This window comes from Gastrolobium bilobum, unplaced genomic scaffold (genome assembly GCF_033153095.1).
Source record: "Gastrolobium bilobum isolate Gb01-03AN ecotype WA unplaced genomic scaffold, APGP_CSIRO_Gbil_v1 utg61060, whole genome shotgun sequence".
Taxonomy (NCBI): Eukaryota; Viridiplantae; Streptophyta; class Magnoliopsida; order Fabales; family Fabaceae; genus Gastrolobium; species Gastrolobium bilobum.
In genome coordinates this window covers 1-55202 of record NW_026898671.1, presented here as the reverse complement: position 1 = coordinate 55202, position 55202 = coordinate 1, and the positions used below count along the sequence as shown (strand labels likewise).

The 55202-nt window shown below is 35.2% G+C and overlaps 4 protein-coding genes across 8 annotated transcripts; 2 read left to right on the top strand and 2 right to left on the bottom strand.

Moving 5' to 3' along the window:
• Nucleotides 1–9706: 9706 nt before the first annotated feature.
• On the top strand, nt 9707–19442 carry LOC133318180 (prolycopene isomerase, chloroplastic-like). Its single transcript, XM_061520155.1, has 13 exons — nt 9707–10304; nt 10917–11123; nt 11218–11317; nt 12185–12267; nt 12610–12666; nt 13199–13351; nt 13440–13518; nt 13622–13770; nt 13864–13998; nt 14170–14283; nt 18037–18147; nt 18253–18361; nt 18973–19442. The coding sequence occupies exons 1-13, from the start codon at nt 9807–9809 to the stop codon at nt 19044–19046; spliced, it is 1869 nt and encodes a 622-aa protein (XP_061376139.1). The 5' UTR covers nt 9707–9806; the 3' UTR covers nt 19047–19442.
• A 4859-nt stretch (nt 19443–24301) lies between these two features.
• LOC133318181 (protein FAR1-RELATED SEQUENCE 5-like) lies at nt 24302–28743 on the top strand. The gene is made up of 4 exons (XM_061520156.1): nt 24302–24601; nt 25431–25539; nt 26320–27424; nt 27505–28743. Exons 2-4 carry the CDS (start codon nt 25532–25534, stop codon nt 28741–28743), a joined length of 2352 nt encoding a protein of 783 aa, XP_061376140.1. The 5' UTR covers nt 24302–24601; nt 25431–25531.
• Nucleotides 28744–29165: 422 nt separating this feature from the next.
• Nucleotides 29166–30717, bottom strand: LOC133318183 (putative E3 ubiquitin-protein ligase LIN). 3 transcript variants are annotated; one of them, XM_061520163.1, is made up of 5 exons: nt 30457–30717; nt 30018–30140; nt 29750–29860; nt 29611–29677; nt 29166–29538 (listed from the first exon to the last, which is right to left on the bottom strand). In XM_061520163.1, exons 1-5 carry the CDS (start codon nt 30457–30459, stop codon nt 29534–29536), a joined length of 309 nt encoding a protein of 102 aa, XP_061376147.1. In that variant the 5' UTR covers nt 30460–30717; the 3' UTR covers nt 29166–29533. The 3 variants fall into 3 exon arrangements, with proteins under 3 accessions (XP_061376147.1, XP_061376146.1, XP_061376145.1); XM_061520162.1 differs by having other exon boundaries at nt 29166–29677; XM_061520161.1 differs by lacking the exon at nt 29611–29677.
• Nucleotides 30718–38063: 7346 nt separating this feature from the next.
• On the bottom strand, nt 38064–47167 carry LOC133318182 (ABC transporter G family member 22-like). 3 transcript variants are annotated; one of them, XM_061520158.1, is made up of 11 exons: nt 47055–47167; nt 46336–46725; nt 43674–43741; nt 42699–42937; nt 42013–42168; nt 41670–41853; nt 41092–41400; nt 39972–40256; nt 39383–39667; nt 39196–39303; nt 38064–38645 (listed from the first exon to the last, which is right to left on the bottom strand). In XM_061520158.1, the coding sequence occupies exons 2-11, from the start codon at nt 46715–46717 to the stop codon at nt 38424–38426; spliced, it is 2238 nt and encodes a 745-aa protein (XP_061376142.1). In that variant the 5' UTR covers nt 46718–46725; nt 47055–47167; the 3' UTR covers nt 38064–38423. The 3 variants fall into 3 exon arrangements, with proteins under 3 accessions (XP_061376142.1, XP_061376143.1, XP_061376144.1); XM_061520159.1 differs by lacking the exon at nt 47055–47167 and adding an exon at nt 43484–43545 and having other exon boundaries at nt 38065–38645; nt 46336–46407; XM_061520160.1 differs by lacking the exons at nt 46336–46725; nt 47055–47167 and adding an exon at nt 43341–43545 and having other exon boundaries at nt 38066–38645.
• Nucleotides 47168–55202: the final 8035 nt, after the last annotated feature.

Here is a 55202-nt window from a genome sequence, read left to right as displayed (position 1 = left end):
TCACGGTTGAAAATCTTAATGTTTTAAGTTTCATTATAAAAAAGTTTTAGATAAATTTGGAATCACCAAACCGTCACGGCTAAAATGGACCATAACCAAACACGCAGGATTAAACAAGCCGTCACGGCTAAATCACCCTTAGGCGTAATTTTAACATTATTATATGTTTTAAATTGATATGAAAATATGATAAATTTGATTTGTTTCAGATCATCAAGCCGTCACGGTTAAAATGATCCGAAATGAAATACGTGGAGTTAACAAACCGTCACAATTAAATTACTCCTTTTTAACTAATAATTATTCTTTATTTTCTGAATTAACCCAACGTCAAATAAATTTAAATAGAAACTATGATTGTTTATTATTTTTTTTGTTTATTATTACTAAACAATTTAAAAAATCATCGAATTGTCACAATCGAAATGATTTTAAAAATTACAGGATTAGCAAGATGTCACATCTCAGCTAATACCTCAATTTACCATAAATATAAGTGATTTGTCAGTTTACTTATTTCTTAAATCAACTACCTGATTAAGACTGAAATAATAAGTATGAAATAATTTAATAACATAAAATGAACAAAATATGAAAAAGCCTGTGAATTAAGAACGAACCAGCTAAGGTACTCAAATAATCATTTTTTTTATATAAAAAAGAAATAAAAAATGAATTAAAGATAGTAATGTATGGACAGAGACAAAAGATGATGTTTGCTAAAGTAATAAATATTTATCTTTCATAACAATCAAAAGTAGATGGCAACATTGCAAAACTAAAATATCAAAACATTAAAGTACGACAACATTTGCATCGGGAATGTATATATATTAACCGAGAAAAGCTGAAGCTTAGCTAACCTATAAAACATTAAAATATTCCTTTCACAAAGTGGATGTTAACATTGCATTAAAACATTGAAAGATGGCAACATTGCTGCACCGTGGATATGTATATCATATCATAAACAAACAAGTACCTATAAACGAAGTAACAGAAGAGGCGATAACGTTTCAACCATTACGTTTATTTTATTTTTGTAATTTTCAGAATATTTAAACCTATTTTGTCAACAAATAAATAAATACATACCCAATACAAAAAGATAAACATTCATTCACATGGACAGGAATTATAGGAAACACGGACAATTTGGTTATTTATTTTTATTTTTATTTTTTATTTTTATTTGTTTTTTTATTATTTGTTTTAACATCAAGAGAGAAGGCTACTTAATCTACCACAAAAAAAAACGAAAGCTGATGCTGTAGATAATCATAGCATTCCTCCTTCTTTTTTATGAGTTTTAAAATTTTCTCAAAGTAAACGACTTGTCAGCATCATGATATCCTATTTTTATAGCTAGACCAGCTTTATCGAAATGAGGATTACTAAAGAGATAAGTAAAGATGAATTGATCACATACTGGGAATTTAATAACATAAAAGGGCCATGACAAGAAACGTTCTTTTCCTAAAACTAATTGGCGCAAACCCACACTAATGAAGATTAAAAAAATAATTAATTGAAATATTTGGGCAATCAGAGTAAGAACTATGTAAGCAGTAGAAAAAATTATTTTTTTTATTTTTTAATATTCACCTTAAGTAGTTTAGGCCTACATAACATGCATGTAATAGTCCATTATCCAATATTTGGGTGCCAAAATTTTTATGGCCACGAATCCACAAAATTTTCGGCTATGTTCCAACTGACAAACATACATAATAGTTAATAAATGATAGAAAACAAAAAGAGAGTGAGAAAATAACTATTATAATGATAAATACAACTAAAATATCATGAAAGTGAACAAGACCTCTAGCGTTTGAAGAAAAAGAGAAAAAGAAGGCTGAAGTGCTTTGTTACCAGTATGCAAGAACATCAAAGGGGTTTTGGTATAAAGGGGTGGATCCTGTGATCTTTGGTAGGTGCAGAGGCGCGCAGTGCTTGTGGTGTTTGGACCGGTGGTCGATGGCTTCTAGACACCTTTCATGGTGGCTTGGCGGTGGCTAATATAAGATCTTGAGTTTTCTAATTTTTTTTTTCACCGTGAGGGAGATTGTGGAATCCAAATGAAAGAAGGTTGTGGGGTCTTCCTCTCTTTTGTATGAAAGTCTCTCTTGTCCAGAAGTTTTTTTTTTTTTTACGATCCCCATTTTGAACCGGCCCCCCTTGTTTATATAGTCCTTCATCAACGTAGTTTTATTTTTTTTGTGATTTCTTGATTCCTCTCTACTCCATCCCATTGGTGGTCAGGCATGCTGCTATTCTTTTATGCAGAGATAGCATTGACCCATCCTCTTTGGTATTTGTTCTTCAAGGTGCTTTCTGTAGGTTCCAAATGCTTGTCTCTCTTTGGCATAACTTTGTTTGGTAGCATTAAACTCCTTTGTTTTTGCTTCAACAGTGGGGGGCAAAGTCATTTTCAGCGTGCTACACTCTTCCTCAACCGTCCTTTTGCTTTGTTTTGTTTTTTAGCCTTTGCATCGAGTACCCAACGGAGGAGGGGTGTTTTACTGTGAAGAATTGTCTGCTCTTATTTGTTTCCTTGTGTCAAACGTTGAAGTGGCTGAACTACTGCTCTGTATGTACAACTAAGGATATTTGTCTTCTTCAAGAGAGGCAACGGCCAAGAGAAATTATAGCCATCTTCATTGGACAAGCCCTTTTGAATTTTCTGAAATTTCCCTTCTTATGTTTATTACTTTTTCTGGATAAGATAAGGATGGTGTTCATAAACTGAGTTTAGCAATTTTTACGGATGAGATTCACAGCTTTATCAGTGTGGAATTGGACAAATTTTCACCACTGTTGCCCCACTATTATTCGGCACTTTCATTACTGAACTTACTTACCAATTTTGGTAATTCAAATTTGCTCTCCACGAAGAGAGGATGGTTATATATGGACCACCAAGCTTTTAAATATATCAGCTAATACCTTTTTTTATTTTTGTTCTGTGTTTGGAATAGAATATATAGATGATAATAATAATAATAGTAATAATAGTAACCAAAAAAATGGTGTTCACAGTTGCCCCTCTTTAATTGTTTCTAGCGAGATAATGTAATAAACTAAGTTTATATATTATCACCGTAAAACAAATAAAGACATGAACACGCACATTTTTTTTTTTTTTTTTTTGAGATAACTAAAACTAGATGTATGCACGGATTTAAATCGTGCGGCACATGAGCTTAAAAATGACAGTAATTTAAAATGCATGGCCTCTGAGTCCAATAATAAAAAAATAAAATACAATGCTTGAATTTCTTCCGAATATGGGTGAAAAGGAAATTTGGAACCAACTTGATATGGGTTCAAAACAAACATTGGCAACCAACTGGATATGGGTTTAAAGATAAACATTGGCAACCAACTGGATATGGGTATACAAACAGAAAGAGAAATCTTAACCGACTGGATATGGGTTTAAAGATAAACATTCGCAACCAACTGGATATGGGTATACAAATAGAAAGAGAAATCTTAACCGACTGGATATGGGTTTAAAGACAAAATAAACATTCGCAACCAACTGGATATGGGTATACAAACAGAAAGAGAAATCCTAACCGACTGGATATGGGTTTAAAGATAAACATTGGCAACCAACTGGATATGGGTATACAAATAGAAAGAGAAATCTTAACCGACTGGATATGGGTTTAAAGACAAAATAACATTTGGAAACGACTGGATATGGCTTCACAAATGGACAAAAAATGTAAATTGTGTTTTTCGGCTGAAAAACTAAATTTTGATGAGCCTTTGAGTTCTGAAGTTTAAAATGCAAGGTTTCTGAGCTCGAAAGTTAAACTGCAATTAAGCCCAGGAATTTTAATATGCAGAAAAAGTTGCAGCAAAAAAAATCACAATGATCAAGAAATTATGAGAAGAAAAATTTAGAGACCTTTCCTTTTTTTATATTTATATATATATATATATTTTTTTTATTTTTTTTATTTTTATTTTTTAAAAAAAGATCCAAACTGACGGCAACCCGGAAAAGTTGAAACCAATCAAACCCTCATTCATGAGATTGTCACCGTATCTTGTAACTTCTTGTGAACTCATTTGTCCCACCCTTTTCGCCTCTTTGATCTTCTTGCCTTTTCCAACAACATGATTATACCACTCCATTATGACTTGTGTTCAAAATTATTGAGTTCCACGATCAAAACCAATAATTGAAGAATTGCTATAAGCGATTTTTAGTCACATTGTTAAACTTAAATTACGTTACTCGAGACATAAACTTGATAAATAAATATGCATTCATGAGTGGAAGAAGGAAAGAGAAATAAAAATGATGAGATAAGCAAAGCCAATCCATTGATATGAAAGTTGATTGTACATGAAACCTTTGTGAGAGGAGATATTAGGCACGAAAAGAAAATGGAAAAGGATGAAAGGAATTTTGAGATCTCATGGAAAAATTGCCCCAGTATCAGTCCCTTGTCATTCATTGAATTGATTCCCTTCAGCTTTCTAGCAGTCTCACCAATGAAGTCACGGTCCCTTCCACAGTACAATCCTTTGTTGCCTATCTGAATCTTGCCCCAGTGTGTGTTACTTTCTCCAAAAATCTTCGGCGGTTTATGTTTGGGTCCTTAGTGTCCAAGTTGCCCCTGCAGGTTTTCAACCTAACTGTTTTTTGTTTGCCATAACTTTTGCTTAGGTGACCTTGTTGAGCCATCAGCTTAACAGATTTCTTTTTATCTGCCTCGATTTTTGCTTAGATCGCCCTTTCGGGTTTTCAATCTAATATGCTTCTCTATTTTTCTTTTTTCCTTTTTCCTTTTTGTTGTTGTTAGGCATAGAATCTTTTGACAGCGTCAGTATTTATTGGTCTTCGTAACTCCTGCCCTTCCATATCTTGTAGAATTAACGCTCCCCCAGAAAAAGCATGTTTGACCACATAAGGGCCATCATAATTTGGAGCCCATTTTCCTCTAGCATCCTCTTGATTAGGAAAGATTTTCTTTAAGACCAGATCACCTAATCGAAATTCCCTTGGCCAGACTTTCTTTTTAAAGGCTTTAGCCACTCTGCTCTGATATAGCTGCCCGTGACAAAGAGCTGTCAATCTTTTCTCTTCAATCATGTTCAGTTGTTCATATCGTGCTTTCACCCACTCAGACTCTTCCAATTCTGCCTCCATCAAAACCCTCAATGAAGGAATTTCAACTTCTATCGGAGAGACGGCCTCCATTCCATATACCCAGGAGAAAGGTGTTTCTCCAGTGCTCGTACGTATGTTAGTACGATACGCATGTAAAGCATAGGGTAACATCTCATGCCAATCTTTATAACTCACAACCATCTTGGCAATGATCTTTTTGATATTCTTATTGGCTGCTTCAACTGCACCATTCATCTGAGGTCTATAAGGAGCTGAGTTGTGATGCTTGATCTTGAAATGTCCACATAACTTTTGTACTTCTGCGCCGTTAAGATTAGGAGCATTATCTGTGATTATTCTTTCTGGAACTCCATATCTGCAAATAATATCCCTTTTGAGAAACTTGACAAACACCTTTTGTGAAATGTTGGCATATGATGAGGCTTCTATCCACTTGGTAAAATAATCTATTGCTACCAGGATGAAACGGTGCCCATTCGAGGCCTTTGGATTGATTAGGCCAATAACATCTATTCCCCACATTGAGAACGGCCAAGGAGACACCATATTGTGTAGTGGAAAAGGCGGTGAATTGATACGATCTGCGTACATTTGACACTTTTGGCACTTTCGAACATATCCTACGCAATCTGCCTCCATGGTGGACCAGTAATATCCACTTCTCATAATCTTGCGCGTCATCATATGTCCGTTGGCATGAGTCCCACAAATTCCCTCATGGACATCAATCATGATTGAATGAGCTTCACGAGCATCTACGCATCTTAAAAGGGTGCCATCATGACTTCTCTTGTACAAAACTTCTCCATTCAAGAAAAAAGCCATCGATAACCGGCGAACGGTCTTTCTATGGGTTTCGTTTGCCCCAGTTGGGTACTCTCTATGCTGAATATACTGTTTGATATCAAAATACCAAGGTTTACCATATGGCCCCTCCTCCACACTGGCACAGTAAGATGGTTCATCTCTCTTCTCAACTTGGATGGGTTGGACATCACTATGGATATCCAGCTTGGTCATCGCAGCCAACGTGGCTAGGGCATCTGCAAATCGATTCTTGTCTCTAGTTAAATGCGAGAATTCTATTTCTTCAAATTCTGCAATCAAACGAGTCAAGTACTTTTGGTAGGGCACTAACTTCACGTCTTTGGTCTGCCACTCGCCATTCACTTGGTAAGGAGAAGGTTGCTGCGGTTGACATATAGAAGCATTCTGATTTTCTCTGTCGAAACTATATCGTCAATGGTCTAGACAATTCCTTGTATAATGTGTATAGCACTTTGAACACCAATAAGGAATTGTGGGAAAGTCTTGACAAGAAGTACAAAACAGAGGATACCGGCTTGAAAAATTTCATAGTGGATAGATTTTTAGACTTCAAAATGGAAGACTCTAAGAATGTGATGTGTGAAGTTGAAGAACTTCAAGTAATAGTACATAAAATTCATGCCGAGGGAATGACCTAAGTGAATAATTCCAGGTTACTACATTTATTGAAAAATTGCCACCATCGTGGAAAGATTTTAAGAATTATCTCAAGCATAAGCGTAAGGAGATATCACCTGAAGACCTGATTGTTGAGGATAAAAGTAGACAACAAGATTTTTGAAAAGAAATTTGGCAACAATCTTGTGGTCTCTAGGACCAATGTTGTTGAAGAGGGATCAAGGTCGAAGAAGCAAAAACATTCTGAAGAGGAAAATGCTAAATAAGGCAAAAAGTTCAAGGGCAATTGTTACAATTGCAGAATCCTGGACACCGTGCAAAGGACAGTAAGAAGCCACATATAAGTCCAAAAGGAAGAAGACCACTCAAGCCAACATGGTTGATATCGCTTGTGAAAAAGTTGAAGATCAGAACTTTCAGCAATGGTGTTGGAGTGTAACCTAGTGGGAGACACTAAGGAGTGGTGGGTGGACACTGGTGCCACCAGGCGTGTCTGTACAAACAAGTGGATGTTCTCCTCCTACACTTCTACGAAGGATTATGAGAAGCTCTATATGGGTAATTGATAACTCTCCCAAATGAGAGTTAATTTATTATTTTTATGATGAATTTGCTGCATAAATTCCATATAAGTTGTATTGTTTGCATGATAATTGAGCTAATTATTGTATATTTATGATTAAGTGCTTTGAGATGACTAAGTATGGAAAATGAGACAATATTCCTTGATTTTGTGTAAGAAAAGATGACTTATTAAGTGTTTATCCTTGCAGGAAAAATTGACGTAGGAATGCTGTAGCAGGAAGGCTGACGAAGTGATGATATAGCAAGAGCTACAGCATGACAGCATGGACAAAGGAACAACCGAACTTTTGAAATTCAAAAGTTAGTTAATTCCCAACAAAAGGATAAAACACCAACAAACAAGGATCAATGACGAATTCAAAGATTGAATCTTATCCCAAAATTCCAAAGAACAAGGACAACAAACTCACATTCGGTCAATAACAACATTAGCACAAGAAAATCAAGAAGATCAAGATCTTATCCAATCAAGTGCCAACAACCCAATAATTTAGGGATAAGATAAGGTTGCAGCAACACGATTCAAGGAATCTCACTCCTAAACCTAAGACCTAATCATCCAACCACTTTCCCTATAAAAAGAGGAGTCCCTCAAGGATCAAAGTATGACGATTTTTAGGAGTTTTTGAGGAGAGTTCAGAGAGGTTCGAGGTTCGAGAAGTCAGAAGCAAGTAGGGGACATTTTAGAGAGAGAAAGTAAGGTTCTTTGAGGAAGAAGAGACGCTGGAGCATTGTTGGAGCAAGGCCGTGACAAAGTTTTACAACAGCATTCGTTTTCACCTTCTTTTCTGTTTTCCAATGAGTTCTTTCTTCCTCTTCTCTGTTTTATTTAATTCCATTATTAGCTAATTTGCTCTATATGTTAGGTGATAAAGTACCTATGCTATAACATTGAGATGTGTGCCTAAACTTCGCTTTTATTAATGTTTAATTAGTTATTCAACGAGTTTGCCTATTCTTATTCATTTATGCATGTCGAGAGATACATATGTGATATTGAGGAGGTTTGGGTCGAGAGGTTTCCGAATCCAGACCCTTGTTGAATTGTGTGGATTAATTAGGTTAAGAATAACTTGATTAAGTTGTGGGTAGAGAGATCATTCACACCACATAGCCTTGAACTTGAACTTGAACAATTCAGTAATTAGTTTAACCATAGAGATGTGAGAATTAGTTATTGGGTATATATGTTAGGTTGGCCAAAAACTCCAGCATACTTTTGTGTTCGATTACTAATTAAGCATTGATATAGCATCGTTAAAGCATTATTTCAGTATTGCTGTATCAGGGAAATTGAACCTGACCTATATCTCATCCATCATCTTAATACCTTTGAATTTAGTTTACTGTTTTCTTATTTTCAATTCTCTTTTATTTTTCCAATCATCTAAATTAATCTTTTACCTACTTTCTTTACTTAAATAATCATTACTTTAAACTTATCTCCGTGGGAACGATACTTGGACTCACACATTCCTTTATTACTTGTAACACGTGCACTTGCGTATTTGTGTGGAAGATTTAATTGATTACAAATTGCACAACAGTAATTCATCTACTTCAAAGGTTGAAAATGTTAGGAATGTGGCTTTGAAGATGATTTCTGGGAAGATCGTGACACTCAATGATGTGCTCCTTGTGCATGATATTCGCAAGAACTTGGTGTCTGGATCTCTTATGAGCAAGAATGATTTTAAGCTTGTATTTATTTTTGATAAGTTTGTACTTTCCAATAATGATGTGTATGTAAGAAAGAGCTACCTTAGTGTGGGACTTTTCAAATGAATGTAATAACAGTAACCAATGATGATTTAATATTAATAATAAGGTTTAATTTTTCTCATGTTGCATGAGATAATTTGTCTCATGCAACACACAAAAAAGTGGATAGAACCCACTTTGAAGAAGAGAGAAAGGAAAAAGGTGGGTCTCATCCACTTTTTTGTGTGTTACATAAGACAATTTGTCTCATGTAACATAAGAAACACATTTTTTTTGTAATAATGTTATTTCTGTTTATTTGCTTGAGTCTTCTAATTTATGGTACATGACATACTAATTTTAAGTAAATTAATAGTTTAATTTAATGGAAGGTTAAAATAGTGTGACATTCCTACCAAAAATATAGATAAAATTGTGTGACATAACTAAGCAAAATAACTACATAAGATTACTCTCTCTTAATAATTTTACTGTATTTCATAAATCTTCGTTAGGAACTACACATTTTTAGGCTTTCTTGTTTGAAAAAAAGGTATATCATCTTAAATTACACGAACTTATATCCTTTCACTCTTCGCAATGAAGTGAGATTTAAGCCTTTAAAACTTTTTTCACTTATTCTCTCTTCGATAATTTGTCTCTTTCTCTCACTCAAAATGACAATTTTTGTCCTTCCAAATGATACACAGTTTTCCTTCGTGTGTTCACCCCAAATTATCCGACACAAACCCGCGCGTAACGTTGTCAACTTCCAATAATAAACAACGTTATTTGTCCTTGTCTTCACGAGGAATCGATTTTATGAGTGAGTGGAATCCCCAACCAACCATGCCATTCCCAATTTCTCTAACCCAACACGCTTTCACTTTCCACCTTCATTTTCCAGGAAAATAACCTGCTAATGCTAACCATGCTCAATTTCCCTTTGCTCTCAGTCTCTGAACATGCCTTTTCCTACAACCCCACCAACTACACTTCACTCTTGCAACCCACCTTTCAAAACCTCAGCTTGAAGTCAAAGTTTCAATGTTTAGCTTTTGGAGAGTGTGGAGGAAGTGAATTTGCATCTGGGTCATGCTCCAATGCTCGGAGGAGTGGTGATTCAAGAGCAAGAGGTCGTAGAAGAAAAGGGGTGTTGTCAAAATCGACGCTGAACGTGGAACAAGTGGTAGAGAGTGAAGGAGGTAGGGGGAGAGTAAAGGGTGTTGAAGGGTTTGATGCAATTGTTATAGGGTCTGGGATTGGAGGGTTGGTTGCAGGGACCCAGCTTGCAGTGAAAGGTGCAAAAGTTTTGGTTTTGGAGAAGTACGTGATTCCTGGTGGAAGCTCTGGTTTTTACCAAAGGGAGGGGTATACTTTTGATGTGGGTTCTTCTGTCATGTTTGGTTTCAGTGATAAGGTCAGGTTTTTTTTTGTTTTTTTTTGTGAATGAGATTCTTGTTGTGTTATTTTTTATTGCAATTTATCATGATGTGATAAGATATGGTTGGTCATGGTCAATACTGCAAGCAATATATTGAGCTGAATGTTACAGTGAAGGAATATGAATGCATGCCTTATGAGAGGGACATTGCTGCTTCTTCCTGGTAGCTATGCTCTAGAAATAAAACCTATTTATATATGTAATAGTTTTTTTTTTTTCTTATTAATATGTAAACATTTTTCTTTGTTAGTATCAGTGTCACTGTGCTTAGCTAATGGCACTGAGCAAAATGGCTGCATCTAGTTCGCTCTTTTAATTAGTGTAGAATAAAAGAAAGACCATATGAGAAGTAAATTAAGGAATCAAGAGCATAAGGATAGGTATTTTTTTTTAATGAAAATCCCATGATCATGAGTTTCTTAATGTAAAGCTTGGTTCTGATCAATTAAGCTCTGAATAACTTAGTTTGCTGAACCAAAATAACCTCTCTCCATGAAACCCCAACCTACACTAACTTTTAATTATTGCTTATGTTGAATGGTATGCCTCCAAGGATCATGAACCACCATGTACCTTAAATTTGTGTAGGGTAATCTCAATTTGATAACACAAGCGTTAGAAGCAGTTGGGTGTCCGATGCAGGTGATACCTGATCCCACAACCGTTCATTTCCATCTACCAAACAACCTTTCTGTTCGAGTTCACAGAGAATATGATAAATTCATTGAAGAACTGACTTGTTACTTTCCCCATGAAAAGGAGGGTATCCTCAAATTCTATGGTGAATGCTGGAAGGTTTGTCTTAATTGAGGTGACTTCAGCTCCCTTAAGGCATTTTTGCCTCTACTTGTAATTCATTTTTTAAAGAGCTTATATGTGTGATGGCTAGATTTTCAATGCCCTGAATTCGTTGGAATTGAAGTCACTAGAGGAGCCACTCTACCTTTTTGGACAGTTTTTCCAGAAGCCGCTTGAATGCTTGACACTCGGTACTTTCATTCTATTTGTTTATTTTGAAATGAGAGGCTACGAATTTAGAACTCTAAACTTCAATTCCAAAGTTAATTTTGGTTATGTTCCACCTAGCATATCTTCTCAGTTTTTGGATAGGGAGGAGTTATCGTTTAGAAGTGAGATTAACTTATGATTTAAAATAAGAATAGAGGGGGAAGTAAAGGATGAAAATGGGGACAAATACATCACTAAAATACATGTTACTTACAATTAACTGCTTGATTGCAGCAATATATTAATAGTTGACTCAGCAAACTATATCCTTCAATGAAGATTAGGACAAGATTTGAGTTAGTGATGCTTATGGAAATTCCTCATGCAATTAATTATTTATCTTCCAGAATAAGGGCATCCTGGACCTAGAGAAACATCTCATGCAGTCATAGTCTAGTTCTTTTGGGTGGATGGAGAATTTGTATGACAAACAAACATTGTAGAGAAACCACAACTGATCTCCTAAGTGGGCTCTGAATTTGTGATTAATTTGCTGAAATCTTTGAAAATCATCAGTTTCTTGAAAAATATCAAATTGTCATACATAGTTGATTCATGATAAACCTTCACTATGAAGATTTCAATCGATGTGAGCATCTGATGAACTTTTGATTTGTCTTGAACAGAGCGAAGGATGTTACTGACCATGATTATTCTTAGTATGTTTTGTCTGTATCATGTGGTGGACAATCACTATTAACCAATAAGCATGACATACCTAATAACAGTGCCCTACCAATAAGGGTTGTTCTTGTCCACCTTCTGCACCTCCTCCATATTTGAGCTTTCTATCGATATTTTCATATGGTTTGGCCATAAGCTTTTCTGATGATGTTATTATGTGGCAGCCTATTATTTGCCTCAAAATGCTGGAGCCATAGCTCGGAAGTACATTCAAGATCCAGAGTTGTTGTCATTCATAGATGCAGAGGTAGATGCAACAACTTATTTGATTCAGTCAGAAGTTTACCAATTTGATAAGGAAAATGTTAAATGTCATGAAGAGTAATTTTACCAAATGTGTTACAAATGACATGGAGTAACTAAATGAGAGAGAACTTGATTATTATGGGTCATATGAAAGACGTTAAGGGTGAATATTGTGGGTTCCATAGAAGAAAATGAGGCTAAAACAAACTGTGCCACATATTCGTATCTTTTCGTAAAATCTGTTTTCGTGTGAAATAGTACTACTCATCTACTCATTCATTATTTATTCAATTTATTGGCACATTTTTGGTAATTTTCATCCATAAATTTTTTGGTATTGCAGTGTTTTATAGTGAGCACAGTCAACGCATTGCAGACTCCAATGATCAATGCTAGCATGGTAATCTGTTCACTTAGCTTTTTGCATTTTTTAAGCTAAAGTAATGTTCTTATTGCACTTTTGAAAACGTCTAGGAGAGGAGAAGTCATGCTTCCATTCATTTCTGTTAGTTGCAATGGATGGAAAAATCATTTATTGACTAGATAGCATAAAATGGAACCGACTTGAATTTGATTAAACTTTGGACTGCTTCTGATCCTAGTAACTCTACAGATGTTTTAGTATTTAATTCTATGTTATTAAGCATGTAATAAGTAAGTGTCATCCTTCCATTTTTATCTGTCATGTTTTTGACCTGTTATTTCTCTCTCTCTCATAACTGATTCTAAAATGATAAAAGGATGAAGCAGAAGCACCTTTGGAAATGTAGGGGTGATAGTTAACACTGTTTGAATTTAGGAATTCGTCTACCAGTCAAAAGTAAAACATTAAAAACACTATTGTCAAGTATGGTGGCCAGTTTAATAGTTCACCTCTCTCTCTCTTGCACTCTATTTCCTGCTTTATTGCTTTACTCTTTTTTTGCCTCCAGGTTCTATGTGATAGACACTTTGGAGGGATTAACTACCCTGTTGGGGGTGTTGGTGGGATTGCAAAGTCTTTAGCAAAAGGTCTACTTGATCAGGGTAGTGAGATACTTTACAAGGCAAATGTCACTGGTATTATAATCGAGCAGGGCAAAGCCGTAAGTGAGACATCAGAATAGAAACAAGGATGACATGTGTAGAAAAGATGCATATTGTTTCTCAATAATTGAACTATTCTTTTTGCAGGTAGGAGTAAGGCTTTCAGATGGCAGAGAGTTCTTTGCCAAAACCATAATATCAAATGCTACCAGATGGGATACATTTGGTTGGTTTCAAATAAGAATTTTTTTAAGATTTTTCTTAATGATTATCTTCTAATATCTTTCTCTGCCTTCATTAGTTCTTAATTGCATAGTGTTACACTGCAGGAAAGTTACTAAAGGGAGAACCGCTTCCAAAAGAGGAAGAGAACTTCCAGAAAGTTTATGTTAAAGCTCCATCTTTTCTTTCAATTCACATGGGGGTTAAAGCCGAGGTTTTGCCTGTAGATACAGATTGTCACCATTTTGTGCTTGAGGTTGTTGGAAGTTTCCTCAACTTAGATTTCTTAATAGTTTTAGTGCCTTTGAATGAATAATCAAGTTTATGTATTTCATTGGCACTTCTCTAGAACAATTGGACCAAATTGGAGGAGCCATATGGAAGTATCTTTTTAAGTATACCAACTGTTCTTGATTCATCATTGGCTCCTGAAGGCCATCATATCCTTCACATATTCACAACTTCTTCTATGGAGGACTGGGAGGTAGGCAGTACTGAGTAGTGATTACTGATAAATAAAGTTAAAAACTTTCACCTTGTTTGCTATGACTTTAGAAACTACTTATTTTTTTCTTGCCTCCTGTTTTATTCGTTTTCTAATTCGGGCATGATTAAAATTTCAAAATATCAAATATGTCATTGTCTTCTGTACCAGAGTCTCTCAGGAGTAGAATATGAGGCAAAGAAGCAGCATATAGCAGATGAAATCACAAGTAGATTAGAGAAGAAATTATTTCCAGGTCTTAGATCATCCATCAGTTTTATGGAGGTATGAGCTATAACCTCTGATCTCATATTACTGAACAGAATTTCTGCAACTCTATACATTGTAAAAGCAAATTAAAAATATATCAAGGTGGTGCAAATGCACTGCATCTTTAGTAGCACAACTTCAATGATATAAACACAATTTTTCTGTCTGCATTGATTGGAATGTTTTAATTTTAAAAATTTGGTTAATCTGACGCAGCATTTACTTATTGATCTCTCTTTAAGTAATACATAATTATGTATTTGATCTGGTATTTGGAACAATGATGTGTCATGTTTTAAAATAATGCTCTTTGTCTTTTCCTGTTAATGTGAGAAATAATCTGGAATTATATTTCTTGTAAAGAACTAATTATAGTCTATGTCACTGCTTGTGGACCTAAATTCCCTCATGCTAATGTAATGATTAAACATAAATTGCAGTAATTAAGAACTCAACAGCAATCACAATGAAGAAAAACTATTTTATTAACGGAAATAAGGGTCATACACTTCATCAGTGATACAACTCAGGACAGTAAACATGAAATAACAAGAATTAAAAGACTCAACGATGATGACTAATTCCTCCCAATGGACTATCCGATTGGAGAACAAACACGGAGGACCACACCTTGCAGTTCACTGTCACTACCCACACTCCTCTACAATATTCTTCACACCCCTCCCATTATTCCTAACTGCCTAATATCCCCTCAACCTTCCTTGCCTCTCTCCAATTTCACCCTCTCCATTGATAGCTTGCCACGTGTTCCCTTCTCTAACTGAATCTCTTTTGTCTTCAGCACCTCCCTTTTGGGCCTTGCGTGTGAAGACTTTGCCATAGGATTTGAGAGGCCCATCAACACCCCCCTTCAAAATTCACCTTGTCCCCAAGGTGAAAAGAAGGAAATTGAGTGTGAAAGTCCAATAGATTTTCCCAAGTGCAGTCACATTCTGCTAACTCTTACTATTTTACTAAAATTTCCACTTGTCCATTTAACAGACGTCGAGCTTGGAGAATAACAGCCGGATGAACCTGAAGCTCCAATGAATCCGACAAACAGCGAGGTAAATCCAGCACTGGAATAGAAGGATGAACAGCCCTCTTTAATTGGGAAACATGGAAGATCTCATGGACCTTTGAATATGAAGGAAGCTCCAACCTATAGGCAACTGGTCCTATTTTCTCCTTGACTGCAAATGGCCTATAGAAACGTGGGCTCAATTTTTGATTAACCCTCCTTGCTAAAGGCTTCAATTTATAATGCTGGATTTTTAAAAAAACCTTGTCACCCATTGCAAATTCTTCTTCTCTGCGTTTCTTGTCAGCCTGCAGCTTCATTCTTTGTTGTGCTTGACACAAATTTTGTTTGAGCTCCAGCAAAATTGCATCACGAGCAATCAGCCATGCATCCACTGCTGCTACGGATGTACTGCCAGGTTGAAAGGAAATAATGGTGGGGGGATCACGCCCATATACAGCACGAAATGGAGTCATCTGAGTGGACCTGTTATAAGAAGTGTTAAACCAAAATTCAGCCCAAGAGAGCCATTTGGACCAACCTCGTGGATGTCCCGTAGCAAAACAGCGCAGGTAAGTTTCTAAGGTACGGTTGACGACCTCTGTTTGGCCATCCGTTTGGGGATGGTAGGCAGAACTGAATCTCAACTTGGTGCCAGTTAATTTGAACAACTCCCCCCAAAATTTACTCATAAAGACCCGGTCTCTATCAGAGATAATTGACTGAGGAATACCATGCAAATGAATGATTTCTCTCATAAAAATAGCAGCTACGTCTGCCACCTCAAAAGGATGTGTCAGTGTCATAAAATGGGCGTATTTGGTGAGTCAGTCTACTACCACAAGTATTGTATCCACTCCTATAGATTTTGGTAATCCGCCAATGAAATCCATGGAGACATCCTCCCGCACCTGTTGAGGAATTGGTAACGGCTGTAGTAAACTAGCCGGTTTCAAGTGGTCGTATTTTTGTTGTTGGCAAATCCCACAAGCTCTAACAAAGGCTGTAATGTCTTTGCGCATACCTTCCCAATAAAAAACAGCAGCCACCCTTTTGAAGGTCCCCAACTCACCTGAGTCGCCCCCCCCCCCCCCCCCCCCCCCCCCCCCCATGGTGAATAATGGAATTCTTGCAAAATTGCAGAAATCTGTGGGGACGTTCTAGGAAGAACCAGCCTCTGTTTATACCACAAACAGCCTTGCAACACTTGATAACTAGGATGGGAATTTGCATCAATCAACACTTCAGTGAGAATTGTGTGTGGTCGGATCAGCTAAAACCTCGTCAGATAATTTTTGCAGGTCTGGATTGTTGACCAAAGTCAGCGCTCTACAATCAATTACCCGAAACAGCGCATCAGCAGCGGTATTTTCAACCCCCGGTTTGTATTAGATCTCAAAATCATACCCCATCAACTTGGCCACCCATTTCTGCTGTCCCTCTACCATTAGACGCTACTCCGTTAAATATTTGAGGCTTCGTTGATCAGTTTTTATCACAAAATGGCGTCCCAGTAAGTAATGACGCCACATGTGAACAACAAAGACGATTGCCTTCAATTCACGCTCGTATACCGAAAGAGATTTGTCTTTGTCAGAAAAGGCTTTGCCAAGAAAAGCAATGGGGCACCCTCCCTGCATCAGAACTGCCCCCATACCTATGCCTGAAGCATCGGTCTCCAGAATAAACGTGTCATGAAAGTGCCAAAGTTGGAAGTTTCAGCATTTCAAATTTTAAAGCCTGAAATGACAATTGGGCCTCTTCATTCCACAAGAAACTATCTTTTTTTAACAGCTGCGTCAAAGGTCATGCAATCTGACCATACTGCTTCACAAAACGCCTATAATATCCCGTCAGCCCCAGAAATCCCCCAAGACTCTCACATTCTTTGGGCTAGGCCACAACTGTACTGCCTCAATTTTCTGTGGATCAGCTTTCTCCCTGCTTTGAGAAATCAGGTGGCCCAAATACTCCAGTTCACCTTGTGCAAATGTGCACTTTTTAAAATTCGCAGAAAACTGATTTTGTCGTAGAATATCCAATACCACCTTCAAGTGTTCACAGTGCTGATCCATACTGTTGCTATAGACTAGGATATCATAAAAAAAAACTAACACAAATTTCCTTAAATACGGCTTGAAAACAGTTTTATTAAGGATTGGAAAGTAGACGGGACATTTCTCAATCCAAAAGGCATTAAGAGATACTCGTAATCCCACTTTCAAAGAGGAGTTGTAGTTTCAGCGAAAGTTTTTGTTTGAGTAGAATACTTTCCCACCTTTTTATTGTAGAAGTTTTTCCCCCATTATATTTATTCCATTGAATAAATTATTTTCATGAGTTCACTATATATGAATTTTGAAGCGGTCAAAAATAATTCAAAGGGATTTCTCAAAAAAAATTCTGGAAGAAAGTGGGATGGCTTGTACTTGATTAAAGGGCTATTAGGAAATAATGATTTTGAAACCAAACAGGAGAACCTTTCTGTTTGCTATGCGGGACATACTGGCATTGGCATTGAGAAATAACAATTTGTACAAGTGAATGTAAAGTACAAACATTTTAGGACAAGTAATTCTGAAGGCTGTAGCTAAAAGTAGAAGCATGCTTGCTATTATGTACATGTTTGAATTATCTGTTGATGGATGCTATCAACATATAATGCTTTAAGAATTTCTTTTTGTGTTTGATTCTTAAGTCTTAATTATTATGTATATGGTTTTCTGAAATTTTAAGCCCCATTGTAGGTAGGGACACCAAAGACACACCAACGATACCTAGCTCGCAATGAGGGAACCTACGGACCAATGCCACGCAGAATTCCAAAGGGGTTATTGGGAATGCCATTTAATACCACAGTAAGTTTAATTCCAAAAATGAATAACAGGTTCTGTTCTAGAACATTATGCTATACTTTTAGAATGCACTGAATAAAGTAAGCCACAAATCAACTAAACTTTCAGAGCATAGATGGTCTTTACTGTGTTGGTGATAGCTGCTTCCCTGGACAAGGTGTTATTGCAGTAGCTTTTTCAGGAGTTATGTGTGCTCATCGAGTAGCTGCTGATATTGGTAAGCTAGAGCTTTCCTTTGAATGCACAATTTGTTTAACGTTAGCTGGATGAAATTTTCTTTTATGCTTTACTTTTGTGTTATATTTATATTTTAGTTTGTATCTTTGCTCCCATTAATTTCATATATTTAATACACATTGCCAGAAGAGACTCTGGAACCGGGGATGAAGTTTACCTTATTTGAATTTGTGAATATTGGGATGTTAATTCAGTGGTGGAGCTAGGGAGGGGTTAAGAGGGGCAATTACACCCCCTAAGTTTATCAAACCTTTTGCATACTTTCATACGTAAAAGAAAGGTAATATAACATAAGTTTATCCCCCTTCATCCTTATTATTTGTCATGTACGAAGAAAACTTGGAGAGTTTTTCAAATCTGGCTATGTATCGACCCATTACCGACTATTGTGTTGTCATGCCTAAGCTACTGTGAATTTTGAATTCCTCGTCCCCTCTCACCAAATTTTCTATCTCCGCAGCCGTAAATCGTAATGTCATGGTATATACTGTTGTTGAACTGCTCTTGCTGAGAATGGTGGAGGACTTCTAATGTAATTTATCTTTAGCTTGGATTTTTACCACCCTCATTTTGAATCTTTTATACAAACAGGCCTGGAGAAAAAGTCACCTGTTTTGGATGCCATGCTGCTTCGGTTGCTTGGATGGTTAAGAACACTGGCATGAGGTTTAATATAGGAACACGTGTTGGATGCAGTATCATCGTCCTTTGTGCATAAGAAGCTCAACTTTCGCTACAGCATTGGTTCACTGCATATCAAGGTATAGAAGTGCCTATTTTCTTCCACAATTTTCAAGAGTTAGCAATCTGTCACAGAAGGTAGCTGATGTCTGCTGTAATTTGATTCACGGACACACTATACATGGTCTTATTACAATCCCGTATAACCTTGTATTACCTTTTTTATTTTTATTTATTTGAGGGGGAGGGAGGGATTGGCTGTGAAGTGTTTAATGTAAATGAACACTGCATGAGTAGTTTTCTTTTATCTTCCTTGTGAACACAACACACACGCACAAATAGACACATGTTACAAAATCAATTTAAATTATGTGCTCCTTTTGGTCTTTGGATGTGTTTCTTTGAAATTTTATATATATATATATGGGAAATATAAATATTATATTATAGAAATGAGTTTTTTTTTTGTCCTGCAATCGTTTTTTAACTATATACTAAGGTATTACATAGTTAAAATATTAAAATTGCTGACGTGGAGTGAGAAAAAATAACTGTAATATTATAATTATATACTACCCTTAATATATACGAGGAAAAAGACTTCTTAAATTGTATTGAGAAGTCTTTTCTCTTATCACCTTCACTTCGATGTCTGTCTCGGTTACTTTTCTATTTTTTATATTTTTCTTTAAGGTTGACTCCACTCTTTTCTTTCAGTAGAAAAACTCCAATTTTTCATGAGAAGTTGCAAAGCTCCACTCTTTTCTCTCTCAGTAAAAAAAACTCCAACTTCTCATGTAACATGAGAAATGTAAGCCCACATATATATATGGGTTTATCATCTATCATTTAACATGATTACAAAAAGTTTTCTACACACACAACATTTTGTGGGGCCCGCAGTAAAAAAAAAAAAAAAAAATCGGCACGCAAAACGAATCTCTATAACATAACACTATCACTTTTCTTACAACATAATTTTTATAAAACCCTATATATATATATATATATATATATATATATATATATATATATATTAAGCATATTTGGATAAGCTTTAAAAAAAGTGGTACTTTAAAAGTACAATTACATCTTTGTTTTTTAGCAAGATTTGGTTCTTTTCAAACATTAAAAGTTTTATCTCATATATATATATATATATTGCTTCCTAATACGCTTAACAAATTTTTTTTTTTTTTTTCGGGTAATATACGCTTAACAATCTTAATATGACTTGTGGTTGCCCAACTTGCTTGAGATGGATTTACAATTTTATAAGGATTTAAACTAGGGAAAAGTTTAAAAACTTCAGTGTTACTGCTTTGAATCATTTATATCTTTATATATTTTTTTAATCATTTAACCCTTTATAATTTTTTCCATCCATTTCCTTTTTTAACATTGTTAGAAACTTAACTAAACATGCCTATTTACCCCTTTTAGAAAAAGATAATTAAAATGATAAAAAATCAAAAAAATAAGATCAAATATTATGAAAACTTAGAATACGTAATAAAAGAAAAAAAAAGATCAAATGTGTCTAAATAAAACAAAAGAATAAAGAAAAAAAATAGAAAAAATTAAAATCAAATATGTTAAAAATCTCAACAGTGATAGAAAAAACTAAAGTTAAAAAAAATAGTCTAAATAAAAAAATATTTATATATACTTAACCCAAAAAATAGAAGAAAAAATTAAGAAAAAATAAAATAAAAAATGGAACAAAAGAAATCACAATTATGAGTTTTCAATATATTTGATTTGATTTTTTCTTTTTTGTCCTTGATCTATTTTATTATTTTTTATTTAGATATATTTCGTCTTTTTTCTATTTTTATTTTTTACTTTTTGGTCTATTTTATTCTAATTTTCTTCTCTTTTTTGTAGCCTTGTGCCATCCTATTTACTAAAGACTTTTGTATGAAAACAATTTAAAAAAAGAGAGAAAATAAAATAGAGATATGAAAAAGACCAAACATATCTAAATAAAAAGAGTGACATAGTTTAAGGATAAAAAAGAAAAAAGAAAACCAAATATATATAAAATTCATATTTTTTTTGTTCTATTTTTTATCTTAATTTTTTCTTCTATTTTTTTATTCAGTATAATTTTTTTCATTTAGACTATTTTTTATTTTTTTCTGTCACTGTTGTAATTTTTAATCTATTTGGTCTTATTTTGTCTTCTATTTTTTTATCCTTATTCTATTTATTTATTTTGGTATGGTATTCTATTCTTTTATTTAGATACATTTGATTTTTTTTAGTCTTTTATTAAGTATTCTAAGTTTTTATAATATTTGGTGTTATTTTTTTTTTCTTTTATCATTTTATTTTCTTCTTCTTAGAAAGGTAAAATAGATATATTTAATCAAGTTTCTAATAGTGTTAAGGAGGAGGATGAAAAAAACCGTAGGAGGTTAAGTGATTAAAAAATAGCATAAAAGTGTAAATGATTCAAAATAATAACATAAGTTTGTTTTGAACTTTTTTCTTTAAACTATTGGTATTCAAGTAGTATTGAATTTGTTTTTCTTAACCACCTAATGTTAGGAGAGGTATTCCTAACAATAATAGCCCAATAATATTCTAATCAGATTAAATTAGTTTAAATAATAAAAAAAACTCATCCGATAAGAGGGAAAAATCTAATATATTATGGTAACAGATATATCTGACGAATAAGAATGTGTCACATTAGCTACAATTGTCCTAGAGAAAAAAATAATAATTTTTATACTTTATACTGTATACTACCGATAATACATAATGTAAAATATATAGTCATAGTACATAATGTAAAGTATATAGTCGCATTCAATTTTCGTTCCCATAAGAGAACATGGCATGAATATTATATTTTACTTAGTTATTAATAAAGTTAGCTGTATTAATTATTTGGTTCCTCTTGTGTCTTAACTATACCGGGGGCTTGTATCTCATTATATACATTAACTCAAGTTGTGTAACTAATTTTAGGATTGTGATTGATTATATATTGTATAAATTTAATTTAAATTATTCATAAGCGTAGGGTTGAGCTAGGGCGGATTTTGATTATTTTTTTCAAGGCAAGTGTGAATTTTTATTTTTTATTTTTGGTAAAAGGCAAGTGTGAATTTTTACTATATGAAAGTGTGGGATTGTTTAAGCAAAATATGTCCCTACTTATCACAATGCTTAGCCTATTTCTTAACGTAAAATACCTTCTATTTAAGAAAAAAATAATAATAAGATGGAGCTAAATTACCAAGATTCATTTTTTTTTTTTAAATTCTAGATTACATCTAGTGTATTACATCAAAAAGACTTTATAGTATACCTTTTTTTTTTCTTTTTATGCAAAATATTTGAAGAAAGAATTTTTTTATTTTAATGTTCAGTCATATCACAAGCCTTATGAGACATTTTAATTTTAATACATTAAAAAAATATAAATATATATTATATATGAAAAATTCAAAAAAATCAAACCACCAATCATTCAAAATATAATTAACATAATTCAACCAAATACATCCACAAATCAATATTCACAAACTAATCAAAGTATCAAACTATCAAAGTATAAAATAGATATTCCAATGGAGTTAACGAAAAGTTATATCATCAAACTCAGACCCTTCTTGTCCTTCTCATGCACTTACAACACTATGTGAAAGGAGATCTCTTACCCAATAAAGAATAGCGGAGAAGAGGCGGCAACAGGACAAATTAACAGTGGGGAGAGAAAAACCAACACGGTGGAGGAGATCACCTGAACAGGGAGACTTGGCCTGGGTCTGGGAGAGAAGATCGGAAAAGAAGAAGAAGAACGATTCATATTTTAGATCCACTTCTAAATCTAGGCAGTTGTGAATTTTTTTTTTTACACATCAAACGACGTCATTTTGTGTTAATTTTTTTTTATCAAAAAAATACAGTTACCCCTTTGACCCCTCTAACCCAGGAGTCACGAGTTCAAACAGAGAGTTTCAGGGGTTAGAGAAGTCAACGTGCAAGTAAGTTCTAACTACTACCCCAAACTCTCAGAGAGAGAGGTCAGTGACCCGAAAGGGTCAACCCTGGAGCGGGGTTTTAAAACACTAGAGTTAACTTTCATGGTCAAATAATCAAATACTAATATTCGAAATAGTATCTTCAAAGTCTGTCTAACTATGTCTATCCTATTACAATCATGAAATTATATCTTATTATTTCTTTTTTTTTTTTCGGTATGCATATCTTATTATTTCTAGTGATACACCGCTTTTGTGTTTTGCCCGCAAAACAATTTTTTTTAATGTGATCTTGGTTCTATTCATTTAACATTGGAATCATGTCACTAGGGTTAAAAAAAATATTTTTCTCTACATAAATATATATTTAATGTCAAGTTGTATGTAATCTCCCAAATAATAATAATAATAAATTATAAATTAGTAATAATAATAATAATGTATATATATATATATATATATATATATATATATATATATATATATATATATATATATATATATATAATTAGGACTAATGATAAATTATGATTAATTGAATTATTAATTGATTGGTCATTTATGCAGTAATATTTGATTGGATTACGATGAGTCAACAAACTTTATTTGATTAAATATGATGAGTCAATTATGAGGCAGCCTTGAGTTAGCAAATAAGTCAGCGATATTCTGAGCCACAAAAACATTAAGAAGAAAAGGAAATAATTGTACGAAACCGATATCTGAGCCCAGAACTCCAACTATAAATAAAGACCTAACCTAACCAAATCAAATCACTTCTAATTGTCAACATTTATCCTCTTCTACTCTTTCTTCTTTCAATTTTTCTTTTTCTTTTTCTTTTGGCTACAAACCGGCCTTCTCTTCCCAAATCATTTTTCTTCTAGAAGTTAGTTATATATTTGGTATATGTAACCCTAATCCCTAGGTATTTGTAGGTTATCTTTTGTATGAATTTTTGTTTGTAATCCTAATTCGTAGAGAGTCATGTGGTAATTTGATATGAATCTTGTTTGATGTAATCCCGATGTTTAGGGCACCATTGATTTGTTTTATATAAAATTATGGGATAGGATATTGTGACACCCAAGTGATATTACACCCATGTGATACCCAGTCAATCTCACCGTTAAATTAAGTTTTTGATCTAACGATCCAGATTTAATCCTTATATACACCCTCACTTCCCCTTCTCTCTGATCATACTCTCTCTTTTCCCTTCTCTCTCATCAAACTCTCTCTCTTCCCTTCTCTCTTCCCTTTCTCTCTGATCCACCGCCGCCGCCGCGCCTCCCCCTCTGATCCACCGCTGCCGCCGCCGCCGCCCATAGCCGCCGTCGTCGCGCTGCCCGACTCCACCTCAGTCATCCCGCGCCGCCCACTCCACCGCCTTGCCGCTGCCGTTCCAAACTTGTGGAGCGAATCAGAGATGGTCACGTACAGCTGAATTTTCTCTCCCAAATTTGATGGTCACGTGTGTGTATTAAAACTATTTTGTCTTTACAGGAATGTGATTATCTCAGGGTACCAAAACTGGAAAGGTACATTGACAATTTTATTTTCTTTTGAAATTTCATTTTGATTGGTCATAACCATCAATATGGGTGATGAGGTCAGGTTAAAGTTTCATTTGCTCACGTGAAGTATTGTCAGATTCACCTTTGAAATTCCTGATTTTAGTTTGTGTAAATTTGATATATAGTACTAAATGCCTTTTAGGAAGAAAGACAAAGCGTATATGCGTAGACAGTAGCTTGATATTTGTATTGAACCCTCTATAATGTTGTGCAACGAAGATTCAAATTGGCTTTATGACTCAGCTTTTTCTTTCTTCTTTTTTATGAATAAATTTGTTGACAACTTTTAAATGGCTTATGCAATTGCGGGAGGACCCAGCTCAGAAAATACCAAACCTAGGGCATGGAAAAAATATGAATGAGAAGTTACAAACTCAAGAGAAGAATGCCAAGCTTAAATTAAGGAGAGCTGAATCCATTTTAAGAGTTGTTTTGAAATTATTGCATGATCTTCTCTATAGACTATACCTTTATTAGGAAAGTTCTTCAATTATCACATGCAAAATAGTTCACAATTGGAGATTATGAAGCCTGCATAAACTAGAGAGACAATGATCTAGATAGAAAACCCAGTTACCGTGGATGGATGTGAGTAGCACCTCACATCAAAGCCTTATTATTTTAGTGAAATTTGGCATTGCAATGAAATTTTTCTGTTTTGAGAATTGGTTTCTTAAAATATTCTGTTATAAGAAAAAGAAATTAGAAAGAAACGATTTTTTCTGAAATTGATTTTTTCCTCCAGTTTCTGCATTGCCTCCTAATTATACCAATTTTTGCTTCTCTTTGACAGAAATTTTGTGCATCTGGTAAAGTAAGTCTGACCTTTCTGTGAAAATTTTCAAGGTGCACTTCAGCCTTGCTGAGAACAGCCGGTGTCTTTGCTGAAACTGCATGGGCAGGTGCTGCATATTATTTTCTGTTATACATGCTTGCTAGTCATATAAGTTTTTCTTTTTATTTTTTGTTTGTGATGTTTAATTCTGTTGGTCTTTGCTGCCTTGCTATTTTGAACTAAAATACGACCTCACTAGTTATGCTATTATTCTTGCTATCTAGCTTTATGGTGCATCAACTTTGCCAATAATTTATTTTTGGTTTTCTTACTTTATAAACTTTAATTTCCGCCGCCTAAAGAACATGGGTACAATGCCTTCATTAAAAATATGGAAGAGTAGTAGTGGCATGGAATGTTGAACCGTGTGGTTGTGATCATTATGAGTTATGGTCAACATTATAAAGAATAATAGTTGGAATACTCAGTGGCTGAGAGGTTGATTCTAACTTCTATTTATTTATGATACCTTGTTTCTTGGCTCATTCTTCTTTTCATAGGCATCATTTGCCAAAAGCCATTACTTACAATGCAATAAGGGAAAGAGTTCTCACAATGACAAAATGCAGTAGCGTCAAGTTTTTAAATTTTATTGTTTATAAGCATTGTCACTGACTCAAGTTGTATAGTCGGTAGCTCTTATCTACAAAAGCCATAGCTGAATTTGGTATGTGCTATTTCTATTGAATAGAGATATAAATTCAAGTATTAAGAACTTACTCATTTCTTGAAGCTTTTGTATCACGGGCAAACATCTTGTAGGATAGCAATTTTCCTTCTAATTTTTGCAAAAGCTAGTTTACCTTGCTTACACTGAACACATGATTTCTTGGTTTTAAATTTTTAGGTATATTATGGATGACCATTCGGACTACAATGACTTAAATGATGAAATTAGGAATGACATGCCTGGTGAATTGGGAGATGACTTATTGAATATGGATGATGATCCAATAGATTACATCAACTTCAGTGATGATGAAATTATAGAAGAGATGCCTACTCATTTAGGAGATGACATATCGAATGATTTAATTGATAACATTCCAAATGTCGTTCCCTTGACACCGACAAAGAATTCTAATATTTTTATTGAGGTTGGAATGGAATTTTCCGAACAAAAGGGTGTAGTGGACTTGTATACAGCATATAGCAAGGTAAAAGGTTTCAGAATTCGAATACGAACAAGGAGGGACAACTTCGTCAAGCTAGTTTGTGCTAGACAGGGTCATCCACCAAAAAAAAATGATAAAGATGTTGCTCAAGTTTGTCAGACCAAATTAAAGAAGACATCATCATTACGAATTGGGTGTGAAGCTAGTGTAAATGCTTATAAGAGTGTAAACACAAAAATGTGGAGAATTACACTATTTGACGACAACCATAATCATGATCTTGTGACTCCAAAGAGTGTTCGTTATCTCAGATCACACAGAAAAATGTCTAATGCTGCAAGATCGTTGATTGAACACTTTAGTGATGCAAGCTTGCCCACAGGAAAAGTGGCTACCATCTTCAAAGGCGATGAGTTATCATTTGATAGTCGAGATTGTTATAACCATCTAAAAAGTGTGAGGAGAAGAATATATAACACAGGAGATGCACAAGCTCTGTTAAACTATTGTGCTAAACAACAATCATTGAATCCAAATTTCTTTTATTCCATTAAATGTGACGATGAAGATCGCATGGAAAGCTTTTTTTGGATTGATGCAAGGTCCAGGAAAGCTTATGAGCTTTTTGGTGATGTCATCACATTTGACACGACATATAGAACTAATAAGTATTCAATGCCATTTGGACCTTTTGTTGGTGTAAATAATCATTTACAGTCAATCTTGTTCGGATGTGCTTTATTGAAAGACGAAACAGAAGATACTTTTATTTGGCTATTTAAGGAATGGCTTCGAGGAATGAATGGGAAACATCCGGGCGCTATAATTACTGATCAGGTATAATCATTTTAAGTACATAATTTCAATTGTTTCATTTATTAATTATTGTATTCTTACATATGTCATTGAATTTATAGGACATGTCAATTACCAATGCAGTATCCAAAGTTTTCCCAAACAGCAAGCATCGATTTTGTATGTGGCACATCACAAAAAAATTTCCAGAAAAATTGTCTTATGTCTATCAGCAACATGCCACATTTAAGAGCGATTTCAATAACTGTATCCATACAAAAAAGAGCACTCAAGATTTTGAAGACAAATGGCAACGTATTCTTGATAACTATGGTCTTCATGAGAATGAGTGGTTGCAGTCACTTTATTCAATTAAAGCGTCTTGGATACCAATCTTTAACAGATCCATTTTCTTTGCTGGTATGAACACCACTCAGCATAATGAAAGCATCAATTCATTCTTTGATGGTTTTGTTACATCTGGCACAACCTTAAAGGAATTTGTAGAAAAATATAATCAAGCAGTAGATGCTCGTTATGATTCATTCAAAAAACAAGACTTTGAATCTAGGCACAAAGAAAGGCGTTTAACATTGAATATGCCATTGGAAGAACATGCAGCTAAGATTTATACGCGTGCAATTTTCACAAAGTTTAGTGATGTGCTTTCTCATAATTTTCGTCTGTCTAAGGAGAAAATTGGAGATGATGCTGAGTGGGTTACTTATCGAGTTTTTAATAGGAAAGAGAAGGATTATTCTGCAACTGTGAAGATGAAGTTGGAAAATAAAGAAGCAAGATGTTCTTGTCAGTATTTTGAGTTCATGGGAATCCCATGTGAGCATATTATTTCTATTTTTTTGGTTGAAAATGTTGAGCAGATCCCTGAACATATGATTTTGCGACGCTGGAGCAAAGAAAAAAATGATATAATTAGTACAAATAAATACATTTGTAATTTTGATGGAGAGGGACTCCTTCGCGGCTTTGAAATACGCTCTAGAGTTTCAAAACTTATTGAGCTTGCAGATAGGTCCAACGAAGCAGCTAGATTCGCTTGTGATGGTCTTGATTCTCTCACTGAATCTTTAGAAAAATTTCCAAGACCTGATGATAGTATTGGTCTTGAGGATTTTGATTCACATTACTTGAGTTCTCAAGCTGAAGAGTCATCTATGATGAGATTGAATGATCCCAACATTTCACAAACGAAAGGTCGAAAACGGGAGTCACACAATATCTCACAGGGACGTAGAATTCATAGTTGGATTGAAGAAGCATCAAAGAATACTGATATTTGTGGAAATTGCAAGAAACGAGGACATAATAAGCGTACATGTAGAGAGAAAAATTTACATTGACTTTAGTTTTTTTATTTTTATTTTGGGTTACATGACATTTGCTACATGATTATCATTTAATTTATTATTTCTTTTAGTTGCTATAAGACATATTGTATCATTGAACAATATTTTTTGTAATTTGGTTTATTCTTGTATTGAGTTTTTTATATTAGTGGCCATGTTTCTTTTTAATAATGTCAATTCACTGTCAAAGTCACCACTCACTCACTATGGAAGGAAGCCTGAGAAAAACCTTGAAATTGAATGATCGTATCCCTGCTCCTAGTATCCTACGGTTTCTTTATTAGGTGTAGGTGGCATGTGTACTTGCAGTTTTTATATGGAAACTAAAAGAATAAAAATATGAAAGGAAATAATTATAAAAATATTGCAAGAAGGAGAAAAAGACGCAATTTTCAATACATTGAAACAATGTGTACGATATAAATTTTTATATCAGCATCCTTTTCAACCGAATTAGATAAACAGGACAAAAATATGCCTCAAAAAATACAACAATAGCTTCTTATAAACAACAATCATAAAATACAAAAAAATACAACAATTCCTTTCCCTTGTACAACAAAAAGTTTCATCAAGCAGGAGGTTCAGTAGTATTTTAACTACTGCACACCAATCATGGTCCACAGAGAACTCCATGGCTTGATTTTTGGCTTTAATTTTTCCATTCCCTTAAATGTCTTGATCAGTATCACTTAATTCCAGTAAAGGCTCAAGTACACAGATTTCAGAGCAAACATCCTCCTCCACAAATGAAAGAAAAAAGCTGCTGCTCAAACCCTGGTCCTCAATCTGACATATTTAAGAAAAACACAAAATATAAAGATCAGCTACATAATGCTACAACTGAATTGATGGGCTTACTTTGCTTCCTCCAACTCCTTGTACGTGCTTTGATTTCTATTTCCCGGTTGTATGGTGTGGAATACTCCTAAAATAAAGCATCATGTCATGCTTGTATTTTATTGGTACCAGAATGCATGTCAAGCAACAAAATACTAACCTGTATGCTTGAATCTGTGCAACCAATGTATAACTTTCTCTGAGCCACTGCCATGCACTTTGCTTCCTTACCTTTGATAATATCTCCTATCACTCTTGATTCTTTAATTAGCTGCAAATGGTAAAAAATATAAATAATTCTATTGAACTAATCAAAACTGTGGTCAACTTCAGTATAACTAGATAATAGAGAAGACTTGGTGGTACATATGTGTGTGACTTTGTTTTAAAGTTTCAGTGCTACATGTCACAAATCATTGAAGAATCACCTTTATTCCCTGGCTTTCAGTAATTGCAAAAATTGTTTCATCATGTGCCCGTAAATGATGAATTGGTTCCTTCAAGACTATTACTTCAACATATTCCATCTTTTTCTGGATCATTTTCCACACCTAGTTTATGTATGTAATTGTAAGATAATCAGTTCATTTTTGCTATTAGAAATATTGTTAGAGAATAGAAAGTGGTGGCCATGGAAGAAGTTTAACCTTACAAGCAAGATGATTTATATATCATCTTCAATGAAAATTTGCAAGTGAAACAAAAACAATTTCTTCAAGTTATCACAACAAAATGCTATTCATATTTCACAGTATTGATAACCCCTAAATATTTACAGCAACTTTTACAAGAGAAATTTGGCAGTGTGGGTCAGATGTTCAAAATATAACGAACTGAAATGGGAAAAAAAAGGGTTTTGATTTTTACCATGTAATGATATGGGGTTTGGGAGAGAAGAGAGTGAGAGGAAAACACTTGTGTTGAGATCGGATCTGGAAATCTATGATTCGCTGCACAAGTTTGGAACGGCAGCGGCAAGGCGGTGGAGTGGGCGGCTCAGGATGACGAAGGTGGAGTCGGGCGGCGCGACGACGGCGACTATGGGCGGCGGCGGCGGCGGCGGATCAGAGAGAAAGGGAAGAGAGAAGGGAAGAGAGAGAGTTTGATGAGAGAGAAGGGAAAAGAGAGAGTATGATCAGAGAGAAAGGGGAGCGAGAAGGGGAAATGAGGGTGTATATAAGGATTAAATCTGGATCGTTAGATCAAAAACCTAATTTAACGGTGAGATTGACTGGGTGTCACATGGGTGTAACATCACTGGGGTGTCACAATATCCTATCCCTAAAATTATTATATGGAATTTATTGGGTGTTTCCTAATCCTTTAGGTTTAATAGATTGATTTTAGGGTTTTATATCTTTCTTGTCACTGCAAAAAAATTTTATACAACAACACTAGGATACGGTTCCATATCCTGATGTGCTTTTAAAAAAAAGAGCAAGTGGGACCCACTTGCTTGTGTCTGCTGCACCCAATAAAGTTTTGTAGTCACTACAGAGATGCGAAGCCCTTAATTTTATATGATATTTTGTTTAATGTTGCTATCTTGACCTTTAGGAAATAATATATTAGTTTTATATGAAGTTTATTATATATAATCCTAACCTTTAGTTAGTCATAGGGTAATTATTTATGAATATTATTGGGAACTTTATTGGGTTTTAACCCTTAGAAAATAACATGATTAATTATATAATTATTTTAGGAATAATCTTAATGTTTTGATGGTGATAAGTGGAGAAGATAGATAACGAATTATATATAGTATAAATTTTACTTTTGATAAAACGACGGAAAATTGATTATGTGCGATATGAATCTTATTGAATAATCATGTAAATTATGGTTTTGATACCCTAGAATTAATGAGTAATTGATATGACGATTGGATTTGAGTTTTACTCTGATAGATGCTAGATATTTGAATTATGATATTGATTTGGAAATTATACTCACTACTAGAAAATTCACAATCAGCAAGGAAAAAATTCCCTTGCAAAACAGCCTAATTCCCTTGCAAAAACTGTCTGCGACGGAATTTGCGAGGGAACACCGTCCCTCGCTAAAACCCTCGTCGCAAATAGATTTGCAAGGGAAATTTGTCATATGAAAATTCCCTCGCAAATTGCTACGGAAAAGTTCCCTTGCAAAAAAGTAAATTTCCCTTGCAAATAACAGACCTATCTACAGTGTTTTACCATCGCAGATTGCGACAAAAATATCGAGTATAATTTCCCTTGCAAACTTCCGTAGCAGAATTTGCAAGGGGTGTATTAAATTTCCGTTGCAAAATTTGCAAGGGAACATTTTGATTTTCCCTCGCAAAATGCTACAAATTTTGTCTCGCAAAATGCTACGAAATTTTGCAAGGGAAAATTTTGATTTTCCCTCGCAAAATGCTACAAATTTTGCAAGGGAATTTTAAAAATTTCCGCCACAAATTCTGGAATTAAAATAAAAAAAAATGTATTAAACTTTTCTTAATTTTCCTGTAAACAACAAGGATACCAAATGAACATAAATACATAAATTGAGCAACAGAAATCCAAAAAAATACTGGATAAACAATTAAATTAAAATTAAATAGTATATCAACAAAAGTGAACAACAACAACCATCAAATCTACAACTAAAATGTCTCTAAAGTTCTAAACAAAATAAAACATACAAAAAATATCTGATATATCTCTGAAGTCCTAAAAGAAGTAAAACATACAAACAACAACTAGTATGCCTCTAAAGTCCTAGCAAAGTCATCATCATCATCAGGGTCATCATCCGGCGCCGGTCCCTTCGACTTGTTGCAGTTGGCTTCCTTGTCCTGCATTAAAAGTCGGAGTTGTTCCTGCATTTGTTTCATAATGTCAGCTTGCTGCTTCATAAAGTCTGCTTGCTGAGTTAGCTGCTCTGTCGTAGCATGCAATTGCTCCTGCATCTGGGAGTGGGACACCCTCATCCTCTTAAGCTCATCTGCAAATACATTATTATAAAACAGTAAGTTAAATGTTTAAAATAAAATATTAATAGAATATAGATTAAAAATATAAAAGAATTAACAGCGAGGGAAATTGTAAAATTTCAGTTGCAATTTTCAGATCCTAGATTTTGCAAGGGAGCTTCCGTCGCCAATTTTTTCCCTCGCTGTTTCCATCGCAGAATTATGATTCTTGCGAGGGATTAAATTTCCCTTGCAAATTGCGAGGGAATTGCGACCGAACTGCAAGGGATTCTGCGACGGAAATGTAGTAACGGAAATCATACCTATTTTCCCTCGCAATTGTTTTTCCCTTGCAAATTTCGTCGGAGCTGGCAAGGGAATTTTTTCCTCGCAAATTTCCCTTGCTATTTGCTACTTTTCCAGTAGTGACTCTTAGTTAAATTGATGTGGAAATTATGAAAATTATTTGAGAAAACTTTTCAATTATGAGAATTATGACACGATTGAATTGATTGTGTGTGATTGTAATAAATAATGGTGGGAAGATAGCTTTGGGATGGTACGGTACCTCCTAAAGTGATGAACACAACCTTTGGACTTTATGCCTTTGATATTATATGATGTGACAATGATGTTTCCATTCTTCCCAAAGTGGTATCTGAGAATAGGGTTTTCTGGGGTACTAGTAGCAACTTTGGGAAGATGTGTTCCTATTAGGATTTATATTTTGATATAGCCAATTTTGATTATACCTGGCTGACAACAGGGTTTCCTGGGTCACGGGGTAGACTGTCAATAGGTTATTCGGGTCTACCATGATTCTATTCCCATTAAATAAAATTAATAAAGAAAATGTATAATATCTGATTCAATTATTATGTGATTATTATATTTGAGTTATATAAATTGTGTTTTGATTAGGATTACCAGTTTTGCTGACTGTTAATGTTTATTTGGATGCAATGATCCTTCGGGAGAGCAGATTTTCAATAAGCCAAGTTGCAAAGGATGGGGCTAACAGTGGGCTGTGAGGATAATGACTTAAAGATTTATAGCTAGCTCTAGAGTTTAATTATTATTTTTATTTATTTATGCGTAAGACATGCTTCTTTCAGTTTAACTTTAATTGTTGGTTTTATTTTAATGTAATAAAGTTAGCCTTGTACTTGTTCCTGTACAGGTGCGGCGGTAATATTTTTCCAAATTTGTTTTAGATTAGCTTTCACAATAGTTATAAGATCTTAATAAATAATTAAATGTTATTTTTTTTTTTGAAAATTTCTCTATTATAGGAATATTTTATTGTTGTTAAAATTATTAGAAATTTGGAGGTGTTACATTGTATCTTACTAAACAACAAACATTTGAATTATGCTTTAGTTTAAAAAAAAAATGTTTTAGTGGTGAGGAGTTTCTCCCTTTTAACTAAAGTCCATCATTGTTTGAACCATGTAACGCCTGGCCACTTTAAGAATCAATGACTATCCCCACATACTAACACGAGACTTTTCAGTGTGCTTTTTTCTCACTCGCACACTTCCTATGAAAACTTCCCTAGAGGTCACCCATCCCAAAATTGCTCCAAGTCAAGCACGCTTAACTATGGAGTTCTTCCGTTCCGGGCTACCGAAATATAGATGCATCGTGTTAGCATAGGTAGTACCAATTAATTCTTATAAGCTATCCCAAACTGTGCAGTCTTATACCTGCACAGCCTTTGGAATCCCTCTCTTTCGGGTGTCGATTCGATTCATTCATGCATGTACCCCCCGCTGGAAGCCTGTCAAGAGTCGCTCCTTGTCCGTGCCTCTTTGCACCGGCGATCACTCCTCGCTCTCATCAGCGCTCGGGATGTTACATGCCCACCAGCTTCCGCCTGGTTCGTCCTCGAACCACACCGTACTGGAAGAGAGGCCCTGCTCTGATACCACTTGTAATGCCTGACCGCTTCAAGAATCAATGACTATCCCCACATACTAACACGAGACTTTTCAGTGTGCTTTTTTCTCACTCGCACACTTCCTAGGAAAACTTCCCAGAAGGTCACTCATCCCAGAATTGCTCCAAGTCAAGCACGCTTAACTATGGAGTTCTTCCGTTCCGGGCTACCGAAAAGTAGATGCATCTTGTTAGCATAGGTAGTACCAATTAATTCTTATAAGCTATCCCAAACTGTGCAGTTTTATACTTGCACAGCCTTTGGAATCCCTCCCTTTCGGGTGTCGATTCAATTCATTCATGCATGTAACCCCCGCTGGAAGCTTGTCAGGAGCCGCTCCTTGTCTGTTATAATAGCCCATCTTAATTAATTAGTAAATCAAGTGTAATTAATTAATTAAACATGTTTTAGTGAGTGAAATTAAGTATAAGGCTTAATTAAATGAATCTGAGTCACTTTGTAGTTAAAAAGTGTACTCAGTGAAAATTAAGGGGTATAAATGGGTACTGGCAAAAGTACCCAAAATATAAAAATAAAAATAGTAATATTCCTAGAATAATATTCCAGACTTTTGGGTAAAGTTTGGTAATTATTGGAGTTGAATAGATAGACGAACCAATACCCGCTTAAAGCCACTTAACCTATGTTAAGTGACTAAAAGCCAAAAGAATCCCCATTTTCCCCCCATTGCCGTCGACTGCAACAGAAAGGAGAAGAGAAGAGAGGGAGAAGAGAGGGAAGAAGAAAAGGGAAAGAGAGAGAGAGAGAGCAAATCCCAACGGTTTTGGGTGATTCAAAAGCCTAAATCGCTTAGAATCTCGCCCTCTTTCATAATCCTAGATTTGTTTTGAGTGGGGAGCATTGTGGAGAGAGATATTACCTCTCAAAAATTCGGCCCTTTGGTGAAAATTGGGGTTTTGAGAGTTTCTACCTCCATTGAAGCTTGAGGAGCCATCAATCCTTGGTTGTGTGACCATTGGTGGTAAGATTCTAACCCTTGAACCTCATGATTCCTTGAAATTTGCATGAGTTAGGGTTTGTGAATAGTAAATTGGGATTTTTATGAAATGTAGTTGAATTAGCTATGTTCTAGGAAGAATGGAACTTAGAGCATGTTATGGAAAATGCTAGGAATGTCATTTAATCGGTGGAAATGAGCCTAGATAGTCATTTGATAATTGTTCATAATATTGGAAAATTCATGCTTGGATTGGTTAGTATTCTAGCATGTTGAACAATTAGTGAGTTGAATGATTGATTGGATCCTTGTGATGTCTAGGATTGAGACATTTGGACCAACCGTGAGTGATCAACCATTGGAGCAAGCTATGGAGCTTGAATAGCTCATTGGAATTGGTAAGCTCATACTTGGGTTGTGCTTTGAATTGAGTAATTGATGGTTGATTGTGAAATACTCTTGGATGCAATGTGTTGATTGCATTACACCATGTGTAGGTGTATGTTTGTAAAAGTTGATTGCTGAAACTGTTGGTGAAGAACAAAGGTCGACTGAAGCATTGAGGTAAGCCTTCGGACCTTGGGTGTAATTCCCTTGACTGTTCTACCAAGCCCTGAAAGGGTGGAGGTTGTGATTGTGTATATAAATGCAATAAAATAGTGTAATGCTTTGTTATACGTATGTGTATGCATTTGGTGTGGCATAGGATGGTGTTTCCCTATGTTGGTATGTGGCATGACGATGCGTAAATCATACTTGGTAGTTAGCTGGCCAGTAGGACTATTTGCATCTGAGTTTCCTTAGGACAGCTTGAGAGCTCGAGGGATTTCTCCTGGAGATGTATTGCACTTTGCATAGATATGTATTTACTGCATTATTATTGTTATTGCTATTACACTGATATGGAACTGTGGGGTGGAGAGATGCTCCAAGGACCCCTGGTTTACTGGATATATTCGTATATCTCACCCCGTGTTGTGGGGACCCCCTTTCAGGTAAGGATGCTGCAGGAGCCTCTGGTGGCAAGTGGCCATACCTAGATTATGCGTGAAATATGGCACTTCTTTGAGTTTATGCATGCCTTTTGTAGTTGACATGTATAGGATTTTATTTGGAAAGCCCATGATCATTTGTATATCTTGATTCATTGGATGAACTTAGCCTATGCTCATGCCTTTGGTTACACCTATTGTTGATGGGAGCCAAGGGAATGATCATAGTGTTTTGTAAGCTAAGTTCTATGATTTGTAAAGGATATGTAATGTAAATGATGCCTACTTGGAATTCAATATATGCATGCTTGTTATGTATTGAGTTGTTGAATTGGTTGGGCTGAAAATCAATTAGGTACCCTTTTGTTTAAACTGGTAAACGATGAGAAAACAAAGGTCATGCTGCCCAAATTCTAGCTAAATCTCATGAGGAGAGGTTGGATGAGGCTAGGATTTAGTTTTGGGGCATGAACAATTGGGGTATGTAATGGGGATGCATTTTCCCCTAGGCTTGGACTTGAGAAATGTGGGGATTGGAATTCCCTGGCAGCGCGCTTAAGCGCCCAGGAGCGCGCCCAAGCGCCCTGCTGCCCCTGCGAGTGCCAATGCATTCTGCCTCCTCGCGCTGGAGCGCCCAAGTGGGGGCTTAAGCGCCCAGGATTGCGCGCTGGAGCGCCCTGGCGTGCGCTTAAGCACCCCTTGCTGCAGAAAGTTGGGTGGCTTACTGCCCCCTCGTGTTTTAGCGCCCAGGGTGGGGCTTAAGCGCCCAGGGTTGCGCGCTTGAGCGCCCTGGTCCGCGCTTAAGCGCCCTTCGCCACTGAAGGAGGAGATGCTTCTGTCTCTGCGCGCTAAAACGTCCCCGTGGGAGCTTGAGCGCCCAGGCTAGCGCGCCTGAGCGCTCTGTTGCGCGCTTAAGCGCCCACCCACACTGGAAATGCTGATGCTTACTGCCTCCGTGCGCTTAAGCGCCCAGATGGAGGCTTTAGCGCCCGATAGCGCGCGCTTGAGCGCCCGGCAGCGCGCTGAAGCGCGCTGGGCCTGTGACCAACACTCTCTTGGGTTGCTTCAAATGGTCCTAACTTGGGCTACAGTGCTCCGATTTGAGCACGGTTTGAAGCCACAGGTAGCTAATGAAGAAACCTACAATATAGTAGAAGATGTGAACTAAATAAGAAGTAAATTAAAGGTTTAAAAATGGAAAATGAACATGATGTTAAGCTTAATTGTTATGATTCCGCAAGGTAATACGGTTATGATCACGGAATTGGGTATTATAAATTCGGTATGTTTTAAAATGAAAAATCTAATCCGGATTTTAACTGAACCCATGTGATTGTAACTGCGCTTAATATCATAATGCGATGTTAACAAACCGGTTCTAGAACGGGGTGTTACATCTGTGCCTCTTTGCACCGGCGATCACTTCCCACCCTCATCAGCGCTCGGGATGTTACAAACCAGATTAAATTGATTTGAATAAATTTTTTTACAAATTTTAGTTAGTTGTAAAAAGGTGTTTTGATGGTGACTCATACCTATTGGAGTGTGTTTAGGAGTTGTCAATATTAATTTGAGCACCATACCTTTTTTAAAAAAGAAAAGAAAAGCTTGCTACATATGAATCAAAAACTTAGTCCAAAATATAATGAAGTTGTTCAAGACTCTAAACTTTGGATAAACCTCTTTAATTCCACTCCAGCAGTTACAACCTTCAGTCATGAAACATTCTCAAAAGAGTTAAGTAGTTTTCAAAAACCATATCTAAATTCTCAGATACTGATGTGTCTATGATAACATCTAGCACATGCATTGTGGTTTTTCAACATGCTAAATGAAACACAATTTACACATGATTAGACAAAAAAAAAGGCCAGAAGCTCCAATTCCACCAATGCTAGTCATTTCAATTGGTAGTCCTCCTAACATGTGAGAGTCTTCATTTAACGTCACTCATCAAGCAGAGAAGAAGCACTTTTTGAAGCCAAGCCAGTTATAGCTTGGATGATTTTAAGCTCCAGATTGAAGTTTCATTCTCCTCAAAGAAAGATAAGCCAAGAAACGGTAACCAAAAACCATGACTATCAGAGCAGCTACCTCTGTTAAACCATTGTCAATTTTAATCCCATTTATGGTAGGTGTGATGTGATTGTATTGCACCTTGAGCAAAAGTTTGTAAGTGTGGTAGTTGAAAGACATGTAGCGGATCCATGAAATAAATACTGGGACTTTCTGCCAAATTTTAGAATCAAGTGTTAGTTTCTTATGCTAATAGATTGCTGAGGTGATTCATGTCAGCTATTTGACCATAAAATCGATAACAAAAACAAAGTCATATTCAAATTTGTATCGTTGATAGGAAATTTTTCTTTAGTTTTAACTTTGAAATACAACTGAAAATACCGAGTTCTTTAATATTTTATCCTTTGGGGGAAAATCTTCATTTGCATCTAACTTGTTATCCACAAGATCAATTTGTTCACATGTCACCAAAATGTCATCCAATGAATGTTTTGTTGGGTGAATTATATTATATCTCTAATCATGGTGAAAGCTTCATCGCTGGTTTATATTATATTTCTAACATGTCCCTTCACGTGAGAGTCTATTCTTTTAAATAGGGATGGCAAGGATTGAACTCTAAACCACTTGTCATAAAGGCTCTAATAACTACTACATCACAAACCAACTCCCCAAAAAATCTATTAGATCAAAATACTTTAATGGTTTTATTGTTATATCTCTAACATTTTATATTCCAAACTAAAACTGGTATGTTTACCTGCACAAAAAATCCTCCAGCCAGCATGAAGGTCATCACAGTTACTGAAGCCAAAGTTGTAGCTCTTTTCAAGTCCATAAGAGTAGCACCAATAGCAAGTCCAAGTCCCTGCTTCACAACCAGCCATTGTTAGAACTGTAGGCTATTCTACATTTTATGTTGTATTCTTATTAGTTTTTGTACATACCTGAGCAGCCACAATGCAGAGGAAAACAGTAAGAATGGTGAGGAAAAAGGGGCCTGCACTCAGCCTCAGACCAGCCATGAAGTAAACCACAAGAAGAAAAAGTACTGGTAATATCAGGTCTAGTGGAAGGTCACTTGTAGTTCTAGCCAAGAAGTATGCACTTAGTCTGTACATATCTGCTGCTCGTTCCTTAGTAAGCATGGCTCTCTCTTGAGGAAATGTGAATATTGCAGTGAAAACAGGAAAGAATCCCCAGAAAACAGCAATGAAGAAAAGCAGTCCAGCCTGCAAAATCCAGAAAGGTGAATATGTAAACTTACTTACTATGCCTATGCTTGTAAAACCATGTTTGGTAGAGATACATTTTCAAGTTACTTGAAGGTAGAATCTGAATATGGTCTAGAAATTAAATAATTTCTTAAGATTGTTTTTTACATATTTTTTGTATTTCATGGTATATATCTTTTATTTAAATAGAATAAGAATCTATTATTATTATAAGTGATAAACCACAATAAGTGAACTCCAGATACACACTTAAATTACCAACATTATGACTAGGAATTTTGCTCCAGCCGAAATAGTTTACCTGATCTTGGAGATCTTTTGGGTTCTTAGCATCTGATTGCCACCAGAGTAATCCTAAGATGATTGCAGTGGATAAAACTTGGGTGATTCTCAACCAGCTAAAATAGTCATGTCTCCGTTCTTTGATTCCTCTCCAAAAAAGTATGGAATATTGCTCCTCCCAACTTGCTCCCCATTGTCTTTTAGAAGAACATACCTTAGACTTCAGTGCTTCATCAAGGGGGATAGGAACCATTATTTTTTTCTTTGTTTCTGCAACTCTTGTTTCATGTGCCTCCACCAGATACTGTTAAAATTCATCTTTAATCAGATAGGAAATTTCTCCTCTCAAGATGCTTACCATTGATTGATATTAAGATTCAAGAGTTAACTACTCTCCCACCTGTGTTTTGTGTTGACTACATAAACTTTGCTTCTATATGAAAACATATACAAAAGTCCTGTATATATAAAAACAATATTAAAGACAAATCCTAAGTTCTCTCAATGCCTAATTGATTTATAAACTGAGTCATTAGCTTAAGGGTGTTTAGTCAAAAGTCATTACTTCTCTTGTTCAGCCTTATATATTAAGAAAATGGAAAGAACATAGTTATTTGGTACAACTGAACATTCAATTCAAACAGATGGGACTGAAATGAATCTTCTTCAATCAATTGTACCAAATGCATGCATTCTTTCTCTTTTCTCAACATCTAAAGTTGAAAAATGTTATGAATTTCATTTTACGACAAAATATCCATGAATTAACAGCTTAGCTAATGAATCAGTTATATATACCAACTTTTTAGAGTTAATTGTAGTAACTTTTATAAAGATAAGGGAGTTTTGTGTAAATATTTTGTAATAGAATAGTGGTTTATGTAGTAAATGCAAAATAGGGGTAATGGATACTCATGTCACATGACTTCATGTAAAATAATCACAGTCGTCTATAAACAAATCAACAGTGACAAGAGATGAAAGAGAGAAAGTGCTAGGACTAAGTAAAGAAATGATAACCATTGATTTGTCTATGAACAGATAACATCATGTCATATGACCAGTTAAATGAGACATGATCCATTCCCAAAAGTGGGGTCGGAGAGTAATTTAGTTCTACATCAATAATGAAAAGCTACCTCATGTACCACTGCCGGTGATGGTTTCCCATTCAGTGTTTCAGCTTCTGCATTTCCCATTTGCACTTTGTCCTCCAACTCTGATGGTAGGGAAACATCATTTATGTTTCCATTGGCAAGGTCTAGCAAAAACTCTGCTGGGTTCATGGAAATAAGTGGTGTACATCCTATAGATTGGAAGTAACTCATTGCTAGTGATGCTTTTCCAAAGTAAAGCAAGCTCCCTTTTCCAAGAAGGATCAACTTGTCAAATTTGTGAAAGAGTCTGCTTGATGGTTGGTGGATTGTTGTCACTACTGTTTTACCAGCCTACCATATAATTAACAGATTAGTGATACAAGTTTTCATCAACAAAGCATAGAAATAAATTTCCTTTGAATAGATAAAATCAGATTGGATAAAATAAAACTACGATGCCTACATGAAACAATAGTAAATAGTAATGAAACAAATTCCAGAATCCAAAAGAATTTGAATTGAAATGTGAATGATGTTGTTGCCATGACTTAATAATGCTAAGTGATTGGATGCTATGCTTCAATCTTATGGATCCTGAAGGGAAGAATGACAACAAATACCTCTGCTATGTCTTGCAGCATCTGAACAATCCTTAAGGCTGTTGTAGAATCCAAACCAGAAGTTGGTTCATCAAGAAACAAAAGAGAAGGGTTGATTATGATCTCATTGCCAATAGAAACTCTCTTCCTCTCTCCACCAGATATTCCACGAACAAAGGAACCACCAATCATAGTATCTTGGCACCTGTTTTCATACACATAATATAAACCATTGGCTTCTATAATTAAGTAATGATATCTGTAAAATGGTTACAAAGCTCTATTTGATACCGTATTCTTTCTATGATTATGAATTTTCTGCTCATAATAATTTGGATTCATTGTTAAGGATGGAGCCATTTACCTCTCCAAGCCAAGCTCATAGATGACATCTAAAGCTCTTTTTTCCTTTTGCTCCTTCGTGCATGTCTTTGGCAGTCTTAGTCTGGCTGCGAATGTCAGTGTTTCTTTCACAGTTAGGTGAGGAAACAGAACATCATCTTGTGTCACGAATCCTATCCTGTCATTTTCTTTCGCATAAGTACAATTTATGGGGAAATTAATTCACTTTGTGCACTATCAGAAACAAAATATAAGTACCATTTGGAATATTTATATACACGGGGAGGCATCAAGTTATAAAAATAATAACTCTTACATTCATTGTTAACCGTTAATTATACTTATATTTAATGGTTTTAATTTATTGGATATGAGTGTTCACATAAGTTGTTAGATATAAATAGAATTAATAGTTAATAATGAGGGTAAGATTTCTTACTATTACCCTAGTGTAAGTTCTTGTCCAATTACATAAATTGTGGTGATACATCCAAAACCTCATTTTCTATCTTATTGATAAAAGAACATTTTGATCATTAACTATTCAGCAAAATTCCCGGCTAAATTTGTAACATTTGACTTGTTAAGATTCCTTCAGTATGTTTTAATTTAAGCACCATATTCCAGTTTCACTTTGATTATATTGTTCTAGATTCACTTGGTAAAGTGGTATATTAAGCAAGTCAAGTGGGGCCATTGGATTTTTACCTGCTCTTAAGGAACTTGGAATATGATTGGTCATTGTAAGTGATAGAACCACCAATTGTGTGCTGACTACTTAGTCTGCCTCCAAGCAGATTTAAAAGAGTTGTCTTTCCACTTCCAGAGGGACCCATCAATGCCAAAACTTCCCCTGGATTTACAGAACCAGTGATCCCATTCAAGATATCCTTCTCCTCAGTTGTTGTCATGCCTTTCATCACTATCTTGTAGGTCACATCCGTGAACTGCCATTTTCATAATAAGAATATAACTCATTAAGTGGGATCCATCACAAACACATTATAAAAATAAAATACATCACTAAAAGTAAGCTCAACGAAACAGGATATTTTTTAAATGTGTCTACATATTCATACTCCATACCCTTCTTTTTTTCTCAGTAAAATTATAGGAATGGATTCTCTCATGTCTTATTTTAATATAAGCATGTTATGGGAAAAAAATTTAGTCATTCGTTCACAGATCAATGGTTAACCGAGAGATCTTCCATATGACATGACATAGTCATGTTAAAACAAAACATGAGATGATCCATTCCCACAAAACCATGTTATAAAGCCTCAGGGCTAGATGAGTGTCAAGCCTAACTCTTTAAAGTTTATGAGAAAAACATTAATGTGTAGATACCCGTATGTTGTTGGCACCCAAAAGTAACTCAAAAAGATTTGAGTACCAAGAAAGGCATATATAGTTGTATCTACTGTAAAGAAGGGGTAGTCTTGTACATTGATGTCATATGAAATGAAACTTTGTACAAGACTGAACCTGACCATGCTATAGCTAGACATGTTCTATTGGTCGCGTTGATTGCTAAAGGAAGCTTCATCCATGCCTGCCCAAATACACAGGAACACATCAATCTCATGATCTGTTGAAGGTTTGAATCCTGGCAGAGATAGGTGCAGGCATGGAAATGAAAAAAAAAAACTTACCTTTTGACATGTAAAATGTATATATTACCTTTAGATATATGGGCAGAGTAGGTTCCGTTTGAAATTTTGTCCTTGGTCCAGCTTCAATATCCTCCGCTGCAACATACATAGTTAACCTTTTTTTTATATAATTCAAGGTGGGAAAATGAAGCTCCTTCACACAGAAGCCTATACCATGCAATTAGTACAACTTTGTACTAGAAATAAAAATGCATGTTCTTGAGTAAACAAATATGAGGTGATGTTATTTTTATCTAAAAAATGACTTGGAAGATACTATGCATGGATGGACGCTTCTTATATATATAGGTAGAATATTTGCTTGTCATGATTAACCAAGTGGGGAAGACAGTGTGGACCATGGTTATGAGACTAAGCTTTGACTAGGACAATTATAGACATCAACAAGTGGAGCTAAATCCAGAGAGTGAAAAAAAAAAGTCAAACTGAATTTAATTAAGGGTCCAAGGATGATGCAATGTGCTCTCCAAGAAAAAAGGAAGAGGAAGAAAAAAAAGAAATAGGTTCAATTGTAGGGGGACCGACCTAGTCAGTGGCTAATTGTCTTTCAAGGTCATAGTCCTCAAAATGGGTATTGTCCCCTTCACAGGGGAAGAAGTGCTACTTGGTCCTTAATAATGAAAGATGGGAACAAGAGAAAGAGACAAAAAGTTTGAGCAGAAGTCACACCAAGAAAATAAAAGTCATCCATGAATCACATCAGAGAGCTGGAAATATATGGAGCATGGATTAAATCATAATATTATTAATTATTGTAATGTATACATCATAGGTGATAGGTGATGGGGACCACTTGCAGTTGGGCATAGAGAGCAAGTGGCTTATAGAGAAAAGGAAAATTAACACTGACATTCACGTCACCTTATATAGATGATAGAATTAGACTGTATAGGTTAAAATCACTCCCAATCAAATCTAAGATACGAGTGAGAGCAATTCTTGTAGTTGCATATTTGTAAAGAAACGGAGTCCTGAATTCGAACTTATTACATCTCGGTGACAAAATTAGAGCGTGTAAGTATTAAAAAAAAAAAAAAAAAACTCTATTCAACCCCAACTAACAAGGTATACATATTAAAAAAAGTGTAAAAATATAAAATGATATGATTATATATGTGTATAGGTAGAATTGTATACTTTTAACGAAAATGACACTATCATGGTGGTGGTTGGTAGTGGGTCCCACTTGGGAGTTACCTTGTTTTTTGGACCGCTAATCATGGGATTGTTTTTAGAGGTAGCTGGTTGGATTGGACCCGACAAAGACACATCCTTCGTGTACGTGAATGTGGGTGAGCCTAAGACACTAGCGTTTAACAACAATTTCATTTTTACTAAACAAAAGTTCAGTTGTAAACACTCCTTTTCATTTTTCACTATGAGTTGGTAGATTGGCATGTAGTTAGGGCCCAAATTCAGTAGCTTCACATAAGTTAAGGCCCAAACATTTTTGAGTTACGGACACGTACTAAGGGAGAGGGACTGTACTTCTCCGTCTTGTAGCAGTTACCATTTGTATTTTACTCGTGAAAGTTTCACATGCACTTGATTTTGTTTTGCCCTTACCAAGGTCACTCTTGGAAATGCATTCATTTGTGATTTTTAATCAGAAAAAAATAAATCCACTCAGATCTGCAAAGTAAATGAGACACTCCAACCCATAATCTCACCATGTATATTTTTGTGGTTATCATAACTACACGACACAAGCCTTCAGCATTTGTATCATCTGTTCTAGAAATTAAACGACAGAAACTCAAACAATACTTTATTTAATATATATATATATATATATATATATATATATATATATATATATATATATATATATCAAACTGGTGACATATCCTAAAAACTTTGAATGCCTTTTTCACAAAATATATATTCATATAATCACAAACAAATATTTATTGAGGGCAGTTATGAGATAAGCTATTGCTTTGCATGTCTGAATTATATTTTTCAAAAAAATTTAAAAAATTATTTGTTATTAGTATTTTCTCTTTAGAAAAATAACTGACTTGAACAAATCATTTTATGTGATGTGAGATGAGATAAATGTTATTTATATAGACAAATCAAAAATTATTATTTTTTCACTTTTTATTTTAATTTATTCTATACAATGACTATGATGGTTTCACATTATCTCATATCATGTGGATAGTTGATCCTTTTATGTCTTATCAGTTATCACAGATGATATATATGAAAAATCTCAAATATTTATCCGCACTTAATAGTGTCAATAATTAAAGTGACAATTTTTCTCGCATCGTTTTATTGAACTTAAAAGTTTGACTATTAATCTACCAATAAATGGTTTATATTTTTCGGATGATATAATCATAGATAGACTTCATTCCTAACAAACTATATTGAAAGATTAACCTCACTCACTCATAGTAAACAATGCTAAATTTTATCACCAAGCACGTGAATTAAGTAACGGTTGTTTTAACTTAATTAGGGATTTGAGTTTGAACTCTTAAGAATGTAACTGTGTTAAAACTTTGTAAGAAAAGTTTTGTAGCTCATACGATCTTACCCAACTCAAATCAAATTAGTCAAGTATTCGAATAACCGACGGATAATATATAAAAAATGCTAAAATTTAATGAATGATTTGATGCTAGCATTACTCATGTGATTAATTAAGAGAAACTCACGGATATCATCATCGCTGAAGGGTTTGGAGTCAGCGATTTCATCAGGGGGCATAGCGAATCCAGTGAAGGAGAATGAGAGACCCAAACTAGCACTTGAAGCTCTACTAAGAGCCGCACCACTACTCACCTCATCCAACTCAAACTTCATCTGACTTATCTGAGCACTCCTTGACTTTCTTATGTGTGTGTTCTTCCCACCGCCACGCCCCGGCGACGCCGCCACCAACCGCCGGCTCGACTTCCTCGACAAAGTACCACCACCTTCCCCCATTCCGTTAGTTGAATGGTCACTTGACTGCGGCGACTTCAGAGCTGCCACCATCGACTCCACCAGCTGCTCCGACTTTGTTCTCGCTAGCCCTGATGAATTTGCTTTCTCCATATTCACCACTATTAACCATAAAAAAAAAACATGATTTAATGGAAAAACTCATATATAGTTAGGTCAATGGAAACATTATTTAATGAGTATATACTATATAGTATATCATATAAATATTCCGTAAGTTTATTGAACGAATATATATACATCATAATGTACTCCATTGAGTACGGGAAGTAATAAATTATAGAATAAGAGTATACATTAATTGAAATATAAATAGAGAATATGATGATAATACTATATTATTTATAGAGTAATCGTACGGGAAGATCATTGGATTTATATCGTTATAGTTGTTTTCTTCTAAAAATGAAGTATAAGCATAAGAGAATACCTCGAGAATTGAAAGCTGTTGCTAATTCTGGGGATGATGATACGAAAAAGGAATAGTAGACTAAGTTCAACTGAGCAACTGCAATAAAAATAAATGCGTACCGGCCCTATCATGTGATGAAGCACCTACCCTCTTATAAAGGGCAATTATTAAGAGGCCTACGTAAATTTACCAAACTATCCTTGCACTTCCTTGCAAATATCAAGCGTCCCTTAATTTATTTTATTTTCCTCTTTGTGATAATTACTAGACCTGAGGCATGAAATGAAGATAGAGATATGATATGATCAGACATCGTGGATCTTCCATGCACGATAGGTCAGGCCATATTTGCCGTACACGTGTCGGACATGTGACATTAAATTTTTTTTGTTTCTACTTTCTCATTTTCCATGCAATTCCTTAGAGTTTGGACGTACATTGAGGGTTTCTATCAACTAGTTCGAGCTTGAGATCGAAGAGCAAGCTTTTGGTATTAATGTACGTTTTTAACTTTATGCATTGCACCCAAAGTGGGTTGGTTTAGCGATTGTTACTTAGACCCCGGGACGTATTCCTGACAATGAAGTGGAAAATATTCAAATTTTGAAAACATCTATTTGGGGAGAGTTTATCGTTAACAACTTTTCGGCCTGGAGTAGTTGCACACTTTACCACCTTTTCTTTCTCCAAAAAAAAGATACTTTATATGCATTGCGTGTGTGCAGTAGATAGTTATATCTCACGGAATAACCAGAAAATTTTGTTAGAAGATGAAGAAGGATTTGATCAAGTGGGGGGAGTATAATGTTGAAATTCACGCTTGAAGAAAAAATAGAATTCAAATGTGAGTGAGAAGTCGCAAATTGATATAAAAAAATAAATAATTAAGGACTATATAATTGAAAAAGGACATATAGATGTAATGTTTTTTTGAGCTGAGATATAGTGTCAAATTTATTTATCGTGGTTTGTCGATTGACCTATTAGTAAAGGTACTATTTGGAAAGAATATTGTGTTCTTTGTACCATTCCAACAATATTGTCAATGAATGTTCACTCTGCCACTCTCGTGTGCCGCCTAATCAAATAGTTCTAATGCGGACAAAAGCTATAGAATGTTATATAGTATTAAAGAAGTTATGGTTTGGAGAGGGACCTGCATGCATGCAGTTTTGAGGTCTTGCTTTCAACCGAGGTTACCTCCACAAGAGGGAAGCTAGTATTTGGAGTTTTGTATACCGAAAAGATATGATGAGTGTTCTTCCGTTCTGAGTTACGGCATATTGATGGGATGTGCTTGTTAATATGTGTTTTAATTTTTTTATTTATGGGCAAATGATTGCTAAAAGCTGTCAAGTGTTATTCAATGTCGTCCTTACGATCCTTTTTTCCAGCATGTAAGATCAATTCACTTGAGATTGTGCAGTTTCATATTAAGTTTCTCTAAGGCTTCCTTGAAGGATATGATTGCGATGTACTCTGAATAAATTCAAAAATTATTTGTCATTATATTATTGTACCTTGTGGAATTCAAGCATATCGACTCAGCACCACAAAACTTTCTTCATTACTTATGGTTGTAGTGAGAGGAGCCCAAAATAAAGGAGATCACAATCCATACGTCAATAAACTTAAGCTACAACTCACAATAAATGACCGTAGTATCAGATCTTAATATAAAATCTTAAGATATAAGATTTAGACTTTTATCACTCCCACTTGAATTTCCTATAATCTCTCCCTTAAGTATGAGTCCTACAAATTTTAACCCTCTGCAAAGAATCAATTCAACGTAAAATTTTAAGGTGTTGGGTGAGGGTGTTTCACTCGAACTTGAATTCCCAACATTTATCTTATATTTCATTCAAAGTTAACCACTCGTCACTATTATTATTCCTCGTATATGAACAAAACTTAGTGAGTTCTTTGCACATATAAACCCACTATTATGTCACCTTACTTATTTGAATTCATCATTTGGTCCAATGACATACATGTGTGTGTTGGGTGGGGGTGTTTTAGATATTTTTTACACCGGTATAAATTACATTTATAATTTTGGCATTTGATTTTATTTATAGACATATTATTCTGCCTAAACACAGTATCATATACTTTTCTTACTTTCTCGAGGATTAATTCTACATTCGCAGAGAGAATGAATAAATGATCGCGTTGATGTTTGCCAAATGCCCAGTAAGTACGTAATTTGATAAGAGACGAGAGGATAAAACAGAATTTTCAAGCGTGGAGGAGTTTGTGGCGAGGATGAGTGGTCAATACAGAACAGCTGTTCAAAGAGGGTGTGGACAAAAATAAGGGTGGCACAAAAAGGACTCGTTTGGTTTGGTGGTTCCTAACGATAAGGAGCTTTCTGTGTATAGTGGATGGATTGATCTCTCTCACTCCGCCACAACTCGCCACGTATTACTCCAAATCTCAATATCATCCCTAGATCTTGTCCGTAATCCCACAATTATGGAGAATATATATACACTTGTCCCAATCCAATTATTACTAATTCACAAATTTATTTTCGCAAATGAAGTCTACCTATCTTTTTCTTTTCTTAATTAATTGAATTCTAGAGATAAAAAATAAATGATAATTCAAATCTATGTTAAACTATGTTTTCTATATAGATATGTTGAATGTCTAATCAAATAATGTCATATCGTACTTGTTTGTCCACGAATTACAAACATTGAAAATTTGAAATCAATAATGCATTAAGAGGATAAGGCAAACCGATTTCATTAGCACATATCATAATAAATTAATGAGTTTGGTGTTTGTTATTTTAAATGATATAATTTATGTCATTTTAAGAGAGAGATAGACACAAAAAATAAAAATCATGGGAGAGAGAAAGTCGGTGGTTTTTTTTAATTTAAATTTTAAATAAAAAAAATTTTCTGTATCTATCTCTCTCTTAAAATTACGTAACTTTATGTCATTTAAAATGAAAAATATTTTTCGCTAAATTAATAAGGGTATATTTGGGTAAATTAAAAAATGTTTTTATAATAATTAAAATTTTTTTTGTACCTAAGTTATTTTTTTAACATTTAAGAATAATATTTTTTTGGAGTTTTTATTATATCTAAATTTTTTTATCTAATTACTATAAATACAATTTAAAACATTTTTTAATAAAATTAATTTTCTTTAAAAAAAAAACAGAAACAAACAAACGACCCTAAATTAGTGTGTGAAATTTCCGTAGTACCTCATTTAGAATACTGGCAATTAATATTTTTCAGCGCATGCAGTACGAGAATTACAATTTTTTCAAGAGGTTTTTTTTTTCAGTTGTCCTGTTTGTATATATAATTATTCAGTAATATTTTCTATTTCTAATTAGTAATAATTATTAACAATTACTCGTAAATTTGTTCAATATGAAGTATTTGAATTAAAAAAATATAAAAAGGAATAAAAGATTGTACATATCTCTTATTTGATTTATATAATTGTATTGTATGATAGAAAGAAAGAAAAATGAAGGGAGGAAGGAGAAGGAAGAGAATAATTTTTGTAAATTCCATCATACATTGTATGTGCTTTCATTAATTTATGTACATTTTTTTTTCCATCATGAAATCAAGTAAAGAAAGTGTTCTGTCATACAAAGATGTCCAGCCTAATAGGCTGGTAGGTTACTTTTGGATCTAGTGACCTCTCCAAGGTATCTGTGGAGGAGATACCCTTGAGTCAAACAGATCAATGTGCACAGAATACTATTAACAGCATTAGCCAATGGGGGGGGGGGTGTGTGCGCACAGTGACAACATAACAGTAAGAGAGAGGGCGTAACATACCTTTAGGGTTTGCCTTGTATTTATAGAGGTTACCTGTGGGTAGTGTAGATGGGCCTTTGGTGCCTCTGATAAGGGCTCAGGCCTGCTTGCTATGCTGTCGTATTAGGATTAGTATCCTTGATGGATATCTATCCATGATTATCACTGATTCAGGTCTTGCATTTCCCCTTATTGGGCCTATCACTTAATGGGCCCCTCATATGGGTCCATAATAGTTGTCCCTCAGCCAGGCTACCTGGGTATCCGGGGTGAATTTGTTTGTGCGTCTCTTTAGGTTTTTTGTTAGGCTAAGTGTGTTTGAGTTTTTGCAAACTTTTTGCATGCTCCACATATTCTTGAGTTTTTTCCATCTGGGTGTCTCTTGCCCCTTATATCGACGGGCTGAGCATCAACCCGGTGAGATATTTCTCGTATCCCTTTTTCTAGATCAGGGGTGAGCTTGAGCAATTGGTGTCCAACTGACGAGTTGCCCTTCAAGAGCCAGCCCTCATACATATTCCGAGTTTGTAGCTCATCTCAAGGACAATTGTTCTTCGTTCCTTATATCGGCAGGTTGAGCATCAACTTCTGAAAACTTCTATATATTCCTACGCCGAGTTTAGGATGTGCTTGAGTCGTTGGGATCCAACTGGCGGGTCGCCCCCTAAGCACCATACCGGACGAGTATAAACCCGGCAGAGATTTTCCCTAGTTAGTTTGCAGGAAAGTTGAGTATGAACCCAGTAATATAGTGTGCAAACGTAACCGAGTATCGAATATGCTTGAGCAGTTGGGGTTCAATTGGCGAATATAATGACCCTATAGGGTAAATCTTAATTAGAGATTTAATTTAAGGATTTAAATGCCATAATTAGATTTAGTGAGTGATTTCGAGTATTTTGACTGTAATCATGACTATGTAATGAACAGTGCGTTCTGCCGGAGAATTTACAGTTTTGTGAATTAACCGGTAGAGCTTAAAAAGAGCAAAATAATTTTAGAGACATAATTTGATAATTCTGACGACAAATATGAGTTCAGAATGAAAAATTGTATAGTCTGGCACTTTCCGTGAAAATCTCGTGAATAGTGTTTTTACCGGGTATTTTGTACTGCTGTGTAAGCAACCGGTAGAGTCCAGAAATAAATAATTGATGAAATAAGAATAGGAAAGTCCAATATATGCCAAGCAAGTCAATATAGGCCCAAGAAAATGATAAGTTTATAAGTGTTAAGTTTCAGAATTAAATAAAGTACAGTTAGTGGTTCACAGTGCATTTCGTTAAAAACGGTGCAAAAACCATACTGTGAATTATGAATATTGTTCCGTAGGAAATAAAAATTAATTTAAATAACTTTAGAAAAATAAAAATATATCCGTAGCTTTAAGTTAAGTTTCGGGTAAATTTAAGTGAAATACGCGATAGAAAAACATCCGACAAAAGGGCCACATGTGCCTAAATAGCTTGGCCACTTAAATGAATCACTATTCATTGCAAAAATTTCTTCTTCTCTCTCTTGAAGGGCCGAGCTTCAGCCATGGAAAAGGGGGGGGGGGGGGGGGGTAGGGTTTTGCTTGTTTTGTTGATTTCTTCTTGAATTCTCAACCAAATCTTATGACCCACCACTTGAAATTGATTAGGAACCACTCAAGGAATCCATTGCACCTATCCATTTGAGCTATAGTTGAGTGTGTGAAGAGTTATTCCTCCTCTTATTTTCGGATTACTATTCATAGGAGGAGAAAAAGTGGGTTTTTGATGGAGCTTTGCTTGGAGGTTATTCTCTAGGCTTTGTACAAGTGATTAGAGGTAAGAAACCTCTATTTCTATGGTATTATTTTGTGATCTATGTTTTGAAAATTTGGAGCATGTTTTGAGTGGGAAATATTTGATGTTAGAAGGTGAAAATTATGATGGATTGTTGTTGGTTAGGAATGATAGTGTTTAGTAAGCATTAATTTGTGATAAAAAAATTGAAAAGCCCTAGTGCACTTTTCCCCTAGGTTTCGGCCTTCATGGCTTATATAGGGTTCATCATGCAAATTTTTATTGTATGTTTGAAAAGGTAAAATATGTTGGAATGAAGTGTAAATGGATTAATTGGTGGAAATGCCAAAGTTAGAAAAAAATCCTACAAATACTTGCTCTATGTTGCGAACTATAGGATGTTTAGGGGTATATATATATTGGTTACATTTTATTCTAATAAAATGTGTTGCATTTTAATATACCAATGGATGAGCTAAGAAGTGAAATGCTTTGACAAATGGTTGAAAAATACCTTGAGTCCCTAAGGGTATGCCCGCGACTTTTAAAGAAAAATAGCATGATTTATGTGAAAAATTCTTAAGTAAATGCTTGATTAAATTAAAGAACGCCAACGGGTGTATAGAGGTCTAGACTTGTGTATTGGCATAGAATTGGCAAAAATATAAAGAAAGGAAAATAAGCGATAAAATGTATGCTTATGAAATAATCATGGTATTGCATCATTTTATTGATGCATTGTAAATTATTCTCTAGGTGTGCCTAGGGATTGAGAAGGATCGGAAATCTCTTGAAGCGATAAAAGTAACTTGTTCCACAAGTAAGCGTATTGGTAAAGCTTCAAGAGGTAAGCTCTATGTTTAAGGAGTCTTTTCCTGCTTGAGTGCTCCACCATGGTTAGTGAACTATGGTTGGACTGTATGACTGTGATTTAGATGCTTTGTATAGATGCATTCATATAGAGTTATTTGATAACATGATATGTTTTGCTCTGATATGACTTCTGTAATATGATTTCTGTAACAATCTCTGGCCATTGATTGTATAGTACCCGGATGTCCGCTTTGGGGTCCTCCCTCGGGACTGATGGTGTACGCCTCTGATATGTCTGGTTCCGCTTTGGGGTCCTCCCTCGGGAACACGTGCGTTGATTTCCGCTTGGGGTCCTCCCTTGGGAATGACGGCGCACATCTCTGATATGATATGGATATATGATCTGTTCTGTTATGATATCTGTTATATGTTGTATTTGTATACTCTGTATCTGACTTTCATGCAGGAGTGAGCCAGGGGTATGGAGAATTCTCTATAAACCTGGAGCTTATTGAGATTTGTAATCTCACCCCTCTTGGGGACATATTTTCAGGTGCCCAGATTCCCGGTGAGTCCTCACTAGGCAGGGACACGACACGTGGCTGAGGCAGTTGACAGATCGGATTTTGAGTGGCTGTAGGCTACTACCTTTTGGAGTGTTTGTTGTCTTTTAGTATTTCCGCATTTGATGGATCACGATATTGATCCTTTATTTTGTATATGGCCTGTATATGTTTTGTACATGTCTGTCACTTGGATGCATGTACATTTGTGTATTCAGGCACGTCATATGATGATGTATTATTCAGTTTATGATTTCGTATTGGATTGCATGTTGATTAGGATAGTGGCACGGAGCCATATTTTGCATGCGCCCATGGATGGGTATCTGATTGTATCTGCATGACTGGTACTTCTGGATTACTATGCTGTATAAACTGTTTATCAGGAAATGCTTCTGAGTGGGATTGGAAAATCCCCAGTTGTCCGATTTATAGAGGAAACTCTGCCCGATTTTCGTTTACCCCGAGTAAGATTTAAAAAGAAAAAGAAAAAGTTAGCATCGTTACATTTATGGTATCAAAGTATTTTCAGAAGTTAAGTCTTCCGCTGTTTTCTGTTTTATCATATGTATGTTAATTGAACCGGCTCGAGAAGTGTGCGAGTGAGGACAAAGGGGATGTTACATTTATGGTATCAGAGCAGTTTCTCTAGAAGAGCCTGTGAAATATTGCATGAACTGTTCGGGTTGTTATATTCTTGAGTTTTTCTTGGAATACTATGATATGCATGTCTGATCACCGAGTGTGAGCGTAGCTAACTCATTCCTTTGTGTGAAATATGCAGAATTATGGTTCGCCCAAGAAGGACTTCTGATCCTCCTATTGACCCGACCGATCCAATATTAGCAGATTTGGCAAGACCCCGACTAAACCAGCGGGGAAATACTTCACAGCCAGATCCAATGATAATGGCCTTAACTGAGATGCAACAAAATATGGCTGCAGCTAGGCAGCGAGAGCTTGAAGTGATGATGAAAGCAAATCAAGATCTGTTAGAGGCTAATAGGTTGGCCAATCAAGAAATGATGGCAGCAAGCAGAATGGCGAATATTGAAATGATGAGATTACTCTTGGTTGAGGTGAGGGCGGGTGGGCAAGGTCCACAGCCACAACAACAGCCACAGCCTGAGCCACAACCACAACAGCCTGTTCCTCCTCCTCAAAATCCCATTGTTGTGGAGGGTGAAGGAAATAATGATGTGAATGAAGAATCTAGTCACA

Bases quoted from the DNA above. Each gene is read 5' to 3' on its own strand.
- LOC133318181 (XM_061520156.1), top strand. The intron at 27,425-27,504 runs GTATAATCATTT...TTGAATTTATAG, and splicing joins GCGCTATAATTACTGATCAG to GACATGTCAATTACCAATGC.
- LOC133318180 (XM_061520155.1), top strand. From the start codon at position 9,807: ATGCTAACCATGCTCAATTTCCCTTTGCTCTCAGTCTCTGAACATGCC. The intron at 14,284-18,036 runs GTATGAGCTATA...GCCCCATTGTAG, and splicing joins CATCCATCAGTTTTATGGAG to GTAGGGACACCAAAGACACA. The intron at 18,148-18,252 runs GTAAGTTTAATT...CTAAACTTTCAG, and splicing joins GAATGCCATTTAATACCACA to AGCATAGATGGTCTTTACTG.
- LOC133318183 (XM_061520161.1), bottom strand. The intron at 29,861-30,017 runs GTGATTCTTCAA...TACCATTTGCAG, and splicing joins CTGAAAGCCAGGGAATAAAG to CTAATTAAAGAATCAAGAGT. The intron at 29,539-29,749 runs GTTAGTATTTTG...TAAATATGTCAG, and splicing joins GCACAGATTCAAGCATACAG to ATTGAGGACCAGGGTTTGAG.
- LOC133318182 (XM_061520158.1), bottom strand. From the start codon at position 46,717: ATGGAGAAAGCAAATTCATCAGGGCTAGCGAGAACAAAGTCGGAGCAG. The intron at 43,742-46,335 runs GTGAGTTTCTCT...TGTATGTTGCAG, and splicing joins CTTCAGCGATGATGATATCC to CGGAGGATATTGAAGCTGGA. The intron at 42,938-43,673 runs GTAATATATACA...TGAAAATGGCAG, and splicing joins CTCTGCCCATATATCTAAAG to TTCACGGATGTGACCTACAA.